Source organism: Meles meles, chromosome 14 (assembly GCF_922984935.1).
Source record: "Meles meles chromosome 14, mMelMel3.1 paternal haplotype, whole genome shotgun sequence".
NCBI lineage: Eukaryota > Metazoa > Chordata > Mammalia > Carnivora > Mustelidae > Meles > Meles meles.
Genome location: NC_060079.1, coordinates 18,325,281 through 18,386,228, shown reverse-complemented (window position 1 = coordinate 18,386,228; position 60,948 = coordinate 18,325,281). Strand labels below are relative to the sequence as shown.

Genomic DNA, 60,948 nt, shown 5'->3' with positions numbered 1-60,948 from the left:
AACCCAGGTTCTGGGAAATGTGGTACTAAAGGCTTGAGTCTATATGTTGTAGCAACTGGGATGGAACCTAGGGGACTTTCAAAAGCAGAGTGAGACCTGGCATTGACTTGAAATGGCAGTCTTTCCAACAGGAAAAGGCAGACTTCAAGCAGAGCCAATTCTAGAAACTGGCATTTCTCCCTGAAAATGTTTCTTTTTTTTTTTTAAGATTTTAATTTTATTATTTATTTGAGAGAGAGAGAGAGTGCAAGTGAGCAGGGGGAGAGAGCAGAAGCGGTGGGGGGAGAGGCAGGAAAGGAAAGACTCTCAAGCAGACTCAATGCTGAGCACGTAGCCCAACACGGAACTCAATCTCATGACCTGAGCTAAAGCCAAGAGTCTGAGGCTTAACCAACTGAGCTATCTAAGCATCTCAAGAATGATCCATTTTTTTAGTCGTGCTACTGTTTCCTTTGGGTTGTGAGAATAGTCTGGTCTATTAATACAGTGTAAAATATTTTCTCTCATTTTATAAATCCCTCAGTTAGCCCCCTAGTCCTCTAATGTCATGTGGTGTATGCACATGGTCTTATGAAAGTGGCGTTGTGAGGAAGAAAGGATGTGACCTTCCTCACGTCCCTATTATACCGAGCCCAGCATGATGACAAGTTTTCCATTGAGGAGGGGGCCTGAAGTTCAGATTCTTGCAGGAAAGTGAGTAGGTTTGTGGTGGTGGTGGGGTTGCTGTGAGCTGCACATGGAAGGGGAACTTAGCTTGGAGAAACAGCAGTTGCTTAGGCAGTGGACAAGAGATAAGACTTCTTATCTCCACAGATACACTAGAACAATATCTGTGACCCTTCCTTTGCCACCCTGTGTCCCACATCATGAACATCACCCAGGGTTCTTGTTACAAATACCAATTCTCTGCTTCCATTCCTGAGGTCTGGAATATCTTCCAAGCATCCAAGTGAACCTTCTGATAAGGGAAGTGTGGAATTCAGTGCCTCAAGGCTAGGGGACTTTTGTAGGGGTGGAGGGAGGCTGACATTGGGGTCACTCATTATTGACCCTGCTTCAGAGAGGGTGTGTAGAAAAAGTGATGAAAAATCCTCCCTAGGAAAGAGACTGTGTACCACCTTGCTGAAAACAGTAAGAGAAGAGCCAGACTTTCAGTGGGCTCTACTTCTTTATTTATAAACCAGTCTTCTAACCTTTCTGAACTTCTTAGACAACACAAATTCATCTCAAATTGTGCAATCTGTTACCTTGGCAAAACTGACAAGTCCTAACTTTCATTCATAAATGTTGCTTCTAATTATTTTACTTAACCTGGAGAGCAAGAACCATTGTGGCAGTGGGTGTGGGCAGGGATAGGCCTGCAGATTTTCTTTTAAAGCAGTTTTACTTTCAGAAGGAAAGAGGATGAAGTTACCCCTTAGAACAGATCATACTCAGATTGTTTTATTTGTATAGCAAACTTGTTCCTTTATTATTATTTTTAAATCACTTTCTTCCTCAATAACCAAAGTAGCACAAAATTAATAAAAAAGCAAAATTGATAACACTGATGCCTCTACAATCCTGCAGCTTCCACACAACTTTTAATTGGGAGTATATGAGAAAATATATATACATTAGTACACACACATATTGAGAGACTGCTGATAATGATCTAAAATAGTGGAGTTCTTCTAGTCCAAAATTTACACTACAGAATAATACTGCAACACACTGCCATGCTTTAAATGGCAGCAGAGGCAAATTTTTCACTAATTGCACATTTTAGGACAGCAACTCTGTGCAGGTCTTATAGTGTCTGGGGACGTTTTTGAAATAAATAGGTCAATGTGGTCTGACTTAAGTGAAGCTTATGGATTAAAAAAGAAAAGAAACCTTCAGATCCTCATTACCAGTCCTCATCTCTCTTAGAATTTTAGAATGACGAAGACAGACCTTGTAAAAATGGTGGATTCTTTATCCCAATTGGGTTACTAGAGGGTATCACCTGCGCAGTCAACCAAAGCGTCTATTGAAGCTCCACTATTTAAGATTAGAAAATATTTGAACAAGAAATGATCCATTTGCCATGGGAAGATAGGGCATGTTGATGAAGTGGGCTCTGTAGGATAAAGAAGTTGTTTTATGCTGTGGGCCATTTGTTTTTAAAATTAAATGACAATTCTTACTCTGAAGAAGTTGTAGTTTGTTTTGTTTTTAGGGGAAGCTTGATTTTTTCCATTTTCCGAGTCTGTGCTCACACATATGCCTCATTTCATGGATAAAGACCCCAAGTTCAGTGCTTGGGTGACCACAGTATCATGGCTCCCAGGACCACTAATCTCCCAGTAGTGACATAACTTGAATGTCCACAGTTTTTAATAAAAACCCACATCCTGGAATGCTAATGCAAAGTATTATGTTAACATAGAACAACTAATTATCAGAGATCTGTAACATTCATGGAGTATATAATAACATGTATATTAGCAATTTAGTCTCTAAGTTTTGCAGCCTAATGTGGGTGAGCAAACATCTGACATCTGGGAATCTTAACAAAATTCTGTGCTAAAATTATAAGACTATGAAACTGAATAAAGGAACATGCTTACATGACTGCTAGGAGTTATTACTGTTGAAAACAGAACTAAGTGAATATTTTCCATATGCTAATTTCCACTAACAGAAAGTATAGATATAAAATAAAAATTTCTTGCTGTCTCTTAGGATGTTTCTCTTAGTAACAGCAATTATCACAAAGAATTCTACAACAGTAGTGGTATTATGACTATAACATAAATGGAAAAAAAAAATCCAGGAGGCAAAAATACGTTATAGACTGCATCATAACACATATTTGTCTTGCTATTAAAAGTTAAATTCTTCCAGTACTTTTCCATGATGACTTAATTCATCAATAAATGTGATTCCCATTTGTTAAAGTGAAAACAAAACATTTAGCATATTTTGCCTCCAGTTTTAGGAATGTCCTACATTAAATCTAAATTGACTTTTTTTTTTAAATTTGGTGTTTCCACTTTATCTTTTAAATATGGAGAATATCTTCTAAGTAGTTCAAACTTAATTTTGCCAGTTTCTTCTAGCTCAGTTGGTTTCACGGTTTTGTAAGAGAAATGAAGTGCAAGAGTCCATATCCAGCACCCACTGTGAGGCCGCCTCAGATGAGTTCTGCCTCAGGTGTCCAGCAGAGTGAAATGAACTGATCCACCTTGAAGAAGTCTGCTCCGATTGTCAGGTGGTTTGTGTAAAATTCTGCCCCTCGAGGTTTGCACACATTTTCTCTGAGTCAGCATCAACTCCTACATTCACAAATGAAAAGCATCATGAATGGAACAAGAAATGAGGGGTGAAGGAGGAGAAACAGGTCTAATTGGTTGGAAAAGAAAGGGGTTATTTCTTTCATGAAGCAACTCATTCATGTGACACTTCCTGCAAGGGAAAACCTAGGCTGCTGTACCATTCAGGAATTCTTCCATCTTCATGAGGAAAGGTTTGAGAAAGTGGACCTTTGAGAGGAAATACTACAGACTTCCAAATTGGTGAAAGAACTTCCAGCATCGCTTGGATACTCTGGGTAGGAGGAACTGGAGGAGATGATATTTTTGAGCCTCTGGAGGGCAATGATTAAAAGCAGAAGCAGAAATGCTAGAAGGCTGAGGAATATGGACACATAGATGTAGACGTTTGAGAGGTGACCTGAGGAAGGGTCCACTGACGTGGACAGGGATGTGGGAAATAGCTCAAGGAAAGTTCCATTTTCCATGTTACCCGAAAATACAGATGAAGAGTCAGGTTCAGACATCTTTATGGAGGGTCAAAGAATGCACAAGTATGTTAAAAGTCTGTTACACAGGGGTTAAAAAGGACAGAATCAGCATTTTTTTTTTTAATGATAGCATCAGCAAAGATTGTAGGAAGTTAAATCAGCACAACAAACTTCTTGGTTTTCAGACAAAGGCAGCAGGGGATCAGGTGTCCTCTGGCACTGCAAAAACAAACAAACAAACAACAAAAAAAACAGCTGAGTGCATTATTCACAAAATATCACACTTAAACCTGATTTCTAGTTTTCACTTGAAGAAGGGAAGGGAACAAAATTACTTCTCCAGAAATAGATAATGTTTATGTCATTATATTACAAATGATGATATAAAAATGAACTTTTAGTTTACCTCCACAGTACCTAAGATGCCAGGATTCTCCAAGGAACTAAAATAAATAAAAAGGAAAATACATTTCTGATGTGCTCCATCTGCTGTGATTTCAACAGATGCTCCAAGTGGATGCTCTGAGAATAGGACCCCAAAAGTCAGCACCAAACCTCCCTTCTCCAGAAATTTAACTCTGCGCACCTCCAGTCCACTAGCAGTATTTATTTCTACCACTTTGAAGAATCACGCCACACATGTAAGTTTGCTTTTTCTTGAACCTTTATAATGTGATTTGTTTCTAAAAATTCATTTCCTTGAAATAAGGGGCCATTTCTTCATGTTTCTTCTTTTTGATCTACTTGTGTACCTTGTTCTGCATACTTCAGTACTGAATAAAACACTTCAGATTAGTTCGGAAGAAAAAAGTTCGATTCCCTTTAAGTGGTAGAAAGTACACCATTTCTTGTCAAGAGATGTAGGTTTGAGGGAGGCTTGAATTCCCCCTTTAGCTTTCAGGTATTGGGCAACATTATTCTGAGTTTCACTTTTCTCATCTATAAAATGAATGGCTTGCTCCATTCCCTCACTGTGTTATTCAGGGATCAAGAAAATAGGCATGGAAGCACTTTGTGAATTGTAAAAGTTTGGGCCAAAATAAAGGTTATGGTGTGTATATGTGTGTTAATAGGAGTGGTGAAGGAATAATTTTCTCTCAGCCAGGAGGCAAAGAATGATTTTTACCATATTCTCTCTCCTAATGTGGTCCCTGTGAGAAACACCAGAAGCAAAGCAGACTGACAGGCAGGTAGCAAGCGGGACACCACATGGCTCCCCAGGCTCCAAGTGTGGGTGCAGTGTGTCTCAGACACCCTCTCCTTCATCACTGGAAAAGTCACAGCCAGTTTCTGCCTGGCTTCCAGCCCACTAAGTCCACGTGGTAGTGAGGAATGCAGCCTGAGGGAGGATGATCCCTTGGGGCAGATGACTCTTCAAGTCCAGAAAAGATGTTCTTCCTAGCTCTTTATGGCATTCAATCCATTTGCTGTAAATTTTTAAATCTCCTTGTGTCAGATGTAGTGAAATGCTAATGTGAAAAGATCCCCTCTGCCCCTGGCTCTCCCTTTTCCCAAACTCTGCCCTGCATTTTATCTTGAAAACTTGCCTTTCCCTTTTGTTCTCCAGATCTAATTAAGTGGCTGACTCTTTGAGGGGCTGACGTTGGTGTTGGTCGCTGTGGTCGGAGCTGAGCAGCCTTAATGATCCCTGAGAAGGGGGGGGGGGGGACACTTCTGAAATGGCTGTCCCTGCTGGGTGTCATGTAGGCTAATGATCCTAGTGAGTTCCTCTGAGTAGGCCACATACAGTGTCTTAGTAGTTCCTAAAATAATTTGACTCCTACTCCTCATTATGCTTTGCTTGGTGATTTTAATTCCATTAGGTTGCTACAGGCTCCTAACAAACCTTAAAAAAAGAGAGAGAGATTCACATTGGGACTCAAATGTGTCACACCGATTTGGCAATCCCTTGCCTTTTTATAGCATTTAAATGTCTTAGCCATTCATCTTTAGGGAAAATAGAGTTTCAGAGGCAGCATGATGTATAGGAAAGAAAACTAGGATAGAAACATTATGGGCTGAATAGAAAGAAATATTCTTTGTTTTGGTAAGACCTCCTAAGTCTAGCCGAGGAAATGGAGAGACAAAAAATCCAATTGATTTGACAAAAGAAATATCTCATTAGAAGATAAGCCAGGACTTTGGGCTTCTGCTCATCCTAACTCCTTATACCATCTGGTCTCAATTTTCCCATTATTTGAGTAGTAAGGACTTTTTTTTTTTTTTTTAAAGATTTTATTTATTTATTTGACAGATAGAGATCACAAGTAGGGAGAGAGGCAGGCAGAGAGAGAGGAGGAAGCAGGCTCCCTGCCAAGCAGAGAGCCCAATGCGGGGCTCCATCCCAGGACCCTAGGATCATGACCTGAGCGAAAGGCAGAGGCTTTAACCCACTGAGCCACCCAGGCGCCCCTTGAGGAGTAAGGATTTTACATCCTCTTTTCTTAGCATGGGTAAAGAAGGACAATGCATTTTGTGTGTTCCTCACAGCTCCTTCGTAGAGCAAGAATTATTATTCTCATTTGAGGAAACTAAGCCACAAAGACATGATTTACTCAGGGTCACAGCTAGACAGTGACAGAGGAGAGACGAGACTCCATGCCTCAACTGTGTCCTGAGTTTTCTCAACTGTGATGGGAAGAGGAAAATTATGAAGACTTGCATCATTAGTTCCTATCTGCTACCTACTCGGGGCTAGCTCACAATTTAGTCTTAATTTTTCAGTCTTCCTATTTGTGCAGTAACATTTACCTTCCCTACTTTGCTAAGAGGTCCTGAGCTAGTCTGTAAGAACATTTCCATAAGCATCCTTAGAAAATTATAAAAGGCCAGCCCAAGTAAAGTACCAGTAGACAAGTTCCTTCTGAATGCCTAGAAAGGCCAGAAGAAATTTCCAAGTCTCTGCTAGCCCTACAGTCTGGCATGTACAGGTGAAATCTGTCATTTTCTAGGGTAGAGCTGGAGGCACAGACAATGTCACTAGAGTATCAACAATTTAGCAGCTACCAGAAGACTTGCTAAAACAAAAGCATTTCTTTACATATAAATGTTCCAAGAACACTTTTCACATTCTGAAGATCTCCTTCTTTCAGACCAAAGGCCCACTGCTGAGCCTCAGTGGTCTACGGAATAGTTTACAGGAAATGAGATTTAAGAATTTGGGGAAAAGATCTGATCTTCTAAGTCATCTTGGAAGAATGAACAAACGTGGAAATGAACAAACGAAAGCTCATGTCATTATTTGACATTTCTCGATTAAATAATTTAAATATTCTCCCAATATTTCAGATTTGATATCATTTCCAGAATATGTTGTAATTTTAAATGACAGATAGGCAAATCTAATTTCACTGTTCTACTTTGAAACAACAGAATATATGCACTGTTAGAAATCATTTTAATTTGATGGCATTGATTCTCACTTTCTTACTGAATTTTAAAAAATTGATAAATCCTCTTTCTCTCTGGTGAACATTTTGATAGTCTGTGTATAATGTTCAGGATGAGGCCAGTTGTATATGTTCAGGACTTGTGACCATGTGAATGAGGCCAAAAATGGCACTGTGAAAATGAAATCAAATGAGTATGTTCCAAGATGATGCTTCTTGGGCCATTTCTCCAAATAGATTAGGTTTAAAGAAAAAAAGAGAGAGACTTCATCTTAAATGCATAGCCTTGACCTGTCTCAGGGCAGCATCAGTGTACTGTTATTTTGGTGGCACCTAAAGTCACATGGGCATGATGATTTCTTTTTTCTGAACCATCCTCCGAAAGTGATTTTTGAGAAAGGAAAATGAGACAGCTGGATCACAACATTATAAATGAAGATCTGTATAAATGTTTTGGTTCAGGGTCAGCCACTTTCCCTTTGTGTCTCTGCATAAAAACCTGTGCTGGGAAGAAATCTACAAAAGGCAGTCACCATTGAAGTGAGGAAGAGGGGACCTATAAGGTCTCCATGAGCCCAGTGAGGTGGGGAGATGAATAGACAGTATAGAGGCAAACCTGGGGGTCTCTGCTTCCATGACACTCAGCACCATGCCTCTATGACTCTTCTAGAAGAATGGAAGCTCTCATTCCCATGGAGTGATTATAAGAATTGTAAAGTTTTAGAAGAATAAAAGCATACTCTCTGACGTGTACCTTCATGCCTGGTAAAAAGAAAAAGAGCTGACAGACCCCCAACTCTGAGTCTGCTCACACAAGCCCTGCAAGACCTCTGGTGGCCAGTGTGTGGGCAGAGCCTTTGACTTCTATAAAATAATGGTGTATAAAACTCTGCCTACAGTCAGCCTCAAATCTGGCACAGCAATTTCTGAGTTTCTGACCTTTATTAAAAAATGTGTCTATGTGAATAACAACTATTTAAAAGGTTTTTTGTTGTGGGAAACTGGGTAAGTTGCTTTGTTGCCTTATAGACATAAAGAGTGCCCTGGTTGTTAGGATATTGCGTCAACATTTTATCATTATAAAGTCCTGCTATGTCATTCTCCAAAAAGGCTGTTGTCCCAGACCATCAGTAATGATTTGAAAGATAAAGTATTAACACGACATGGTAAAATGTTTGTTTTTGTCTACGAATATAAAATTTGATATTAAAATGTAATGATACATTCTTTCTCTGTAGAACACATAGAAATTAACATTTCTGGGGGTTGCTGGGGGGAGGTGGATTGGGAGAGGGGGAGGGGGCTATGGACATTGGGGAGGGTATGTGCTATCGTGAGTGCTGTGAAGTGTGTAAACCTGGCGATTCACAGACCTGTACCCCTGGGGATAAAAATACATTATATGTTTATTAAAAAAAAAAAAATTTGGAAGGGGAGGCGAACCATAAGAGACTATGAACTCTGGAAAACAACCTGAGGGTTTTGAAGGGTCAGGGGTGGGAGGTTGGGGGAACAGGTGGTGGGTAATGGGGAGGGCACGTTTTGCATGGAGCACTGGGTGTTGTGCAAAAACAATGAATACTGTTACGCTGAAAAAATAAATAAAATGGGGGAAAAAAAAAAGAAATTAACATTTCCAAAATCTAGTAGGGACCTTATCACATTTAAGCAAAGCTGTTTTTAGTTCTACTTAGAAAATAGTATGCTTTATATGAGATCTCGAGCCACTCCTTTACCATTTGCACAATTATCTTTACTCTTAATGCTTTTTCTTTGGCTGATGAGAGAAGGCTGGTGTTGACATACATACTTCCCACAATTTCTAAATGTAGATTGTCACTTGGAGTAAATGGCAAATACTTACCCATTGGGCTTACAATATTGAAAATAAAGTTTACTATCTGATGTGCTATCCTTATTCAAAGATGATTCAGCTATCCATATATTTGAAAACTGCTCTTATTTAATGCTGTAAGAGGGTAGAACTATATGTGAATTCTGTTTCTTAGTCCCTGCAATAGTCCAATAAAAAAAATCAAGTAAGGAAATAAACTGGGTCTATCTGTTATTAAATATTGAATAGAGTAACGAAATATAGAAGATGAAGAGTCTGAATAATACACTAGAATTCATGGACCTAAACAGGATAATGTAAGACAGAAAATTAAAATTAACAGTTCTCTTTACCCACTGTTCAAATGAATGATCAGAAAATACAGTCAGTTTTTCCATTATATTTTGGTGAAAATTTAAAAAATGACATAGTAATAGCTTAGTATCAGCTAAAATTTTACCTTAAAATATTTTAAAAATCAATTTCTAGGATAGGTCATTACATTGCTTTGGATTCAGACCAGTCTCCTATATCTCTCTACCCTGGTGATGACTTTTGTCTATCTGGATTACCCTCAGGCCCAGTAAAATACTTCCTTAGCAAAATAACTAAATTATACTCAGAATGCTTTTATGCTAAGTCAGTTATTTTGTCTTAATTCTTTAAAAATTAATTATCCACATAAACTGTAATTCACAAAATATTCAGAATATACCTTTCTTAATATACAAAATGGTGTATTGAGTGAAGTTAAAAAAAAGCCTCATACACAAGAAAGTATTTCAAAAAGGGATTTGAAAATGACTGACCATCTTGTACAACCTCAAATGTTAGAGTAGATATGACCTCCCTTGCATTTATATATCACTGATGTTCTGGAAAAATCAAAGTATTCTTAATAAATTTGTGTTATATTTATATTCCATGTGAAGATTTTATGTCCAAAACACTGCCTTAGGAAGAATAATTATTTAAGAATGATACTCTTTTAGAATAAGATAATTTAAATAGATAATTTTCTGGTTAAAAAAACAGATCAAATACAAAGGCAGATATAGACATAGCACTTTCATAATTCTTTTATGATGTTTAGAAAAGACCAGGAAGGGCTCTGTCTTACCTTTTGGGGATATTGGATCCCTCTTGACTAACACTATGAGTCTAAATCAAAATGAGAAAAGTATCAACCTGAAGGTTGAAGGAAGCAGGAGCTGTTTAAGAAGCAGCAGAACAATGAAAGTCTCTTTTAGGGAGCGGGAGAAAAGGTCACTGGCTTAAACATTTCATTTAAAGAAAAAGCAAAGAGCCAGAGAAATAATGACTTGAAGATCATAGGCAAGGTCGAAATGAATCAGTGGGAGGAAAGTAGGTAAGAAGCAAGAAGGGCCTTTCAGGATGTTACAGTATTTTTAGTAAGGGCTTTCAGGTCATTTCTCTCCCTCCACTCAGATCTAATCATTTCCAGTATTTTAGAAGTGTAATAGGAAAAAAACATTTGTTATTCTTGGAGCAGTTAGAATTGGTTAAATCAGCATTAGTATGTAAAAAATCTTACTTATTTTTAATAAGGCTAGACACATTTTAAAAAGTTCTCATTAAGCCATTCTCTGGTAGAAGAATGAAATGGTGTTTTCTCCTTTTCCATTGTCTCTCATTCTCCCTCTGCAGTCAAAATAATTTATATCCAATATTTTATTTTGTCTAATCAAATTGCTCATAACAGTCCCCTTATAGAGTATGACACTGGGAAAGATTTTGTTTTTATAAAATTAATTTTGTGATTAGCTACAATTTTCTTTAAACCTTTACATGTAGACCACTAGGTATCTCTAGTCTACTCTCTCAGGCTCCAGGGAGCTTTGGGTTCCTCTAAAACTGCTGTAAGAGAACAGGATAGAGCCTGGAAATTTGGTTTCTCAACAGCCATTTGATGATGTCCACTGTAAATCTGAGCAGATTCCTCAGAAGTGGGCAGCCATGGGCCATAATGCCATTCGCTACAATCAGAAGAGAACATGGTATTGTATTACTCCCTAACAATACTTCTGTTTGTTTCTACTGCTACCTTCCTCTTTAAATACATATATTCCCCAGTTCATAGCTTATTGTCATCATTGATTCCTTTTTATCTTAATTCCTTATTCCAATTTCTTCCCTCTTCTACAGGCATCCAAGCTAATGTGTTTAATGAGGAACTTTCTGTTTGCATGTTTCTATAAATGCTTGTTATTTTTCTGTATAAATTTTCTTGTAAATTCTCATCTCATAAACTTTCAATTTATAAGAATGGATATATACTAAATATTTCATTCACTCCATAAATTAAACTCTAAGCTTCATCTCTACTTAAAATATCTTGATAATTGAGGGGAGAGGAATATAAATTATATAATGTATCTAATGCTCCATTTTTGCACACAGGAATATGTCAAAGACTATCCATAAAATCACATGTACAGGTACAGATTGAAAAAAAATTGTGATGACATAGGTTGTCTTAAAAGAACTTCAGTATTAGCAAATTAACTAAGCAAGCCACTATCCAGATCTGTCTTTATTGACAACTACAGTCATGTATTTGTTTCAACTAAGGTGCTTTATAGTCTGCTCCTCAAGAAGAGATGGGAATATCACAAATGTATATAAATGTTTTAGGTCTTGCATTTTAAGTCTTCAGTCTCCAGCTCACAAAGTCTTCTATGTGATGACATTTTTAATCAAGGCACAGCATTTACTTGAATTAATGAACCATTTTCCCTCATAATATAAGTACAAATAAAACCTTAGTTGATTACATAGTGTGTGAATTGCCAATCCCTTCTGGATATTAGCCCAGTGTTTAGCATAATATATACATATGAATTTTGCTAAATAAGTTCTCTCATTTATCTAGTCCTCAATAGCTGACAGTCAAAGTATGATGATGCTTTCCACAGTAAAATGAATATTTAAAAAGAATGCTTAGTAATTGGCAGCTTACGCAGGCTGTTTTGGATACATTCAGTTTTGGCCATGTTACATGATTTAGGAGTCATATGAATACTAAGAAAAAGAAAGAGAAGGCAGATTTCAAGATCTATCCCCTAATGCAATGCAATAACCTTGAGCCAACTAAAAGAAAAAACAGCTTTGTTATAAAGGACATTATTAAGACAACTGGAGAAATTTAATTATAGATTGCACATTAAATAACTATATTATGTAAATACTAAATTCCCTAAGTTTGATATAGGAGAATGTTATTTTAAGAAATGCATGTTGAACTTTGTAGCCATAAAGTGTCATGTCAGCAACTAACACTCAAATATTTCAGCCAAAGATAAATAAATAAGTAAAAATAGTATACACATTTACATACACATACAGAAGAAAGATGATAAAACAAATGTCAAAATGTTAACAATTGGTCACTCTAGTTAAAGAATATATAGGTGTCTGTTGTTACTATTCTTGTAACTTTTCAGTAGATTTAGAATTTCTCAACATGTAAGTTGGGGAAAAAAATGACTTGTCCCGAAGGATGTCAAGAAAATATTCTTGGGATGCCTGGGTGGTATAGTCAGTTAAATATTTGACTCTTGGTTTTGGCTCAGGTCGTTTTCCCAGGGTCATGAGATTGAACTCTACATTGGGCTCTGCACTCAGTGCGGAGTCTGCTTTAGACTCTCTTCTTCTCTCTCTCTGCCTCCCTACACACACTCTCTCTCAAATACATAAATAAATAAATCTAAAAGCAAAGAAAATATGCTTGGCATAATATGCAGTAAATCAGCTAAAATGTTGGAAGCTTCTAAAGAAACACAATGCCAGAAGCCTGATTCCTCAAAGGAATCTTTCCAACGACATTGAAAGAACTCAACTATTTGCTTCTGCCATCAGCTCATTATGCCCACTAAGCCATGGGTACTAGGCGTGAAGCATGAGAGGATCAGTTAGAGGAAGTTTAATATGACCAAGAAACGGGATCCATCGTGGTGGGAAATGCCACCTAAAGACCAGGAATGGTGACTCACTAGCCAGCCTTATTCATGACTTCACTGCTTGCTATCACCCACTGGTCTGAATCTCAGTATGGACCTCCAGAATCACGGACTCCCCAATTATGTTCATCTTACATCATCAGTCTTCTTCAGAAGTGGCCATGGGCATCTCTCCTGTGGTGTAAGTATCCAAAGATAAGGAGGCATCTTAGGTCAAGAGAAAATAGTTTTCTTTTCTTTTTATTTGAGATATAATTGACAATATAACATTATTTTAGTTTCAGGCTAAATAGATTCTGATACCAATTCCAATTTGTGACACAGAACTAGGAGCCATTCTCCACACCAAAAAGCAATTCTAGGAACACTAGCTGAGTGTCCTATAATTCAACTCAAATCTAATACTGTCTGCTGACTGGGAGATAGCATCAGATGCCACAGGTTGAGGGTTCAATCCTGCAAGACCCTCCCCTCAACATACACATTTCAGATACCAATCCTAAACCCCAGGATGTTACCTGTGTTTCTGACTGGAAATAAATCAAAGGTTCCCAAGCCCCTCTCCTCCAGTTCAATTAATTTGCTAGAGCAGCTCACAGAACTCAGAGAAACATCTTACTTATTAGGTTACCAGTATGTTATAAAAAGATATCACTCAGGAATAACCAGACAGAGGAGATACATAGGGCAAGCTATGAGGAAAGGGCACAGTGTTTCCATGCTGAGTGTGCCGCTCTCCCAGCATGTCCGTGGGTTGGTCTACCTAGAAGCTCTCTGAGCCCTGTCTTTTGGGGTTTTTATGGACACTTAATTATGCAGACATAATTGATTAAATCATCAGTCACTGGAGATTGATTCAACCTCCTGCCCTTTTCTTTTCTCCTTCTGTTGAACTCGAAGTTCCAACCTTCTAATCACAAGGTGAGTTCCTCTAGCAACCAGCCCTCTCCATTTGGTGTGGTTCAAAAGTCACCTCGATTAACATAACAAAAGACGCCTTCGTGCCTTTTGTCAGGTAGGAAATGCCACAAACAGGGAGAAGATGGAATATATATTCATTATAAATCACAATATCACACAGGTGTACAACGTAATGACCTATTTGTATATATTGCAAAATGATCAAATAAGTCTAGTTAATTTCTATCACCTCACATAGTTACAATTTTTTTCTTGTGATGAGAACTTTTAAGATCTACTCTCTTAGCAACTTTCAAATACATAATACACTATTATTGACTATAGTCACCATGCTGTACACTACATCCCCATGACTTATTTAATATCTAATTGGAAGTTTGTATCTTTCAAACACTTCACCAATTTCACCCAGCCCCCCATCACCCACCTCCAGCAACCTCTAGTCTGTTTCCTATAGCTGACTTCAGGTTTGCCTTCTTTTGTTTTGTTTAGATTCCACATATAAGTGAGATCCTACGGTGTTTGTAGTTCTCAGACTTACTTTATTTAGCATAATGCCCTCAGGCACAAGTGTGGTTTTCTAATAAGGACAAATGAGTTGGACTCCTGGGAAGCCCAGTGAGAGCCCACAGCTGTCAGTGAGGCCCAGATTTTACACAGGGACTGCAGGAAACAAAAGCGTAAATAAACTAAGTACAAGTTGTACTTAAATAGTACTAAGTACTATTTAAGGCAGCAGGTGTCAGATAGGCTTCAAATATTAAGTTCCGCAGATCAGAACTCAAAATCCTTTAAAACTCTTAAACCAGCAGCCACCTCCCTTATCATCCTGGTTTGGGTGAGTCCTCTAGTGTGGCAAGATGCTAAGCCTGACCACAAAAACTCTCTTATAGTCCATGGTCCATATTTTATGAAATAGGGGCCAATGAACAATTTAGAAATTGAATCATCATGCAAAATGCAGCTACAAATGAAAAAATAGGGGACACTGATATTAATAGAGCTTTTGCCAGTCATCACCAATTATATGACTGCAAATATAGGTAGGTACCCTAAAATGATGAGTACCTGATGAGTCAGATTTTTAGGCAGGGACTGCATTGAACACCAATCCTATAAGGAGACAAAGTGCTCTCTTATGGCTCTGAAATTACTCATCTACCAGGATTTCCAGGTACACCAGGGAGGACAGGGGACAGAACAGGACGGTATGTCTTTCATCAGGAAAGCATGTTCCCATGTTGGATTTTCCGTGGTCCTGCTAATTCTTGCTTTGAATCAAATAGCAGAGCTTGCCTTAATGCTCTCTCTCTTTCTGTTTGTTTATCTCTTTCTCAGGCGGTACAGTAAACTCAAAAGTCTGCCTAACAAAGAGAATGTCTGCATGTTCCTTGTAACATGGAACAAAATGATATGGCAGGCTATCAAGTGTGGGAGGAAATCAAGTCCTCAGCAGCTTGTTGTCATTTTAGATAACAACTCAAGATGAGAATCTGTCAAAGACAATAGGGAAGCAATAAACAAGTGTAGGCACAAATTCTCCCAGAATGTGTTAAACTTAAAAATGTAAGGAGGTGGGGGCACCTGGGTGGATCAGCAGTTAAGCATCTGACTCTTGGTTTCAGCACAGGTCTTGATCTCACCCCATGTCTGTCTGTCTGGTTCTGTGCTCAGCAGGGAGTCTGCTTGAGATTCTTGCTTTCCCTCTCCCTCTGCCCCTGTCCCCCACCACACACACCCTCCCTCTCTCTCTCTCAAGTAAAATAGTCTTTTCAAAAATATAAGGAGATGTAATTGAGAAATAATTAAGAATTATAGAAAACAGATCACTGAAATAGTTATATAGTCTTCTAAAAATATAAATAAATACGGTTTTATTCAAGGAAACAAAGTAAATCTCTTATATGAGATTTAACTGACTTTGTCCTTTATCTCTACCTTACCCTTAAGGTTGTAGGTTCTGTGTTTTTTATTCACTTGTCGGAATAGCTTTGGTCAGAAACACATGTTCACACATCGCCCACTACTCTTATATCTGGTCTTTAGTTCTCTAAGCTAAACTGGGCTGGGATGTAGGGGGCATATCATGCCAGAATACTTGTGGGAAGTAGAGGGGAAATAAAGAAGGTGACAGGAGCATTCCCACATCATTGTGGAATGAGACTGTCTTCAGAACGTGATAGGCAGAAGAAGGTATACCCAGGATGTTACATAGGGGAAAGAATGTCTAGCACAACAGTTTGGGGAAACAGTAATAACAATATGAACAACAGTAGCCAGCATTTATTAAATTAAAAAAAAGCATGTACTGGTTTTGTATATGTGTTCATGTGTACATATGGTGCATGTATATTTTCTCTAATCTTCACAGCTTTTTAAGGTAGTTATTATTATCCCTCATCTTTCTTTAACAGATGAGGAAATTAAGGATCAGAGAATATAAAAGCTTACCCCAAGGTCATCTAGCCACTTAGAGGCTGGACTGGAATTCAAATCTATATCCCTATGTCTCCAAATGCTCTATGTTCATTTCATTCCTTCTCTCCAGGGACCCTGAGGGTAAAAGAGGGATAATTTTAAGACTTGTGGTCATTCATACTGTTCATATGTCTCTGCTGTTCCTTCCTGTTTCCAGACGTGTTACAGGATTACATGTTCCCATCACCTTTGAATTTAAGGTGGCCAGATGACTTGTTTTGGCCAATGAAATTTGGGAAAAGTGACACATCACTTCTGGGTAGAAAATGTAAGACCCCGTGTGAGATTTGCCATGTCCCTTCCCTCTGCTGCAATAATTGTGTAAATATGGGAAAGCTTCTGTCCCATGTGAACTGAGTGAGCACCTTCACCCCTTGCTGGCTTTATTAATATTTAGTGGAAACAATTAATGCACTTGTTTTAAGCCTAATCTACTTTCTCCTGACTAATACAAAATCTTACTATGCTATAACAGTAGAGGTTATGCTGGATATTCGAGAAATTGACTATAAAGAATTCAAATTCTGAATATAACTGAGAGTTGCAAGAATTGTCTATGTAATATATCGAAACCCCCTTATGGCACTGGTGAGAAAGAAGGTTGTAGAGGATGTTGTGGTTAGCTTTAATTTCATGCAAGAGTGAGGTTTAAAAGGATGAGAATTAGCTACTGGGACAGCCAAAAATATATTCCCTAACAAGCTGGGGCGTGATGAGGTACTAATTGTGAGGACAGTCCTGACCAGCTGTCACTTAAACATACACAAATGGCTTCACGTGGGAATAGGTGAGAGATAGTGAAGATATATTAAGACTAACTTATTACTCCTAATGGGAAAAAACAAGTAGTACTGTCAAATTACACAAGTAATAGGACAGTGGTGTTGCCTTTGGTTATGAAAAACTGTATCTTTTTGTGCATTCATCTATTCATTCAACAAATACTTGTTTGTTAACTATGTATAGGAAAGTGATAAAATATCACCATTACACACAAGAGTCTATTGCACATAAAATTTTTACAGTGACCGTACTGAGTAAGAAATCTAAAAGACCTTTCCTTATATTATCTGTGCTATGTTAATATGTTTCTTTTAATCTGGCCACATGTTACTTTTCCAGTCTCACTTTTTCCCCATCATTCCTAAGATTGATGGTCCAATTGTAGCAACTATTCTTGATTTCCCAGTGTTTTTTTAAAAAAATATATATGCTTAGTCCTTGTATTTGTACATGTCTTCTCCCTAATTCCACCCAAAACCCAATTTGTCCACTCTTCAAGACTCTACTCAAACTTTCCCCCCCTCTGTCTCATCTGGTTATTCACTCATAAGACAAATCCCCACCGACTTTCTCTATGCAAATTTCTGGCTCCTTCTGCATTCTCATGACAATTTCTGGACCTTTTTACACTAGCATTTCTCACATTTTATTATACTTACTCTATTTGTTTACCTGTTGATCTAAAGCTTTGATGGACTATGAACTCCCTAAAACCGAGGACTACCATTTCACTTATCTTTATAACCATGAACCAGCATGATGTCTTATAAAGACATTCAGTAAGCATTTGTTGGATGGTTGCATGATAAAATAATAAAGGAATGAAGAAATTTGAAGCTTCTTGGAGAGGTATTCCATATTTGTTCTATTTTGGGATAGGGTAATATTTATTACTTTGTATTAATACTTTGTAATTAATACAAAGTAATATTTTGTATTACTTTGTATGATTTTGTATTAGTCAGGAGAAGGTAGATTAGGCTTAAAACAACAAATGCATTAATTGTTTCCACTAAATATTAATAAAGCCAGCAAGGGGTGAAGGTGCTCACTCAGTTCATCTGGGACAGAGCTTTCCAAATTTACACAATTGCTGCAGCAGAGGGAAGGGACATGGCAAATCTCACACGGGGTCTTACATTTTCCACCCAGAAGTGATGTGTCACTTTTCCCAAATTTCCCAAAATTCAAAGAAAAGAGAAATTATTATATTAATAAATATAATAATATTTATTGAATGAATGAATAAATGATCTCATATAAAATCATATCAATTATTCAAAGCATAAGTACTCAATATTAAAGAATAATGATATAATGATGAACACACCCTAAATCTTATAAGTTATGGCAATAAAATTTATAAATTTAAAGAAAATTTAACATAAGTTTAATTATAAATTTAAATTTATAGTTTCAGGTTCCAGAGCAAACTCTTGAGCATACTTTTTATCAAGCAGCTGTGTCTTTCAACAAAAGTTTTATTTAGTCAAGTATTCACTGAGATAACCAAGGAAAGGATGGAGGAATCCACTATAAATATTGAAATTCATTACTGTGAACATAGCTGAGGAGTTATAGCAAATGTATTTTGAAGCAGTATTGGGCTAGGAAACTAATCCAGACCTCAGCTTCTTAGAAAAATAATAAAAGGAATGAAAACACATGAGCACAAAAGAAGCAAATATTTGGTTTTCCTTTTCATTCATTCTGGAATGGACTTAAAACATTTATCATGTATCTAAATTATTCCTTCTTTCCCTATGGTCACTCTGAATATTACCTTTCCTGTATTAAAAAGAAATCAAATAATGCCAAAATAAAGATTAAATAAGCAACCATCAAAGGAAAGCATTTTTCATAGAATTGGGTAGCTAGAAGTCCTTATAAACCAGGAAACTGAAGTCTTTAAAAGTTAAGTAAATTAAATTTTGAAGGTTATTGTTTATATACCTTTTGGAAAAGGATGGCAGAAAGAGATAACTAGTGACTGAAACCACAAATTAGGAGCCCAGGATCTTTTTCTGGTTCCAAATCCAATCTATACTCAGAGCTGAGCTGGGTGGCCAGCAAGAAGTAATTAGATGAAAACGTGTTATCCAGTATCTTTTGTTATCCAGAGGTTAATTCATCATATGAATCAAAATATGTGCCAAAAATATGTGCCAAGGTTAATTCATCATATGAATCAAAATATGTGCCCTGCAATATATGCAGGGTCCAAAACTGATAGGGATAATAAAGAAAAGCCAGACAGAAGGAAAGAGCTTAGAAACTAATTCTAGTGCCAGACCAACTTTGTTGGCAAGTAGTCCTTTTGAAGGTCTGAGAACCCATCAATATTCCTCTGTCACTTTAAAAGTCACAATGCCCTAGTCATATACTTGAGTGATGGAAATCGAGGTCAACAAGCTCACCAAGGACTTTCTCATGAGGAATAGTTAGAATGACAGGTTGCCAAGGTATATGAAAGCCATCAAGGAGAGTATTAGTAAAAACATATTTTTGACCTGCGTTCCATTTACAAGGGTGTTTTCAAATTGAACACATGAATCATAAATTATATACTTATGACTTTGTGCACTTCTCTGTATGACTGTTAAACATCAATAACAAATGGGTTTTTTTAAAGGGCAGAAAATATCATGTGCCAGGTATATAAAAGATATTCTGGGTCATAGCAAGGAATATCTCCTACTTGTTGGATGAATTATTTGAGTGCTTCCCTTTTCATCCAAAAATACTGGTATTATAGGCTAACAATATTATTTATATTCTGATCATTTACCCCATGGGAAAAAATCAGACAAGTTTAAAAGATACACGCACAAAGACGTATTATTCTGTAGCTAAACACTGGTGCTACCAAGAGGTCCATGAGTCAAGAACTGGTTAAATAAATGGTAGAAGAGTCATGCAATGGAGGATTGCGATACAATGAAAAAGACTACATTTGCTAGTATGGAAAGATATCAGACATGTATGGCTAAGTCAAAAACTAAGCCTCAACAGACATTTCTGCAAAGAAGACATCCAGATGGCCAACAGACACATGAAAAATTGCTCCACGTCACTCGGCATCAGGGAAATACAAATCAAAACCACAATGAGATATCACCTCACACCAGTCAGAATGGCTAAAATTAACAAGTCAGGAAATGACAGATGCTGGAGAGGATGTGGAGAAAGGGGAACCCTCCTCCACTGTTGGTGGGAATGCAAGCTGGTCCAACCACTCTGGAAAACAGCATGGAGGTTCCTCAAAATGTTGAAAATAGAACTACCCTATGACCCAGCAATTGCACTACTGGGTATTTACCCTAAAGATACAAACATAGTGATCCGAAGGGGCACGTGTACCCGAATGTTTATAGCAGCAATGTCTACAATAGCCAGACTATGGAAAGAACCTAGATGTCCATCAACAGATGAATGGATAAAGAAGATGTGGTATATATACACAATGGAATACTATGCAGCCATCAAAAGAAATGAAATCTTGCCATTTGTGATGACGTGGATGGAACTAGAGCGTATCATGCTTAGTGAAATAAGTCAATCGGAGAAAGACAACTATCATATGATCTCCCTGATATGAGGACATGGAGAAGCAACATGGGGGGGGTAGGGGGATAGGAGAAGAATAAATGAAACAAGATGGGATTGGGAGGGAGACAAACCATAAATGACTCTTAATCTCACAAAACAAACTGGGGGTTGCTGGGGGGAGGTGGGATTGGGAGAGGGGGAGCGGGCTATGGACATTGGGGAGGGGAGGCGAACCATAAGAGACTATGGACTCTGAAAAACAACCTGAGGGTTTTGAAGGGTCAGGGGTGGGAGGTTGGGGGAACAGGTGGTGGGTAATGGGGAGGGCACATTTTGCATGGAGCACTGGGTGTTGTGCAAAAAGAATGAATACTGTTACGCTGAAAAAATAAATAAAATGGAAAAAAAAATTAAAAAAAAAACAAAAAAAAAAAAACTAAGCCTCAGAATAGTGCATAGTATGATTCCATTTATATAAAACAACTACTAGCACTGCTACTACTACTAGGCACACATACACAGTTTTAGAGGCATGTAAAAGAAAACTAAACTAAACAAGATTGTGCACAAAGTTGTTAACAGTTTTTGTTAGCAGGTGATCTGGATATGTTTGTACATCCTAATTTTGTGCATGTCTCTGAATTTTGATACAAAGAAAATATATTGTTTTATAATCAGAGAAAAAAGCAATAAAGATATTTTCATGAGAAAAATAGAAATAAAATTTAATGAGAGCTTATGCAGTGAAAATGCAACTGGTTTTTTAAAAAATATTTTATTTATTTATTTGACAGAGAGAGATCACAAGTAGGCAGAGAGGCAGGCAGAGAGAGAGAGGAGGAAGCAGGCTCCCTGCGAAGCAGAGAGCCCTATATGGGGCTCAGTCCCAGGACCCTGGGATCATGAGCTGAGCCAAAGGCAGAGGCTTTAACCCACTGAGCCACCCAGGCGCCCCTGCAACAGGTTTTTAAGCCTGGAACTCTTTCTCCTCCCTCTCTTCTTTCACTCCCCGCATCACCACTCTTCTTCCTCCTCCTTTTTTTTTTTTTTTTTGTACTGCATATATACTTAACAAAACCTTTAAAATGGTTCAAATGTACCTTTTCTTTCAAAGTTTAAGACTCTCTGGCTGAAACAAGAAAGTCAATCTGCCCAATAGGGCTTAATTGCTCTTTGTATTATATTTGCATTTTATGGGATATTGTGAAAGTTTTCTTTAAGAAAAGAGAAGAGTAAATCCAGCTGCTATAATCCCGGTCACAGGGAAATTGAAAGTGAGTAAGAACCAAACCAGTTTAATTGGCAATAGTTAATAGATTACCAGGCAATTCTAATCAGTACCAGACTAATGGCAAATTAATCAGGAGAGCTGCCATTCTGGCTTTCCCTGAAGAGTGAATCTATGTGTTGAATGAATTGTTTATTACTTTAACTGTGGTGTAAGTCATCTTCCTTTCATTCTGAATTTGAAACAGGTTCTTACAGCCACCTTATCCTTTTGTTTCCCATCAAAAATTGTATTCAGGTCTGTTACCATAAGACACCCTGTTTAACAAGTATCAGAGGCTACAACTTCCATATCCTCTCACTATTGTCTATAACAATATAAAAAAATCAACAATATCAACAACATCAGTGGCATCAACAATCAAGCCCATAATGCAAATTATAAATCTGGACTGACTGAGTTCCCATATATCTTAATAGATAAGAATTTAAAACCTAGGAACTTAGGAAATATTAATGATAGTCTATCCTATTCCTGATATAAATTCAGAGGTTTGAAATACTGACACTGTTTTGGATGGGTTGTGCCATTTCATGCTTAGAGATTTCTGTAACTTATATAGGGCTACTTGACTATTCAGAATCTCCATTTTTTGTCATTGTTGTTGCCAAAAAGACTTAGACTAAACAGTGATTATTTCCTGGCTCCAAATGTGTGCAGGAGCATAGATCCTATACATTAGGAACTCCTGAAGGAGGCGTTCTGTATCTCGAGACTGAGCAACTCAGAACACTGTATCCCATGGACGCATCTGCCACAGATCAGAATCAGAACTGAAGGGATTCCAGCACTTGGCTTATTTGTCTGCTACCATGTATCTGAAATGATCAGTGAATGCACAAATAGACTTTCTGAGTTCTAAGTCAAAGGCTGATCTACATGTGCGTGTATCATGGACTTTTGCACCTAAGCCTGTGGCTTGATTTCTCTACTTAGATCTATTAGCTAAAAGGAATCCTGCCAACTCATGCACTTGGTTTGAGCCTTTTCTTTACTAGGTTCCCTATTCCTTTAACTAACTTAAAGGCTTTTTATTTTTTTAGCTGTCATTAAGAATCATAACATATAATAATAAAAGTTAAGCCTGTGATGCTTTATATTAACATAGTAATACATAGTAATATAATAATGCAATATGCTCCACACATGTCTGTTTGAAGAAAATGGCATTCTTCTACAATACTACTTTTGGCTTCTAGTTTCACTTAACAGATGTTTACTGAATGGCTCATGGGTGCCAAGAGCCAGGCAAGTGGGACCTACACAGTGCCTGACGTCAGGACCTTTTAGGAATGTATTTTTCCAGGTTCTTAAATTACTATTTAAAAAACCCAAATGAGCAAAACACAAAAATTCAGTCATAATTTTACACCTTGCTTCTCTCTAATAACAAATATAAAATTATTTAAATAAAGTCTACAACTTTTTTTAAAAAAAGGATATTAAAATACAAAGATAAAATAATACAAAAGGGAGAACAGCAAGCTTAGAGAATAGAAACTAGATCTGAATAGAGGTCAAATCAGAGAGTTTTGCTTGTGATGGGTTAATCGTTCATTCTTACAGTAAATGAATGACTCCACATTACTTATGATCAGTGTGATTAATCATTCTTACCAATCAGCTGTCATCCTTCATTTGCCCTGATTTTAAAAAAAAAAAACAGAAAGAAAAAAAAAACTCTTAAGAAACCTGCATATAAATTCTCTAATAGATTTGATGCCACATGTCATCACACCATTGTTTATCTCTTCATTCCTGACAGGCCTGTACACACCATAGACATCCAATAAAATCTGTTGAAATTACAGCAGGGAAAATGGAATGGATCTTACCTTACATGAAGCTTCTTTAATGAGAACCATGAACCTGTGTCAAGCTCTTCAGAACACTCTGCCTTATGTAAAGAAATCAAAAATAATAAATACATAAGCCAAATAAATAATAAGCCTTAAAAATACATAAATGTAATACCCCACCCATTTTCTGGAACTCAGTATTCCCAGAATATTTCAGAGGTTGGCAGATGGTTCTCCATCCCCACAATGCCCAGCATTTGAAGGACATGTCCTGTGGGAGTGGTGTCAGTGCAACTCGTTTACAAGGCAGACTTACTAATATACACTTCAAAAAGCAATTGCACTAAGGGATCAACTAGTTGCTGATTATAAAGTGTGTACATGTGAGACGGTGGGGGTAGGAGCAAGATGCCTCTATACTTAGCGAAATGAAGCATTTTAGTCACAAAATAGATTTAAGAATCTGTAGGAGCTAGATTACAAATAAGTTAAAACACTCAGATTAGTTGCATACCATAAGCTAATTAAATACCCCTCCCCTTTTTAAAGGAGGGTGCATTGGGCAGCAAGACTGCATTGAGACAAATCTTTTAAGAGAAAAGTATCACTTATCTTGCCCTTTTTCCTGTTGATCAGTTGCTGTGTGACAATGAGTCTAGAAAAATCTAAAGCAAAAAGCTCCCGAGGAAAAAGATCTTGAGCAGTGGTCTCTTGGGTTGGCCCTGGGACATAATCACTGCCCATTTTGTGCCCTTTGCACCTGTAGTGTGGACCCAACCAAATGCGATGGCTTTGAGAATGTCCAGAGCCATCCAATCCAACTATCAACCACAAAGAACCACCTAAGTACTTCAACACTTTAGAAAAAACAAAACAAAACAAAACAAAACAAAAAAAAAAAAAACAAAGGAAATTTAACAGGCAGAGGAAATGAAGGTTAAGAAACAGACCCTGCCTCTAGAGCCTGACACCAAACCGAGCCTGGTCGGACCCAGGCATCCAAAGGCAGAAAGCGCGCAGGTACAGCCAACCTGGCCCCAAGATGTTTCTGTGAATGAAGGGATCCTTCTGCTACCCGGAGCGGGCGACATCACACACCTCTCTCCTAAACCCGAACTCAATTTGCCCATAATCCACGCATCTCGACAGGGAAACACGGGATTCCAGTAGCTGGTGCAGTTTTCTACTAGGTTTTTCGGGAACTCGGAAACTGACGCTGGGGAACCAAGTGTTCAGCGCCAGGTAAAACTTCCCTGGATCTGAAGCCACTAAGATGGGTGGAAAGACTCCGGTGAGCACCGTTAAGGTGGAAAACGTGCAGTGTGCGCGTGGCGAGTGCCCAGATACGCGCAAAACAAATAAATGACCGCACATATCACAAAGGCAAATGCAAACAGAATGCACCTAGAAGCACGTTCTGCAAAGTGTAGAACTGCCTACACTTGCACCGAGGAATCAATCTCTGCAACAGCGGACGCGAGGGCAGATCCTCCGGGCTCTGTGTCGGGGACTGAGGCGGGTCATCTTGGGGCCACGGGCACTGCGTAGCCCAGCGAAGTCATCCCGAGAATCGGGAAAGCCAACCTGCGGAGGTTTCGGGGGCCATGAAGGACACGGCCGGCAACAAAGGAGATAGATTCAGGGGAGTCCAGAGAAGGAGCCTCCCTTTGGGAGCCAGGGAGAGTCTGGGGGGCGGCTCCGGAGGGAGTGGAAGCTCCGGAACTCGAGGCCGCCCCAGGAGAGGAGTCAGGGCGCTTCTCGCAAAGGGCGAGCCCTCCTTCAGCGCTCGACACCTCGCGCGTCCCCGGATCCCCACTATAGTGCCTCCGTTCGAGGGAGGCTTTGGGAGCCTCTCACTGACCTGCGGATCCAGACGTGCCGACCTCCCCGGCCGCGCTTCAGCACCCCGGGTGAGGTTGGCGCCGCGCTGAATTCCTCGTAGGCACCCCTGTTTCAGCTATCCGCGCCCGCGAAGCCGTCCGCGGGAATATCGGGCTCAGAAGGCGGCGCAGGGCCAAAGCGGACTGGCGGGCAGCGGGCGCAGCTGGAGTGAGCCACGGGGCCGCGGAGTCCGCGGGACCGCGGGTCTTCCCTCCGCCCCTCCGGTCCGCACAACCAATGGCGGCGAGCCGGCCCCCTCCTCGCCGCCCCCCAGCCGCGGCTCTGGCTGGCGCGTGGCTCTAGGACAGCAGCCCGGCTCGGGCGAGGGAGGAGCTTGAGCCGGTGTTGGAAAATCCTGGAGGACGAAGAGGCGTTCGCACAGGGAGCCCCATCTGGGGAAGGCAGGTGTGGTGCCGTTAACTTTTGTGTGTGGGGAGGTACGGGGGTGCAGTTTCTCTGGGGACTCAGAGACCTCTCAGCAGGCGAAAGCGTGTACTTTATGCCAAGTTTCTACCCCCTCTTAAACGTCTATTATGAGTTCCACGCAACCCCCATTCCAGACAACGAATCCATCACATCAAGTTCAGCTCTGAGTTGCATAAGGGCATAGCCCCATTCCGTGGTGAGCCTGGCCTCACACGTATCTCCTTACATGCTTTTCTCTTCTTTCCCCTCTGAATCCTCTGCCAAATCATCAGATGAAATGAATAGGATTGGAGTTCCATCACTGGCAGGGCAATCGACAACCCTAAAAGTCCTTACTGGGTAACTGGCTTAGAGAAAGTCATAGACCTTAAAAGAACTCTGGGAAATGAGCCTTTAACTGACAAGACTAACTTCGGTTACCAGGTTACCAACTAGACCCATGATCTTCACTTAAAGACTCTGGATTCCTGTTTTTCAATTGAAAAACTTATTTCAACAGATCATTTGATGTCTGCGGTCTCTTCTACTCTGACATTCAACAATCCAATTGTCTCTCTTGCCTATTTGTCTCGTGAAGGGCTGAGCACTTGTGAAATGTTGGTGTGGCTCCTTTTCTTCTACCTCCATCTATCCCCTCCTGTCCTGCAGCATTCACCCTGAGCTCCAACCACCTGTGGCTAGGACAATGAACCATGCAAATCAATATAGAATGATGATGCCCAAGTCTTAGTGACCATTTAAACTCATACAAATTCTCCTACTTACCAATGCCCATCTCCTGGGATTATGTTAGTTGTACCCATGTTCAGAGACTCTGAGGCCCCCTTGGTAAGGGAGCAAAAGCTCGCTCGCTCTCTCTCCCTCTTCCTCCTCCAGAGGAATTGTTGGTTGTGTTCATCTTTGATATGTGAATCTCCGTATCATCTAAAATGCAGGGCGGTGGAATGAGCTGCATAGAAAAGTGGGCAGTTTCAGAGACCTGCTTCTGTCCCAACGCATTTCCATTTGTATTCTAAATTTGATTCATTCACATGTCACTTTCATGAGTTTTGTTACATCTATCTAGCCCTCTACTCAGTCTTAACTTAGATTTTTACTTGCCACATTGTAAGTAGTAATATCCATGAAATCATTGGTTATATACCAATTGTACTTCAATACAAAATAAGGTAGTAATAAATAAGTAATCTGTGGGTCTTTTCTTGACATTTCCTGAGCTTAATTGCCTAGTACTGGTGTAACAACTGACCACAAACGGTTAAAAAAACTAACAGGGGAGGCAAAGCTTCTCTTGTATTTATTTTTTAAATTTCATGTATAAGTGATCTAGAAAGTTAACTGTCAAATTTGCTTACACAGAAAGGCTTCAAAACTAATCAGGCACCACTCAAGTTCCTGGGAGTTCACAGGAAGTTTGGAGACATAGTCTTAGCTTCTAGTGAGCAAGATCATCCCCTTAGCCTCCAGTCCTTTTCTGTCTAACTCAGAGATGGATGAATTGTTGTTGGGTTTTTTTTTTTTTTCTGTTGTTATTTTTTTAAGTGTGGAATTTGGAGTCAGGTGGAGAATCATTAAATTCTGATGTTGTCACTTACTATCTATGTGCTTAAGCCAATCACTCAATCTCTCCGAGTCTCATTTTCCTTATCTATAAAATGGCAATAATAGTACCCACCTTAATAGTTTGTTGTGAAGTCTAAATACACACACACACAGTTCCAAGCTACTCTCTTGCATATAATAAGTATATAAAAATATTAGCTCTGTCTTTCCTTCTTTGCTGTCATCAAAGCAACATTCAGAATTACTTTGTCCATTCTCTAATTCCCTTCTAGGTTATCAGGAAGCTTATGTTCTGTTTCTAATGCTCCCTAGACTAATTCTCTGCTCTCTTTCCTTGATTCCTTCATCTCTGCCCCCCTTTTGATATTCTGTCCCCAAACTCTATCTTCTCTCTCATGTCTTAATCTCTCTTCTTTCAAGAGTTCTTACATTCCATCTGTCACAATCTTAGAGCTCTGTACCCTGTAGAGGAACTCAGATAACTCTGAGAAGAGGGTAGGTCATAAAAATTCTTACTTCTTTTGCATTTACACGATGTGTCAGTAAGTCCTTTTTGTTTGTTTGCTTAAGTCACAGTTTTCCCAAAAACATGGAGAAATTTAGATTTTCTAATGCGATGGAAAAATTCCTGGACCACAAGTACTACTAAATTCAACAGACATTTTTGGAGCATCTGCTATATGCCAAGCAATGCCCCAGGCACTAGGGAGGTAAAAATAAAGGCGAAGTCTCTACTCTAAAATGCTTACGTCCCATTAGACAGACATATAAATACCTAAGTTGAATGTAAGTGTACTTTGTGGGGCTTCAAGCCAATAGTGCACATGAAATAATTTTCTTTATTTTTTCAGTTATGAGGTTGTATTGGACTAGCCAATCAAAATGCCCATCCTGATCACAGCCCCCTGCTGACTGAAGAGTCATGTTCTGTCTCCTGAGCAGAGCTCACCGACTCAGGATGGGCTTAAATTGATGAAGCCAAAAAGGCTATATACACACGCTCATTTCTTCCACGTCCACTCCAATTCCCATTGCTGCTACGGTGAGAGCATGCACATGTGACCTCAATTTGGCCGATCAAATGTACCTTTCTTAGACCTAGAACTGGGAATCATTCAAGGGTGCTGAGATGAGAAGCCCTTTCTGTGGCAGTGATTGCCACAATTTCTAGGCCCACCGGAAGGACAAGCAGTGAAATTGGGTTTCCGGTGTCCAGGTATCAGTTGCAAGTTATGGCTCCTACTGCTCACTGATGGCAATAGTGTTCTCACTTGTCTAATTTGGAGGTATGATTGGCTGTGATTCTGCATGCTCCCTGTTTCTTTTCCTTCTCTGAGCATATCTCTGATCCAGTATCTTTTCATTAAATTCGTTTTTTGCTTAAACCAGCAAATTGATTCTTAGCTACTAAGAATACTTTGGCTAAGGTTTGGTATAAAGGCTCTACCTCAGCAAGAAGAATGTTGATTAACTAATGCTCTGCTAGGACACTCAAACTGGAATATTAGAGTTGGTCAATTGGAATCCAGATCAGAAGTTAAAAACACAACCCATGGACTATGAGACAACAAGGACTTTGTGTGGGCTGAAATTATGAGTAAGCAGAAGTTATGAATAAACAAAAGTTATGAGTTAGCAGGAATCTACATACATGCAGAGGAGAGGAAGAGGTGGTTAGCTGAGAGCACCAAGGAAACAGAGCAAGAGGAAATGAGACCCCATGATGGTGAGGGAACAGGTGAACTCCTGATCTCACAGGGACTCCAGGCTAATGGGTTAGCCCTGGATTTGCCTTGAATCCTGAACTGTTTCCAATTTTCAAACTATATTTCCATTTCTGTGAACCTGATTAACCCTGGCTACTTCTGGGTTCCTGTGAAATCCAGTTGCTCTTATTGTGTTGTATATCCTTATTCCTTGTAGTAATTCCCTTATTCCTTGAGGTAACCAGGATAACGGTATATTTTATATGACCAGAGGGTTCCAAAGATTACAGGGATGATATGGCTAGGACCCAGGAAACAATAGTCAAATAGTGTCTCTCCGAAGTCACGGATCTTCCTCTCCAAAAATGTACTTTCTTTTTTTCCTATTTTACTTGAAATCTCCAGCAGAAGAACCTTCCTCTGGGCTGAAAAATTAATGGTGTATCAGAAATCCCTGTTTAAAATGTACTCTAGTTTCTTGTAGGAGTGAAAAGCTGGAGGTATTTCTACATTAGCATCTAAGCAGATCATATGACTTCGTTCTTAAATTTGAACTCTTAGGGGTTCACGTAGGTATAGAGCAGAAACATTGGGCACCGGGAGGGAAGAGTGGCAGCGAAAACGGCAGCGAGAGCCCCTGCAACATTCTAAAGGACTGACCTATGGAATATTCCCATAAGGAAAGGTCCTGGTGGCACTCAGTGTAAAGAGTACCAGGGGACAGTAGGGCCAAAAGGGCAGCCTTGCAACAAGGTGGACACTAACACCAAACATTCTCAGTTCACAGTCTTCCTTCTGCCAGTTCTAGAGTGTGACCATGCATAATTTTTGTTATCCTTCAGCTTCTATAGGAGATGGGGCTCGGCTGAAGTGGCAGAGGACGATGGCTACTGTCTATGCCCACCCTGAGATAATGCTCAGAAATTACAGCAACTTTAATTATGCCTTGGCGTTACTTGCCTGAGTCCATGGCCTTTGTTTTATCTCCCATAACACAGTGCCCTCTCATGGCTTGTGAAAAAGGAAATATCTTAATGTCACACCTAATCAGTGAATGGCACAGTCTGGAAAGCAAAAAAGTGATTCTGTTAATATGACATGACACAGGTAGGAAGGAATTTTCACATGCTGCTGTATTTGAAAAGAGAGAAAATGCATCGAAGCTGCTTGAATCAAAGCAAAAGTCTGAAGTTACCCCTAAAGAGCTTTATTTTCTTGAAGTCTAAAATGTACCTCAGAGTTTGTTTGTGTGTTTTCCTGAGAATAGTGGGTAGAACTGTACTTGGAATGGCAGTGAGTCACATCAGGGTGCAGGGAGGAGAAAAATAGTAATGCCACAGACACATTGCTTCATGGGGTATGCACCCCAGCTGCTGGGTGCTACCCTTGCCCGTCAGCTCTGCTAGTGTGGCCAAATGACTTACTGCGGGTTAGAAATCAATGATGAGCAATGTGAGGAGCAGATGGGGAGTTTAATGCATCCTCCACATCTCTGTCTTGTGACTGGCTGAAGTCCATGTGCAATTTTGAAAAGGATGTTTGAAAAGGATATTCATCATTTTAAATTGCTCTGTGGGAGCTTTGCAGTTCATAACGTGCCACTTAGGTACTTCTCAAAGATAGGTTTTCCTTGACACGGATTAGAATTTCATAATAGCAAAATGGCACCTGGAGGTATTAGGCTAGAAAAGCTAACTTGGAAGGAATTAACAAACTGGGGAGGGGGCGGCGGTTGTTGAGCTGGGGAGGAGTTAAAGAGGTGTGAAATATTTAGGCTGAATTCTACCCCATAATATCAGGCATTAGGAATTTCCAGTACCTGGCACTATTGTTTTTCTATCCATTCCTCAAGGTAGCCCTCAAATACTGTGGGGAAAATCTACTTAGGCAGGAACCTTCAGCATAACTAAAATATATTTGCTCTTCTATGTCCTTTGCCTTATTTTGCGGCTTTACTCAAAGGGATTCTTATCAGGAGTGTTGGGTGTGAATGGCACTGACCATCAGGTGGAGAGCTGGTGTGCAGGGACCTCCTCCCCAGATATCCAGGTGAAAATGAATCAACAATCAGTAGACTGGGACAGTATGCATCATGAGCAAATGTGCTCTTAAGTCAAGAAAAGAAAACAATTGGAGCTTGATTCTTTCAGTACAGTAAGTACGGGCAGAATATTATGTGTGAGGAATTAGAAAGCATGAGACTTCTTCAAGCCCCTCAGGGGAAAAGGAAGGAAGAGCAGCAGACCCAATGGGGTTACTATTGCAGAGTGAACTGTTTTTCTCACATGTTAAAGATGCCTTTTAGAGAAGCTCAAGGAGGGGTCCCTGGGTCATTCAGTCAGTTGAGCAGCTGACTCTTGGTTTCGACTCCAGTTGTGATCTCAGGGTCATGAGATCAAGGCTAGCCAGACTCCCCACTTAGCGAGGAGTCTGCTTAAGAGTCCCTCTCCTCTTTCTCCCTTTGCCCCCTCCTCTCCCTCCTCCACACATGCACACTCCTGCTGTCTCTCTCTCAAACAAATAAATCTTAAAAAAAAAAAAAAGAAAAGCTCAAGGAAGTACTTCTATACAAAGTACATGTAATTAAAATGTTTTGGGAAATGGTGCTATAAAACTATAAATACAGTAATCTTATTTTCACTTCTAGCATTGATATACAAGACAGATAGGTAAAGAACACTTTCCCTGAATAGTGTTTTGCAGTCTAAACTTCCTAAATACATTCAATTAATTTCAAATAATTACTGAGCATTTCCCATGTGCCAAGAACTTGTACACAGTCATGAACAAGAGAGACCTGAGCAGGAGTGGACTTGGTCATCATGGGCGTATCTGAGAAAACAGACCTTCCAGAAAATGCTGCTGGTCCTGGTACTTCCCCCACCTGAATAACACGCAAACACTCCCGGCTTGACTTTTCTTGTATTCCCTCTCTCTTTTTAAAAAACAAATTTGGTTTCCCATCATCTTGCTCTTGTTTTATTTGTTTTTCCTTTTCTACCCTTATAGGAATTCCACATGGATTCCATCAAAACTTCTGAACCAGGGGCGCCTGGGTGGCTCAGTGGGTTAGGGCCTCTGCCTTCGGCTCAGGTCATGATCCCAGGGTCCTGGGATCGAGCCCCACGTCGGGCTCTCTGCTCAGCAGGGAGCCTGCTTCCTCCTCTCTCTCTCTACCTGCCTCTCTGCCTACTTGTGATCTCTGTCAAATAAATAAATAAAATCTTTAAAAAAAAAAAAAAAAAACTTCTGAACCAGTGCCCCTACTGGTTGTCAGAATTGAACGTCCCCCTCTTGTCCTCAATTCCCCCATTACCCATCTGAAATTCTTCAGTTCATCATTTGAGTGGTCTTCAAACTAGGTGGCCATAAGGTACAGGAAGACTTTCCAAGGGAGGACTTGTACAGAGATAGTTTTAAGGAAACCCTCAATTGTCATGTCAGTTATTTTTCTTAAATTAATCTACCTGAGAACTCACAAGCATTTATAATACTACTTCTCCTGCTACGCATGAGAAAAACATATACCTCACTAATCCCAAATCCTTCTGGGGTGTGTTCAACTGGACTGTAAAACCTCAGGGTGCCAAATAAAGTAATAAATCAAAACATTAATTTTGAGAAAGCTAAAAATTAATTAAAGCACTTAAGATTTTCCTGGTTTCCCTGTCTTCTGTGTATTTTGGTTAAGGGGAAACATGATCTTAAAAACAGTATAAGTGTAAGCAGTATGCCATGTTAGGATGTTCTGAATTCAGATATTGGATAGAAATGGATTGGTGGCATTAACAATTTTTGTTTAATGATTCTTCCTCATTTACCTCAGGTCTGTTATCAGTCTGGAAGGAGAATTGTATGAGAGCAAAGCAAGGGGAAAAATGCTTAACATTAAAAACACTTTTTATATACTTAAATTTTTTTGACTTAGGTATTCATGAACTAAGGTTTTTAAATTTTAGAACAATTTTAGATTTACAGAAAAATTGCAAAGACAGTATAGAATTCTCATATACTCCATACCCAGTTGCCCCTGTTATTAACATCTTACATTATTATGGTACGTTTTTATAATTAGTGAACCAATTCATATTTTCTTAGTTTTACTTAATATTCTTTTTCTGTTCCTGGATCCCATATTACATTTAATCATCATGCCTCCTTACTCTTCTCTTGGCTATTATAGCTTCTCCTACCTTCTTGGTTTTGATGTCTTGACAGTTTTGAGAAGACAAGACTGGTCAGCTGTTTTGTAGAATGTGTCTTAGTTGGGATTTGTCTGATGTTTTTCTCATAATTAGACTGAAATTATGGGGTTTGGGAGGAAGACTTAGGGGTAAAGTGTTATTTTCAACACATCATGTCCAGGGTACAAACAATCAGCATGATTTACCACTGTTGATGTCAGTCTGATCACCTGGCTCAGGTAGCATTTGTCAGTTCTCTCCCATGTAAAGCTACTCTTTTCTCCCATTTCTGACACTTTTTATTAGCTGATACAAAAAAAAAACCAACAAAAAAAAAACCTTTGAACTGCCCAAGTAGAATAGGTTCATGATGTTGATTCTTATAAATATCAGTGGAACATTTTCAAGAGTACTGAATTTTTAAAAGATTTTATTTATTTATTTGACAGAGAGAGAGATCACAAGTAGGCAGAGAGGCAGGCAGAGAGAGAGGGGGAAGCAGAACCCCGGCTGAGCAGTGAGCCTAAAGGCGGGGCTCGATCCCAGGACCCTGAGATCATGACCTGAGCCAAAGGCAGAGGCTTAACCCACTGAGCCACCCAGGTGCCCCAAGACTACTGATTCTTCAAGAAATTTACAGTTAAAAAAATTGTGATGTTAGTGTATATGCACTTTTCAATAAGATAGTTTAAAATAATTTTTTAAAAATAATTTTTTTACTAAATCATGAAATATGTGTTCCAATTACTGTTAATACTCATCTAATTTCATCTTATAAAATGTTCAATAATTTCTACCTCCTAGGGGGAGCCTGCTTCCCCCCCCCGCCTTGTGATCTGTCTGTCAAATAAATAAATAAAATCTTAAAAAAAATATTTTATTTATTTATTTGACAGACAGAGATCACAAGTAGGCAGAGAGGCATGTGGGGTAGGGGAAGGAAAGCAGGCTTCCTGCTGAGCAGAGAGCCCAAAGCGGGGCTTGATCCCAGGACCCTGAGATCATGACCTGAGCCGAAGGCAGAGGCTCAACCCACTGAGTCACCCAGGTGCCCCCTGGGTGCATGTCATAAAAAACTTACCATTATGTCATAAAACTTACCTCATGTCATAAAAAACTTACCTCATGTCATAAAAACTTACCATTTCAGCTAGGCATTATACTGCATTATTACAAAATTAGTATCAAGAAACAATATTATGGTCTTGTTTTAATTATAGCTGATTAGAAAATGATTATGAAATAATTATATTAATTCTACATCATTTAAACCTTATCTGTAGAAGCAAGTAATCTAGTTGGAAAAGCGTATTCTACAATTTTTTTCTCAATATTTTAATATCGTAAAGATACGTATATGGCATGATTTAAAAGTGAAGTCAACCTCTTTCTGAAAGCATCTAATTCTGATATTGCTGTTTGATTTGACATCGAGTACTGGCTTTGTCTGTTGGATTGCATGAAAGACTTTGTCCATATACTGAATAAGCTGTATTGGCAGCTTGGAGGTATCAATGAAAATATATTAAAAACATGTGATTACAGGAGGAAACCAAATAAAGAAAATAGGGGAATACCTTGTATTATTTTTTTACAACTGCATGTGAAACCACAGTTACTTCAAAATAAGAAGTTTATGAGAAAAGATAATTAAATAGCATTTCATCTGGGCGCCTGGGTGACTCAGTGGATTAAGCCTCTGCCTTCATCTCAGGTCATGATCTCAGGGTCCTGGAACTGAGTTCCGCCTCTGGGCTTTCTCTCTGCCTGCCTCTCTGCCTACTTGTGATCTCTCTGTCAAAAATAAATAAAGTCTTTAAAACAAAACAAAACAAATAGCATTTCATCAAACATACTGCATTGACAAAGGTGCAATGAAATTAATAATATTCACTTTTCTAAATTTCTTTCTGAGTATTTTGAATTAAACAAAGCGCCTCTAAGTGAAAGATTAGCAAGTATAATTTAAAATCAGATAAACCTTGGTAAAGCTTTTTTGGCATACTTCCAGAAATTGAAGGGGAAAAAAATGCTTCTAATTACCAGGTAACAAACCACTTTGCAAGTTTGGGGATTTCTAATACTTTGCCTTCAATAAATTGAGTTGTCAGATGATATATTATTATGTTTCTTATGATAGACCTTTGTATGACTTTTTCTTTTGCTTTTCAACCCAGAAGGAGTTCAAAGAGATGAGTGGCACTGCTATAAACTCTTCCCTTTCTAGTTACTTAGTTATGAGAAAAAAGTTTCTCGTACATATGCATAACAATGAAAAATAAAAATAAAAAAAGTGGCCTATATTTTCTACAATTTAATCTAAAAATAAGCAACAGTTACCTATAGGTGAAATAATTAATTGGCAAAAAGTGTCCTCATTTACCTTAAGAGAAGAACTTTCAATAAAATGTCAGTTTTTATGTTTTATAGTCATTAAATTTTAAAATATATTTATGTTTTGGTAAAAAGTTTTAATATGTGAAAATTATTTTAGCTCATTGTATATTAGAAGTAGTTATAATGATAATTAATCTAGAAGAAAAATTTCAACAGTTAGATCCTTATGCTCAAAGAAGAATAAAAAATTACATTAAGCTTCAGTTTATATACATGTTCGTTGCAAAGAAATGTGTGAAGGTGATAAATAAAAAACTTGTGAGTACAAAAATATGGTATAAAATTCAGTTGTCAGGGAGAGTAAGTATACTGGAAGTATACGTTCAAGTAGAAGGAAAATGATGTGAAATTTCAATTTAGGAAGCACTTTTAAATATATTTTTAATGATGGTGAGCACCAGATTTATATGGTATTAAAATTCATTGGTTACTGCTATAAGCTCAATGTTTTCGTCCTCTTAAAATTCATAAGCTGAAACCTAGTTCTCAGTGTAATGACATTAGAAGGTGGGGCCTTTGAGGTGATTAGGCCATAAGGGTAATAATGAGTGGGATTTGTGCTTTTATAAAAGAGACCCAGAGATATTATGCTTAGCGATAAGTCAATCAGAGAAAGACAACTATCATATGATCTCCCTGATACGAGGAAGTGGAGGTGCAATGTGGGGGCTTTGGGGGGTAGGAAAAGAATAAATGAAACAAGATGGGATCGGGAGGGAGACAAACCATAAGTGACTCTTAATCTCACAAAACAAACCGAGGGTGACCGGGGGGAGGAAGGTAGGAAGAGGGGGGTGGGGTTATGGACATTGGGGAGGGTATGTGCTATGGTGAGTGCTGTGAAGTGTGTTAACCTGGCGATTCACAGACCTGTATCCCTTGGGCTAATAAAAAACAGACCCAGAGAGCACTCCCAAGCCCTTCCTCTGTGTGAGGATACATCAAGTAGATGGCCATCACTGAACCAGGAAGTGGGCGATCACCAAACACTGACTCTACCAATGACTGGATCTACCAATGTCTTGATCTTGGACTACCTAACTTCTTCCATAACTGTGAGAAATAAATGCTGTTATTTATAAGCCAGTCTGTAGTATTCTGTTACAGCATTACCAAGGGCCTCTGACAGTTTTATTTTCTAAAAGGTGATATGTCAAAATGCATTATATGTCAAAAAGTATGTCATATTTCAACTTAGAATGTAAAATTTAGATGTTACCTTGAAAAATGCATGGAGGATACATAGTTTTTCAAAATTCTTCTTTGGAAATATACAACCAAAAGAGTTTGAAGGCCATGCGATGCTGTAGTCATTCCCTTCCAAACACTTTATGTCCTTTGTCCCTCCTGTCATTGTACTCATCAGGCATAAGTCTAACCCTGGTTCAACCCAACTATTTACCAATTCCATGCCTGTACCCAAGCTCTCTGTTGCTGAAGAAAAGCATGAGACCATGCTGACTGGTTTCACATTCAATATGTGATTACAACATTCTAGAGGATGCACCACACTGCCTAGCAGTCCTACTAGTCTGGCATGTTCAAATCCCCACTTTCAAATGACTATTTCACACCTTCTTTTCTTGCCTCAGAATTCCTAGATCACTGCCTCCATATCTCAACTAGCAACTTATAACTTTACCTTATAGCTCCTTGCAAAAATGGTTGAAATAAAATAAGAAATTCCTCATCTTCTTTCCAGCAACCTGCATTGGTACCCATGCTTTGCCTCTCCACTTATTACTTTGATAACATTGCTCCCATGGAAGTCTGCATTCCTCTTAAGCCCTGAGCCCCTGTCTTCTCTCAGCTCCTTGAGGACATTGACCCTGCAATGACCTCCTGTTACCTGTATCATCACCAATACCTCTATGTATCACATCACTCCCATCAACTTAAGAGTGTGCTTTCATATATCCTCTTTTAAAAAAAACACTCCCTTGGGGCACCTGGGTGGCTCCGTTGGTTAAGCATCTGACATCTGCTGAGATCATGAACCCAGGACTGTGGGATTTAGCCCTACATTGGGCTCCCTGCTCAGAGGAGAGCCTGCTTCTCCCTCACCCACTCCAGCTGCTTGTGCCATCTCCTTGTCAATAAATAAAATAAGTAAATAAATAAAATCTTAAAAATAAATAAAATCTTAAAAAATCTTATAAATAAAATCTTAAAAATAAATAAAATAAGATCTTAAAAAATAAATAAATACATAAAATCTTAAAAAAACAAACAAACCCTCCCTTCACTTATATCTCTGTCTTACTCTCCCCATCTCTCTACTTTCCTTCATAGATAAACTTCTGAAAAGAGTTTCCTATGTTGCAATTTCACTTGCTTACTTTACATTCTCCACCCAGTCCATTCCAAAAACTTCCTTCATATCACTCCGTGGAGTTATTAAGGACAATGATGGTCTCCGTACAGCCAAATCTAATGACTACTTCTCTCTCTTTATCTAATTGACCCATTTATCACTTCTTCCTTCTGGAGAGCTTACCTTGGTGTTTGTGACACTACACTCTACTGGTTTTCCTTGCACTTCACTGGCCACTGCCTCTTAATCACTTTTGCCTTTCTTCTGCTCATCTTAACCTCTAAGTTTGGGGTTTTCCCTGGTTTAGTCTTAGTCCTATCAACAGACACCTACTTTAGTACTTTATCTGGTCATTAAAATACCATTTTGTACTAATTTTTTTCTAATCTACATATCAAATTCAATTTCTTTCCAGAACTGCCTACTTGGCATCTTCATTTTTATATCCAACAGGTAAGTTCAGTTGAACTTGGTCAACATGGAACCCTGGATTTCTAATATCCCTAACCTAGCTCCCAACTCCATACCTGTATTCTGTCCCACGTTCACAGTCTCAGTTGATGGCATAATCATTTGCTCAGTACTTAAACCAAAATTGAACAGTTACTCTTGGTACCTCTGTTTTTCTTATTACTTATATCTAATCCATCCAGAAGAAAAATCTGTTTTTCCACATCTTCAAAATATATCCATACTGATTGGTTAAATGTGTTGAGAGTAGCTTCGTGGCCTATTAACTGGCTAGTTTTTGAAAATGTTTCATAGATAGTTATGAAGAATATATATTCTCATTGGTAGGATGTTCATGAGATCAAGCTTATTAATTGTATTTTCAAGTAAAATCTTCTATATTCTTACTATTTTTTTGTCTTGATCAGTTTTCAAAATGAGTTTTAAAATGCTCTAATGGTGGATTGTCTTAAGACAAGTCTAGTAGTTTTAGCTTTTGTATATTTGAGACCACGTTGTTAGGTATATATAATTTAGAATTGGCTATCACTTGGTGAATTTTAACTGTTTATCATTATATAGTATCTCTTTTTATGTCTAAGTAATGATTTTGCCTTAAAGTATTTTCTCCACCAATACATCTGCATCAAGACTGGCTTAATGAAATTTCTTCTATCCTTTTACTTTGGATGTTTCTATTGCCTTATATTTTAGGTATTTCTCTTGTAACACCTCTTGTCTAGTTCACAGTCTTTGCCTTTCAACCATAGAGTTTAGTGCACTTAATACTTAACATGATTATGGTACATTTGGGATTATTGCTATCCTTTAATATTTGTGTGTACATGTGTATGTATTTAATGTTACTTGCTTTTTTCTCTTTTTTTTATTTCCTTTGGAATGATTTTTTAAAAAGGATTTTATTTATTTATTTGAGAGAGAGAGGGAGCAAGAGCACAAGCAGGGGGAGAGGAGAGAGAGGGGAAGTGAGGGAGGGGAGAGGGGAGGAGGAGACAGAGGGAGAAGCAGAGTCCTTACTGAGCAAAAAGCCTAATGTGCGGCATGATCCCAGGACCCCTGGGATTAAGACCTGAGCCAAGGCAGACACCTAACCGACTGAGACACCTAGGTGCCTCTGGAATGAATTTTTTTTTAATGACACTTTTTCTCAATTACTGGGCAATATACTCTCAATTTCTATTCTCTCAGATCTTAAACTAGATATTTGACTGAAATTCTAAAACTATTTGATACCCTATTCTTCTCCTAAATACTTCTCCTAAATACTGATAGCTACCCTATCTTATATTTAATTTTTTTCCTATTTTGGTTTTATTTTTAACACTCAATTTAGATATTTCTTCATGGTCCTATGTAGTCAGTTTTTTTGTTGCTTTTTTTTTTTTTTAGTTTTACTCACATGTTCACAAACTGCTCTGTTCATACTTCTTTCTCCTATTTCACTTTTTCTCTTAGAGCTAATTTTTAAATTTATGAATGTTTGGGTTCAGTTACATCTTTCTAAAAGATCTGTTGCAGCCCTATCCCCTAATACCTGAGAATGTGACCTTATTTGGAAATAGGTTTGTTGCAGATGTAATCAGTATTTAAGATGAGGTCATGCTACAATAGGGTAGGCCCTTAATCCATACATCTGGTGTCCTTTTTTTTTTTTTTTAAGATTTTATATATATTTTTTGACACAGAGAGACACAGCAAGAGAGGGAACACAAGCAGGGAGAGTGGAAGAGGGAGAAACAGGCTTCCAGCTCAGCAGGGATCCAGATGTAGGGTTGATTCCAGGACCCTGGGATCACGACCTGATCCTAAGACAGACACTTAATGACTAAGCCACCCAGGCACCACTGTCTGGTGTCCTTATAAGAAGGGTAGAATGTTAATTTAATATGGGGTTAAGCAAACATATTGTGTAAATAGGCAAATAGTACATATTTTAAATTTGGGGACTTATATACCATTACAGTTTCATACACCATTACAGTGACAAATTTAGCTTGTGCTAAATTGTAGCCTAAAGAAGCCGAAGCCAGTGTGTAACAGATAGGCCTGGCTGTGTTCCAATAAAACTTTATTTATAAAAGAAGGCAGGGGGGGGAGATTTAGCCAAATTCTCTCTGATGCTTTATTGGGAAGTAGTTGAACCTTGAAGGTATATTAAAGTTTATTGGTTTATCTTATACTTTGAATGGTTGTTTTACCCATATATGATTTTGTAACATAATACATTGGTCATTTCTAATATGGATTCACTGAGTTGTATAGATCTTTCAAATGCTGACTTATTTCACCATACATATATTTATACAATATAAAATATATTTGTTAATATTACTACTGCATCTTCAGTAAAGTCTTTGAGCATTGGAAAGCTGTCAAGCTTATACTGGCAGATAAAATTGATTTGAAATTCTAATTTTTACTTTGAAGCTTGAATTTTATCATTGACAACAAAACTGTCAGTTGTTTTCCTTGAAGTGATAGTCTTACTTGGCTCATTGTTAAGAAAATGTCTACTAAATACCCAAGTCTAAATAAACATGTTCTTCAAGTTAAATGATACTCTCTCAAAAAAATGGCTAGTTCAGCATGCAACTCAATTTTACAAGTGCTTTTCCTTGAGAGGGTTATCAAAGTTCAGTATGCAGTAAAAGTGTTTTTTACATACTTCCCATTTCATTCAAATATACTATAGGGCTAATATTTATACAAATTTATAATTTGTATTGCTTATTGCTTTATAACATACATTTAAAATAAAACTCTTTTTTTGTTTGTTTGTTTTTTGTTTTTTTTTCCTGCCAGTGAGTGGCAGTGAAGTACAATGTATATTATACAAGTAAAATGACTTAACATTAAACTGGTACATTTTACTGGTTACAGTTTGGGGCTACTGCCATGCTTTGTGCTAAGCCACCAAGAGTTCTACCCACTACTGCTTTTGCACCACTGGTAAAAAACAACACAATGAAAAAGGCAAGTAATGTCTTAGTATTATTATAAAAATAGTTCTGAGTTTTTACATACTCTGAAAGTGTCTCAGAGACCCTCAGAATTCTATGGCCTTTATGTGGAGTGCTGTTGCTCTAAGACATTGACTAGAAGGCAATTTCTTCTGAAAAAGTCTTCTCACAAGATTTAACATCGATCTTTATCTCCCATCTCCATACTCTCCCCTCCCCTTCCTATGCTTGCTCTCCAATCCCCACCCTCAACATCTCCTACCACCAGTGCCTTTAGACTGAGTGATTATAATTTTTTTCCTTTGGAGATATTATCTTCTGACTTTGGTTTTGTGGAAAATTTTAGAAAACATTTTAAATATTGGAAGTTTATTTCATGCAGATGATAGAAATGATTTTAAAATAATTTTTTTTAAAGTAACCTACTCCATCTTGACTGCAGTGCAGGATATGTTAGTAAGTCATGAAATTAAAAGTAAGAATTTTTTTCCTTATTGGGTGCTGTTTATGTGTTCTTACTCTTACCCCATCTCTCACAGGATAATTGACAAGTATCAGTACATCAAAAGTGGATCCATGTTCAAGCTGTGATGCTTTAGCTCAGCAGAATAGAGTCAGTAGGATGGATGGTGTTCAGTTCGTTGATACCTTTTTCCTCAGATCGGTTTGAATCTGTGTCACATTATTTGTTAGGGTGTGTGCACTGTGCTAAATTTTCTATTTCACTGACTTCAGTTTCTGCTGACAGATTTCAGGGTAGATTATGCTTTTTACCCTGACTTCTATTTATTTATTTATTTATTTATTTATTATTATTTATTTTTATTTTTTTATAAACATATAATGTATTTTTATCCCCAGGGGTACATGTCTGTGAATCGCCAGGTTTACACACTTCACAGCACTCACCATACTTACTTATTTTTTAAAATTCAGTTAACCAACATACAGTACATCATTAGTTTTAGATGTAGAGTTCATTAATTCATCAGTTGTGATGTAACACCCAGTGCACGTGTCCTCCTAAATGTCCATTACCTAATTACCCCATCCCCCACCGCCTCCCCTCCAGCAACACTGTTTGTTTCCTATAGTTAATAAAATTCTCTTATGGTTTGTCTTCCTCTCTGATTTCTTTCCATTCCATTTTCCCTCCCTTCCCTTATGATCCTCTGGGCTGTTTCTTACATTCCACATATGAGTAAAACCTTATGATGATTCTCTTTCTCTGATTGACGTATTTTGCTCGGCATAATACCCTCAGTTCCATCCATGTTGATGTAAATGGTAAGTATTCATCCTTTCTGATGGCTGAGTAGTAGTCCAGTGTGTGTGTGTGTGTGTGTGTGTGTGTGTGTGTGTGTGTTTGTGTGTGTGTGTGTGTTTGTGTATCACATCTTCTTTATCCATTCATCTATCAATGGACATCTTTGTTCTTACCATAGTTTGGCCCTAGTGGACATTGCTGTTATAAACATTAGGGTGCCCCCTGACTTTTACTTGATGCTTCAGAACTTCGTGCAGACCCTGTGAGAATACCCTACCTAGTAGTGAGGTTGGAATTAGCATCCCGCTGGGTCACATTGGTTACGCTGGTCCACCAGTGCATTTCATTTGCCTCTGCAACTTAGTTGCCTTTGGCAGTTGGTATTTTTTTTTTTAAGGTTTTATTTATTTATTTGGGAGAGAAAGAGAGTATGAGTATGGGGGGGGCGGGGCAGAGGGAAAAGCAGACTCCCTGCTGAGTAGGTAGCCTGATGCAGAACTTGATCCCAGGAACCTGGAATGATGACCTGAGCAAAAGGTGGAAGCTGAACTGTCTGAGCTACCCAGGCACCCTGGCAAAAGGGGTTTAACTGCCAATATCCCGGTGATGATTTATGCAGACTATTTGTCTACCTACATTCACAGAAATTATAGTGGGGCTTTGGTGAAGCTAATGAAACTCAGAAAATGTCGACTGAAAAGATTCATTAAAATAAATTTTCTTTGCAAAGAAATCCTGCTTGCTATTTTATAGGGCCTGAAATTGACATGATTTGAGGATCCCTGTTGGAAAAAGTATATGAGGTTATAAAAGTGATCTTAGTGGGGCACCTGGGTAGCTCAGTGGGTTAAACTTCTGCCTTAGGCTCAGGTCATGATCTCAGGGTCCTGGGATCAAGCCCCACAATGGGCTCTCGGCTCAGCAGGGAGCCTGCTTCCCCTCTCTCTGCCTGCCTCTCTGCCTACTTGTGATCTCTCTCTTTGTCAAATAAATAAATAAATAAATAAATAAAATCTTTTTTTTTTTAAGTGATCTTAGTTAAAATGAGGAAATAAGTCACAACAAATTATGGAAGGCTTGAAGGTTCAGAGGTCTCTTTAGGAAACTTACCAGAAATGAGCATATAGGAATGTTTCCTGATTAGAAGCTGGCTTGCACTCCCTTCTAGGGCATTTTAACCCAGCAGCTGTGGCATTCAGATCACTGTGCAAAGGAGGTTCCTGAAGGGTCAGCTTCATTAGATTCACTGTAGATACATCTCTGTGTTGGGAGAACTTTCTGTTCCAAACAAGGCCACCTCTCAAATCCTGCTGTGGAGCATAGCTATTTTTCAAGTGACCTTAAGTTGTGCAAAGTAGAAGCCTGAAATATGTTGAAGTGACAAAGACAATTTGGTTGTTTCCTTTCATTAAGCTGTGTCATACTTCAAATGACATTTGAAAGCTCTACTTATTCCAAAATTATATTATGTTTAATATTATTAGACATGGAAACATCCCAGAGGGCACAAAATGCCAACTTTGTCTATAGAAAAGTCGTAGCTATTACTAAAAGGAAATGCTACAGATTTCACAAACTCAATTCATGACTCCCATTAATTTTTTAAAGAGGTCTGCCTCTCAGGAAGGCAATTTTACAGGCAACATTTTAGTGAGCTCTACTGGAGAGCAGGTAATTCATTATTCCAAATACTGTGTTTATTATTAATAGATTTACATCCTAATAAAAGGGCAAGTCCAGGCATGTGTTTTATAGTGAAAGTAAAACCTTGGAAGCATGAAATTAGAGTGGTTTTAGTTAAAACAATAGTAAAGATCCTTAAGAATAATCATTTAAAATGGGCAGTAATGCAATATAAGTGATTTTTTTCTTTCCATCTGCCAAGGTTACTTAGTGATAACCCGTCTTCTCTAGTGTATCACTGAATTCAGTAAATGCATTAGTAGAAATAAGAAAATATAGGAAAATAGCTTACAAAATTGTGGAAATATTACATTTTATAAATATTAATGATAATAAATAGATTAGTCATTCGTGAACAGTGAACACATCTATAGTTCATCAGTTTTTGTAACATTAGGGCAGTACAGGTGGCTTTCACATGTGGTTCTCATTACGAGGATACAACTAGAACATTCTGATCATATGATCATTTAATCAACCATTCAGATGATTTATTTGTTTTATTTATGTTACGGAAAGTCATTACAAATATCTCATCAATTGAGTCATTCACCAGTTTGATTTTGAAATGGTTTGAATCAACCTTACACAGAGCTGAAACCTCTGCATTCATCTCTTGATGAAGTATATTTGAGATAAAGTACTTTGTAATTCAGTGTAGATAATGACAGAATCATAAGGTTCAAACTTGAAAAAGGATTGTGGTTTGTCTGTGCAACCTTGTGCTTCTGGTCTTTGAATTTCCTAGAGAGATAATTTTTTTTTTTTAAGTAGTGGGCAGAGTGTTTGTATCCTACTTAATGATAATATTTGCCATTAGAAGACTGTAATTTATACTTAATATAAATTATAACACCATGATCCAATTAAATTCTACAAATATTTATTATCTACCATAAGTTCAGTGTTCTGTTGGTCATAACAGAAGTCAGGAGGGTTACAGATTAAGGATTGGGATAGAGCTTTCAGAAGGAGAAAGACACACTCTAGTGAAACAGGCATTATGTCAATGCATTTGTCAGTCTTTGTGGTCCCAAACCCAACCATCAGTACTAAAGAAGGAGACCTGGGAAGAAAATTCATCTGGGGAAGGCTCAGAAAGAGTGGGACTCATCTAATGACATTGGGCAGCCTGGAACAGGGGGTTGGGGAATGCGGGCGTTGGGGCAGATGGGTTAAAGCCAATGCCTTCGGCTCAGGTCGTGATCTCAGGGTCCTGGGGTCGAGCCCCACATTGGGCTCTCTGCACAGCAGGGAACCTGCTTCTCTCTCTCTCTCTCTGCCTGCTTCTCTGCCTACCCGTGATCTCTCTCTTTAAAAAAAAAAAAATTCAAACTAAGAAAAAAAGTGAAAGAAATTGATACCATACAGAGTAGCCATGATAATGTTGGGTGATCATCATCCCAGACTTAAAAAGAGGTATTTTTAGAATACATAACACAGAAATATAGCTACCAAAGATAGTTAGAAGGCAAAAGAAACTCATTAACATCTTAGTAGTTTATTTTATGATGTAGAGCTATTTTTTTAAAAGATACTTCTCCGTGTCCCATCTCTTTCCTCCATGGCTATGCTTCTTGAAGGAGTCCATATCAAAGACTCCCAGTCCTCACAACATGGAAACCTAACTTTGCTTCTGTCATTGACACTTAACTTGCCAAGGTAAACAATGACATCATGTGGATAAAGCTAATGAAAATTTTTTAGTTCTTTTCTTTGACTGTTGGTTAGCACTTTTTTTTCCAGTTTTACTGAGATAAAATTGACATAACATTGTGTAAGTTTAAGGTGTACAGCACGCGAATTTGATATGTATATATATTGCAAAATTATTTGCACAATAGTCAACCCATTTTCACCTCACATAATTACCGTCTTTTTGTTATTGCTGTTGTTATGGTGAGAAGATTTAATATCTACTCAGTAAATTTCAAGTATACAATATAGTGTTATCAACTATAGTCACATGCTGTGCATTACTTCCCAGAACTTATTCATTATATAACTGAAAGTTTGCACCCTTTGATGAACATCTCCTCATTCCCACACCCTATAGCCCCTGGCAATCACGAACCCCTTGTTCTTTGAGTTTGCTTTTTTATTCCACATTAAGTGAGATCATCTCTGTCTGACTTACTTCACTTAGCATAATAACCTCAAGTTTCACCAATTTATATTACCACCAGCAGTGCACAAGGGGTCCCCTTTCTCCACTTCCTCACTAGCATTTGTTATCTCTTGTCTTTGTGATACTAGGCATTCTAACAGGTGTAAGGTGATATGTCCTTGTGGTTTTGATTTGCATTTCCCTAATGGTTATTGATGTTGAGCACCTATTCATGTATCCATTGGCCATTTGTATGTCTTCTTTGGTAAAATGTCTATTTAGATCCTTCACCCATTTTTAAACTGGATTATTTATTTGTTTGCTGTTGATTTGTAGGAGTTCCTTATATATTTTGGATATAGGCCATTATCAGATAAAGGATTTGTCAATGTTTTCTTCCCATCCCATACATAGCTTTTTCATTTTGTTGTTTCTTTTGCTGTAGAAGCTTTTTAGTTTGATGTCGTTCCACTTGTTTATCTTTGGTTTTGTTGCTTATGCTTTTGGCGTCATATCCAAAAAATCATTGACAGGACCAATGTCAAAGATTTGTCCCTGTATTTTCTTCTGGAAGTTTTAGAGTTTCAAATCTTATCTTTAAACTCTTAATACATTTTGAGTTAATTTTTGTGAGTGGTGTAAGAGAGGGGTCCAGTTTCTATTCTTGTGTGTGTGTGTGTGTGTGTGTATACATGTGCATATGTGTGTGTTAATTGATGTGCTTACCCACTCCCCACCCCGAGTTCTATTAACATGTAACTGATACCATATTAGTTTAAGGTGTACAACATAATGATTTTATATGTCTATACTGCAATACAGTACTGTTATCTATAGTCACATTGCTGAATGCTACATCTCCAGAATTTATTTATCTTATAACAGGAAGTTTGTAACCTTTGAGCACTTTCACCTGTTTCTTCCACCCAGTTTTATTCTTTTGAATTGGACATCCTGTTTTCCCAATTCCATTTATATAAGAAACTATCTATTCCCCATTGAGTATTCTTGTCTTCCTCATCAAATACTAGTTGACTGTATGTGCTTGGACTTATTTCTAGACTCTTGCTCTGTTCCATTGGTCCTTGTACCTGTTTTTATGTCAAGACCATATATTTATATGTATATATAAAATATATATGTATATTTTATATTTTTCCATTTATTTGTGTCTTCTTCTATTTAATGTCTTATGGTTTTCTGTGTGCAAATCTTCTACTGCATCAGTTAAATTTACTTCTTAGTATTTTATTGTTTTTGCTAATATTGTAAATGCTATTGTTTTCTTTGTTTCTTTTTCAGATAGTCCATTGTTAGTGTATAGAAATGCAACTGATTTCTGTATGTTGATTTTATGTCCTACAATTTTACTGAAATTATTTCTTAATTCTCATGACTTTTCAGTGAAGTTGTTAGGATTTTCTGTATATAATATCATAATATCTGTAATCAGGGATAATTTTACTTTTTATTATAATTTGGATACCTTTTTTTTCCTTACCTAATTGCTCTGGCAATCACAAAGCACAGAGGGGCTAAATGAGTTAAAAAACAAGACCCAACTACATGCTTCCTACAAGAAATCCAATTCAGCTTTAATGACACGCATAGGCTCAAAGTGAAGGGATGGAAAAAGATATTCTATCCAAATGGAAACCAAAAGAAAGTGGGAGTAGCTATACTTATATACTTAAACTCATATACTTTGTCTTTATATAGTTATATAAAGGCAGTAGAGACTTTTAGTCAAAGCAACAGGAGACGAAGTTCATCACAGGATGATAAAGAGTTCAACTCACCAAGAAGATGTAACAATTGTAAATGTATATGTACCCAGCAGTGGTCTCCTAGATATATTAAGCAAATATTAACAGATCTAAGGGGAAGAGTAGACAACAATAACATAGTAGGACTTTACTGCCCTAGTTTCAACAATGGACAGGTCATCTGCACAGAAAACCAATAAAGAAACATTGGATTTGAACTACATGTTCAAATAGACCTAATAGACATATACAGAACATTCCATCTATGACAGCATTGGAAGACACTGTCATCTCAAGTGCATATGGAACATTCTCTAAGATAGATCACATATTACGTCACAAAACAAATTTTAGCAAATTTAGAAAGATTGAAGTCATACCATGTACCTTTTCTGACCATAATGATATGAAATTAGAAATCAATAACAGGAGAAAAACTGTAAGACTCACTAATGTGTCTAAATTAAACCACACACTCCTGAACAACCAGTTGGTCAAAGGAGAAATGAAGAATGAAATTTTTAAAAATTATAAACAAATGAAAATAGAAGCATAGAATACCAAAACTGAGAAGATGCTACCAAAGCAGTTCTAAGAGGGAAGTTTACAATGATAATTGCCAAATAAACAAAAAATAAGGATCTCAAATAAATAACTGAACTTTATACCTCAAGGAGCTAGAAAAAGAAGAACAAACTAAGCCCAAAGCTAAGAGAAGGAAGGAGATAATAGAGATCAGAGAAGTAAATAAAATAATCGAGAAACAATAACAAAGATTAACAAAACAGTTGGTATTTTGAAAAGATAAACAAAATTGGCAAACCTCTGCTAGATTTACCAAGAAAAAAGGGAGGACTCAAATAAATAAAATTATAAATGGAAGAGGAGACAACCACAGAAATACAAATGCATCGTGAGAGACCACTAGGAATAATTATATGCCAACAAACTGGACAACCTAGAAGAATGGGTAAATTCCTAGATATGTACAACCTATCATGACTGAATCGTGGAGAAATAGAAAATCTGAGTAAAGCATAATAATGAGTAAAGTGGTTAAATCAGCAATCAAAAACCTCCCAACAAAGAAAATCCCAGGACCAGATGGTTTCCACAGTAAATTTTACCAAACATTTAAAGAAGAACTAATGCCAGTCATTCTCAAACTGAGGCAGGTGTTGTTTGTTGGTAATTCTTCAGTTCCACTATCCTCTATACTTTGCCTTGTATTTGAAGAGCCAGAAACCCCAGAATTGCATGTAGCATTCTAGATGCAGTTGATCTTCTGACAAACAAACGTACTTGCACGTGTTTGGGAGGTGAAAGCGGGGGAGAGCCATTCTTCCTCCAGATGCAGTGGTGGCTGACACATGACCCTTGGCAGGTGTACGCAGTGACTGAGCTTTACATTTCACTGCCGATTATTAGTTTGGTGGTGACACAGCACCTGTGATGTTGACAGCTGTTGAAATCTCCTGACTTCTGGGTGGCAGCAAACCAGCTTCCTGACTTCCAGATCCTAATTGCAGTGGTGTACCTGAAAGCCTTCTGGCTGTGTCAGCCATTCCTCCAGTCTTTGTAATTATTTCACAGACATCTCGTTTCCTTTACTAAATACATTTATGTTTAATATCCCCGGCTAGCCAATGTAATGAATTCATGACAATAATGGAGAAAAAAAGATACTGTGGTCTAGTCTACCAAAACTTGTTCTGGTTAACTTTTTTTGTCAAAACACTTCTCTTTCTGCATTTTTTAGCTAATTTTTTCTTTATTTCTCTAGCTTTTGACCTATAAGGTACTTTGAATATTATGTTCTGGAGGATTGTATTGGAACATTACTGGCTGCAGATTGTTCTCTGACGATATCCCTCCTTAATGAATCACTCTTCAAGATGTTTTCTCTGTCTTCTACTTATTTTCCCCCACTGTACAGCAGTAGGGAAGATTAAATTGTCTTTTGCTGCAAAGCACAAGCCAATTATATATATGCTTTATCAGAATAAATGCTATCCCTCCCTTCCTTAACCTTAGATAACATAGAGTATAGTAATATATTAAAGTGTTTGTTTAATAGGTAGGATATTTGGAAAGAGGAAAGGATCAAAAAGTGAAACCAAATAGTGCTTGAAATGATATAGATAAAGGGGTCATGACTCAAAGTCACAAAGATATAACCCACCATGGTTAGCTTTGCAAGCACGAGTGCTGGAGTCAGGTGCCTGAGCTTCAACCCCATTTCTACCACTTACCAGTTGCATCACCTTGTAAATAAGTTAGTTAACTTCCTCAAATTCTCATTTCCTCCTTTGTAAAATAATAGTACCTGCCTTATAGGAGTGTTATGCAGATTAAAGATGATGGTGCAAATAAAGTGCTTAGCACAGTATCTGACAAAGTTAATGTTATTACTCGAACTAGTATCTGTTAGCAATTTGTAAATACTAAAGACTCACAATAGGAACAGCTTAAACAAGATAGAAGCTCATTTCTCTTTCACATAGAGATCTTCAAGTAGATAACCCAGAGCTGGTCCTCAAGGTCCTCAGAGACCCAGATTCCTTCCAGCTCATGACTCCACCATTCCTAAGGTGTGACTTCCTCCTCACGATCCAGGATGGTGCCAAAAGCTCCAGCCATGTTCTCCGCAGCAGAATAGTGGAAATAACAAAGAAAAAAAAAGGTGAAAAAGTGGCATGTCCTACCCAGGAGATGTCTGAGGTAATTTTGTCTATAATAAATGCAGGACTGACCTTCATTATCATACAACCTCATATTGAACTTTCAGTTTTTCAAACATCACAAGAATTATAGCCTATAGTCTACTGTTGCTTACTATGGTTATGAAATCTTTTTTTCTGTTATAGTTCAACAATACTCATTAACTGAAACACAGAACAATATTACTAAATTGAATATCACTCAGTGTTTTGCATGAGGCTCCCTTTGAAACATTGTTGTGCCAGTGTTGTGGGTGTATCAGAATTGTTGAGATTTTAGTCTACCCTCTGAAATATAATTTTCCTTCCCCTTGGCAAGTCAGTGCCAACTTAAGCCCATAGGGCGAGGTTTACATTGTAGTCAGATTGTGTAACAAATGCTTCCATCAAGAGTGCTCTGGGGGGGCGCCTGGGTGGCTCAGTGGATTGGGCCGCTGCCTTCGGCTCGGGTCGTGGTCTCGGGGTCCTGGGATCGAGCCCCGCGTCGGGCTCTCTGCTCCGCGGGGAGCCTGCTTCCTCCTCTCTCTCTGCCTGCCTCTCTGCCTACTTGTGATCTCTCTCTCTGTCAAATAAAAAAAAAAAAAAAAAAAATTAAAAAAAAAAAAAAAAGAGTGCTCTGGGGCAGAAGTGGCCCGAAAGGAAGTGTGATAGAAAACATGGTGATGTGGCGGGAAGATTAGCTTCATCCCAAGATTCACATAAATAGTAGATGCGATGTAATACAGAATAAAACAGTGTTAAAAAAAATTAAAAAACCCACTGAGATGATAGCACCTCAAGGTCACACATCACACTAGGGATGCACAAGTAGGATAAATTACTGCCATAGGGAAGTCTCAAATGCGGTTTCTGTGTCCCCTACTCTGTTAAATGACTGTTATTTGGCAGCTCTTACTTATCACAAGCAGTAGGATCACTGGATATAAGGCAATAATTGGAGTGTAATATCTCTTGGTCTATGGCATGTTATCCTTTGTAACTGATCAAAATGCTGTATCAAGGGACACCTTACAATATTTTTAATTACAATAAAACCTCTGCCAATTCAGATTTGTAAATTTTGTGCTGCTGCCTTTTCATGGCAATCAGCAGACCAGTCTTACAGAATTGATGTAAGATTGGGTATATTTGGGAACTAAATAAGATTTTATAATAGCATAATTGTGTTAATTTTGAGAAGCAAATATATTGGTAATATCAGTACTAAATATAAGCCCTAGCCATGACTTAGATACAGGAACACAAAATAACCTAAAAACAAGAGAATCATGGTTCTTGAGTTGAGATATTTCTTTTAAATCCATTCTCTCCTAGGTTGATGGCGGTGGGCAACATAACAATTTTGAAATGACAGACTCACTACCCCTTTGGTTCACTCATTAGAGAAGCAAAGGGCAAGTACACATTGCTTTTTGTTATCTAATGTTTAATGAGTTTTTAGATGGGCTTCTTTTGAGTTATCAGTATTAATGCGCTTCTTTTGAGGATCTAATGTAACAAATCATAAAATACATAAATGATATTTAACTGTGGCAGGTACTTTTAGTTACCTATTAAATGTCTCCCCACTTCCTCCTTGCTGCCAGAATCCAGATTTTATTAAGGATAGGAACATTTTACCTAAATCTATGCTTACAAAGCCTCTTTTGCGTTAGAAGTGTGTTGAAGTTGTGGTTGATGAAACAAAGGTGGAATTTAGCTGAGTTTGCTAGGAAAGCATTCGTTCTCCAGGTAAAAATAGACACATGCAGCAGGTATTGCTTTCTGCTCCATTCGGCCTTTTTCCTTCTTTGAAGACTTGATGTCTGTTGCTGCAGCAGCTATCTTGCAAGTTTGACGTGAAATGCATGAGGTAAAAGCTCAGAGAACAGCTGAGTCTGGCTCTGACGTCTCTGAGCGCTGGCAGTGCCCGCGGCCTACTGCCTCCAAACTTCTCATGGGTAAATCCCACTTATTTAAGTCACTGGAGCTGGGTTTTCCGTTCCATAATCATGTACCAATCCCTAATCAAAGTGCATGCCTAACCGAAACCCAGGCTTATATAGAATTTGTCGCTAACTGCCACATATGGCTCAATAGTGTAGAGTAGAATATTTCACAATATTCTAATACACAATATAATAATACACAATAAAATATAATATAATATAATAATACACAATAATGTAGAGTAGAATATTTCAATGGCTTATGAATAAGTTAAAAGGGATACACAAACCTTTTTTTCAGTCTTTTTTTATTTTATTTTATTTAAATTCAAGTTAGTTAATATATAATGTAGTATTGGTTTCAGGAGTAGAATTTAGTGATTCATCACTTACGTATAACACCCAGTGCTCCTCATGATCCAGGATGGTGCCAAAAGCTCCAGCCATGTTCTCCGCAGCAGAATAGTGGAAATAAGAAAAAAAAAAGGGTGAAAAAGTGGCATGTCCTACTCAGAAGATGTAGTGTCCTCCTTAATACCCAGTACCCACTAAGCCCATCCCCCCGGAAACCCTAAGTTCGTTCTCTATAGCTAAGAGTCTTTTATTGTTTGCCTCCCTCTCTGTTTTTTATCTTATTTCATTTTTCCTTCCCTTCCCCTCTGTTCATCTGTTTTGTTTCTTAAATTCCACATATGAGTGAAATCATGTGGTATTTGTCTTTCTCTGACTGACTTATTTAACTTAGCATAATACACTCTAGCTTCATCTACATCAGTGTAAATGTCAAGATTTCATTCTTTTTGATGGCCGAGTAATATTCCAGTGTGTGTGTATATGTGTATGTACATCATATCTTCTTTATCCATTTGTCAGTTGATGGACATTTGAATTCTTTCCCTAATTTGGTTATTGTTGATAATGCTTCTATAAGCACTGGGTGCTTGTACCCCTTCAAATCAGCATTTTTTGTAGGCTTTGAATAAATACGTAGTTGTGCAATTGGCGGGTTGTAGGGTAGTTCTGTTTTCAACTTTCTGAGGAACTTCCATACTGTTTTCCAGAGTGGCTACACCAGAACACAAACCTTATTTTTAAAGCTGGCCTGATGGGGTATATTCAGACTTCTGGGAGTTGAATTTATTTATGCTGGTTATTCTCCACTCCCGCCCCTCAGATACATTCTCTGTCCGCTCAGGCCTCCTCTGCGCCATAAGAGGCTGATCTATGAATTGTATCCCCTAACCCTCTGGCTTCTGTTGGGTTCAACCAGTGGGAAGGACCAGTAGGAAAATGGAGGTTGGGAGGTACAGCAAGTAATATCTTAACTCAAGAACTAGATTTTCCCTTTTTCTTTTTTAAATTAATTAATTTATTTTTTCAGCGTAACAGTATTCATTGTTTTTGCACAACACCCAGTGCTCCATGCAACACGTGCTCTCCCTATCTCCCACCACCTGGTTCCCCCATCCTCCCACCCCCCACCCCTTCAAAACCCTCAGGTTGTTTCTCAGAGTCCATAGTCTCTCATGGTTTGCCTCCCCTACCAATTTCCCCCAACTCCCTTCTCCTCTCCATCTCCCAATGTCCTCCATGTCATTTGTTATGCTCCACAAATAAGTCAAGCAGAGAGAGTCAAGTATCATATAGATTTTCCCTTTTAAAATGACTGTTTTATGTTCCTGAATCCAATGACTCGAGTCAGTACTGATGTTTAATACTAATCTATTTGCTTCTCAAAGTGAGCCCAGTTATACCGTTAGCTTGAATATGTGTTTAGTTCCCAAATATACCTAATTGTGCATCAACTCTGTAAGACCTGATCCACTTATTGTCTTGCAAAGGCGGCAGGACTAGGATTTTGTGATCTGAATCAGCAAAGATTTTACAACCCAATAGAAATACTGAATGAAATGTGATAAGTGGTGGGAGAGTGAAGTTGGGCCACATCTTCCCTTCTCTCTCCCACTTTGGGCAGATTTATCTGGCAAAGTCTGGATTCTTCAACTGTGCTCCTTCCTACACACTCTCCCACAGCTCAGTTCTCGCTGAGTTCCTGACATTGCTTACCTACACTTGCCCCTGAGGTGTAAGGGTGGTAACCATGCCTCTGTGGCTGGTTTCCAGAGGCATCAACACCTTAGGTCAGTTCCTTACTTGGCCCACATTTTAATGAAAGTTTCTTAAACCACCCAAGTTGGATCCTGTGTTTTCTCCCAGAACTCTGTCTGATACACTATTCCTAGATCTGAATTTCTAAAATTAATTATTAATTCCTTTGACAAAAACTATCAACTATCTTTTTAAAAATTGTCTGAATTCAGCCATTGACCTGGTACACTCAACTGAAATTTTGTTGATTTGTGTAGCTGCCATGAGCAATGTAATCCATTAATACAAATTAACTCATTGGGGGCAACTTTAATATCTGCTAATTTCTTTGTATTCCATTCTCTTTTATGGACATAATGGGCAGTCAAAAATATTTTAACTGCACAGATATGTTGCCCGGGATTAGGTATTCTGATCTAATACAGTATTTGCAAAGCCATTTTATAATTATTTCTAAGTTAATCCTAATAACCTTCCTGTGAACAGGGTCAATATTATTATGATCCTTATTTTAGAACTCTGGTTTCTGAGCAAGAAGAATGATTTGCCCCAGGTTATACTACATGCTAGTTGAGTTAGGCCTAGAATACAGAGTTTCTCCATGTTGTTCTTAAAGTTACTCCCTTAAAGTCTCATCCAAAAAGAAATGTACCATCTAACTTTGAAACAGAGCATGTTGCGTATCTGTGCCTCTTTAACAGTAATCTACCATATTTAGTATGTATTGATTGTTTCTGATCGCTCTGATAATGCCAAGGAATAATTTTGTGCACCACTGAACTCACCTCTGCAAAGACAAAGGAACAGAGATGTATGAGGTAGAAGTGGAATTTTCTAAAATTTCTGTCAGTCTAACGGTACTCCATAAGAGAGAAGTGTCCTGTCTCCCCCACACTTTCCATCTCCTTCTCCACCCCAGTAGGCAATCACTTTAATGCCTTGGCTGTTTCTTTTTTGCAGTTACTTTACGCTTACACTACTATGTCTTGATTTTTACATTTTAGATTTTCTTTATTGACTGTCCTTTCTGGAAGATAAGCATTTAGTTCTTTCAGTGTCCTCTAACCACTTCTCCTGCCCCCATTTCCCCCAAAATAGCCATATCTTATTTTTTTGTTCCATCTTCCTGAAGACATGGCTTCTATTGACTTATTCCAACCTGGACTGCTCAGCCTGTCTTGGGCTTGGCCCCCACTTCACTAGCATTCTGGAGATTCCCTTTGCCCTTCTAGATAGGGTGCCCCATTTCCTTGACTCCATGTTCTTTTCTACTCACTTGGATTTTTGTTCTTTTCATTTGTTTATTTGTTTTGGTCTGTTGTTCCATTTTGTAGCACCACATACTTTGTTTCCTGAGTAAGGGCACCTGGTAATAAAATATTTTAGACCATCACTTGATTAAAGTTTTTTCAGGCTATAGAACTCTGGAAGGAAATATTTCCCCCTTAGTTCTTAAAGGCAAGCACCACCATCTTCCAGCTCCCAGTGCTGCTGTTGAGACGTCCGATGTCAGTATGATTCCCACTGCTTTGTATGTTTCCTGTTCTTTCTTCTTTTTCTGAAAAGCATTAGGATTTTTCTCTTTGAGCCCAATATTCAGAAATTTTATAATGCTATGTCTTGGGTCTACATTAACCCACAGTGAGTAGCAAATAATCTGCAAATTCATATTCCTCTTGTGGAAAAATTTTTGCATTTGCCCTTATTCTGTTTATCTTTTTGGAACTTTTATGATTTGGATGGGGTCTAGTTGTTTTCTTGTTTTTATCCTTTCTTTTCTATTTTCCTTCTCTTGATTTTGTTCTATTTCTTGGAGACTTTCAGAATTTTATTTTGAATCCCTACTAGTCAAGTTTTCATTCCTACTATAATTTTTTAAAAAGTATTCTCTCTGCATTTATTTTTTATTAAAATTTTATTTTCAGTTCTCAGTATTTCCTTCTGTTTTTACTTCATCCGTGCAGTCTCTTATGTCTCTGAGATATTAATGATAGACTTTCTTTTTAAATTACCTTCTCTTTGTGTTGTTCCTATTTCTTCTGAGCACCTTCTTCTCCCTGTTTTTTTGCTTTGTATTTCAAACATCCAAATCGTAAAGATTTGGCTGTCTGGTTATATTTAAGAGTGAGGCTCTCCAGTTGTCAGTTTAAAGTTCTAAATGCAAGGTCAGGGTTTGTGGCCTGTTGGGCTTGACTTGAGTGACTTGAGTGACTTTGCTGGTCCCCTTTCACTGGGAACTCCCAATCCTTCTCATTTGGGCTGGTCAGATTCTTCCCCCAGAACTATCTTCCACTCTCCTACCTGGGGCTTGTTTCCCAGTGGCCAAGGAGGCCTGTGGAGGATATGAGCTGGGAGGGGTCTTGCCATTTAGTACACTTTCACCTAATATCACCTGTGATAACCCCACCCTCTGTCAGCTGTGCTGTGTCCCCCGTCCAGAATACTGTCCTTTTGGAGAGTAAACCTCTAATCTTTGGATAAGATGCGCCTTAAATACTCTTTTAACCAATTTTGCCTTTTCCAGCCTTAATTTTACCCCTTTTTAGAGGTAGCTGGTACTGTTGATTCCTGATTTGTGGTACAAATCATGTTGCTTCCTAGTTTCCACTTCTGCTAGCATAGATTTCAGCTGTCTGAAGTCTAAAGCATCAGATGTTTCTCCATTTGTTTTTTTAGCTTCCATGTCTCATAACTGTCCCTCAGCTCCAATGCTCTTTGCTGTTGTGGTCTATGTCATTAACTGTCATTAGTGGGAATTAAAGAGAGAACAGATATGAAGGCCCGTGTTAAATCCTACTTTTTTAGCCAGTATAGCCTTTGGTTTTATTCCCCAACCTCTGGCCTCTAGTAGATACCCAGAAAAGTTTATTGGATGAGTAAGTGAAAACTGCTTATAGAGAAGAAGCTACACGTTTTGTTCACATTCCCTGCTTAGCTGTTCATTGTAGTTCCCAGAGAAACTGCCAGAGGCGAAAGTGAAAACGTGTCTATTTAGAAGACACAACCTTCCTGGGTTTGGTGATTAATCTTTGTGTCTCTGGCCTATCCTGAAAAAATCTGCTGATGTCTCCAAAAGTGGGCAACTCGGGCTGTTTAGGAGTCCATTCCCTTTATGTTGGTGATTTAATCTTAGAACCAGAATTTAGATGTGCTCTGATGAGTACGGCGCTCAACTCTTGAGACTAGGCCAGTCTTTGAAGTTCCAGGATAGCAATATGAATTTTGCTTTACAATTTTGAGTGTAAAAGTAGTGCATTTTTAAAAAACCCTAAGTCAAGATTAATCTTCTTCAGACCCTATGCCACCAGGATACCAGTAAATTCCATCTCAGTTATAATGGAGTCTCCTTCCTTTATGTCTAGGTGGACAGTGTTTCAGCATCTAGGAAAGAGCCTCTCTCATTTCTTACTGTACTGTGTCCCACCCTACATAGTCCCAGAGGATGGGCAGCTCTTCTACTCTGGATCAAGGCCAAGCACTGGGTCTGTAATCACACTTCCATGGCCACAGCAGATACCATCCACAGCATTCCTGATCCATCCCATTAGAAGTTCTGGCACCTGCTATCATCTCTACAAGGGTGAGGAGGGACTTGCCAACTCTTCTCCACCCAATTTCCTTTCCCAGTATGGGAGCAGAAGGAACTCATAGAATCTCTTTCAGGCCTCCCTCCTTCCAGTGACATACCCCCAGGTCCTCTCATTCTCCAGGATTCTCCTGCATAACCTTCCACATGATGCTGATCTTTCTTCAGGGGGATGTGGAAGAATAAGACAGTAAAACTAGTCAGGATTTTTGTTTGTTTCTCATTGACCAACCTGGAAAAAACAGTATCTTAGGAATGATAAAAACTGATTAGTGATTAAAATGAAGACTTTGAACCCAAATGAGAATGCATGTCTGTAGGAAACCCTTCCAGTTACATTGAAGTCCACTCAGTTTTCTTCTTAAGGTATAACTGATCAATGTCCCTCCTCCTATGCTAGGAGATGCATCTTATGGAAAGATTTCTATAATTTTTCTTTTTTTTCTAGATTAGATTCTAGCCAGCTGCCAGAGAATAAAATAGTGAAGGCTCTACTAGTCAAAGAAGTTGGATTTGAGATAGTCCTTAATTTGCTGAGGGCTGAAAATGATATAATTATTACTGTTCCTTTGTATTCTCTGTAGGGTGAATTATTCTAATTTTTTCTTTGTTGATTAAATTCATTTCTTGTTTCTTTTTTGTAATTGTTGTGAGAGAGATGAAGAGAAATAAATCTTACTTTTGAACAGTGGTTCTAGACTTGGGTGTACACTGGAATCACCTAGAAGGTTTACAAAATACCAATCCCTGAAGCTCACTCCAGAAACTGAACTGATTAGTCTGGGATGCAGCCTGGGAGTTGGATTATTAAAAACTCCTCACTTGATTCAGATGTGCAGTAAAGGCTGATAATTACCACCTTAAAGTACATTAAAACTGACATATGTAAAAATAGATTATTTATTCTACTCTAAGTAAATCAGCAAATCAGTGGCAGAAATTTAGGGGATGAGCATTTAATCTCCGTGAAAATTCTGGGCACAGAAGTGCATTTTACAGTTTGTTTTGTTTTGTTTTATGAATGTAGCCAGCACAACCCCTGGCATGCCAAAAAGGTGTCATATGGGAAGGACTTGGAAGCAGTTAGGCTATGGTTTTACTGTTTCGCGCTGCCCCCAAATTTTCTTAGCCTTGCCAGTTTTCAAGACAAAGTTTGGCTTCCCCAAATGTTTATTTCCCCAGGGTTTGAATTCAGTTCTCGCATATCATAGACTTCCTGGAGCAGGCTGATGGAGGTGGAGATTTTCTCAGAAAGAAACAAAAGCCAAATGATGCTCCCAATAGAGAAGGACCAGATTTAAATGCATCTTCTTAAAGTGCTGACTAATAGTCTTTAACTGTCCTGTTCTTCTCTTCTTTCTCAAAATTCACCCCATAGTTCTAATACTATCTTTGTTGTGCTAAATTTGAGTTCATTGATTTCTTCCATAATGTTCTAAGGATGTAATCAAACTTCTCTGCATCTAATTCTCAAGTATAAACATGAAGTCCTGAATTAATTTTAATGACTTGTGGGCTCTGTTTATTAATTACTATTTTGATCATGAAGTCATGGCTAAATAGAAATTTTCATTTGAAAAAATATAATAATTTGATTGGTAATTGATGTGTAAGTAATGCTTGGTCACACTCAAAACTGTCAAAAGAGCAGCCCTAGGGAGGCCACTATTTGTGACTTGTAGAAGTGGATGTGTCAGAAGAGATTGGTAGGAAGCATTGACTGTCCTGACAGTAAATCAGAAGACCTGAGTCCTACTGTTGACTCTGTGGTACAATAATGTATGGCCTTGGGTAACGCAGTTATGGAACTATATCCGTATTTCCTCATACATAAAAGAGATTTCATGATATCATCTCTTCCATGGTTGTTATGAAGATATTTTTTTCAGTACCTTTTCTACCACATCACATTCAGTAGGCTATAGGGACCAATTTCATTGTCCCCATGACATTACCCTTTTGATTAAGTCTTTTACTCTAGATCAGTAGTATTCGGGCTTTAGTCTGCATCAGAATCATCTAGAAGTTTTGATGAAACAAGTTGTTGGGCTCCATCCAGAGTTTCTGATTCATTAGATGTGAGGAAGGCCCCA

The 60,948-nt window shown here is 38.2% G+C and overlaps 1 protein-coding gene across 6 annotated transcripts; it reads right to left on the bottom strand.

The window, feature by feature from the left end:
• Positions 1-2,911: 2,911 nt before the first annotated feature.
• Positions 2,912-25,874, bottom strand: SERTM1 (serine rich and transmembrane domain containing 1). Of its 6 annotated transcripts, none has more exons than XM_045978149.1 (4): positions 25,649-25,874; positions 23,824-23,885; positions 16,342-16,443; positions 2,912-3,985 (listed from the first exon to the last, which is right to left on the bottom strand). In XM_045978149.1, exon 4 carries the CDS (start codon positions 3,800-3,802, stop codon positions 3,479-3,481), a length of 324 nt encoding a protein of 107 aa, XP_045834105.1. In that variant the 5' UTR covers positions 3,803-3,985; positions 16,342-16,443; positions 23,824-23,885; positions 25,649-25,874; the 3' UTR covers positions 2,912-3,478. The 6 variants fall into 6 exon arrangements, with proteins under 6 accessions (XP_045834105.1, XP_045834106.1, XP_045834107.1 ...); XM_045978150.1 differs by having other exon boundaries at positions 23,824-23,881; XM_045978151.1 differs by lacking the exon at positions 25,649-25,874 and adding an exon at positions 23,968-23,994.
• Positions 25,875-60,948: the final 35,074 nt, after the last annotated feature.

Coding starts and splice junctions, on each gene's coding strand:
- SERTM1 (XM_045978149.1), bottom strand. CDS start 3,802: ATGTCTGAACCTGACTCTTCATCTGTATTTTCGGGTAACATGGAAAAT.